Raw genomic sequence first — 72,089 nt, 5'->3', positions numbered from 1 at the left:
CGCCTGCAGCGCTGCCTGGATGCTCCGCCAGGTTATTCTTCTTTTTACTGGATCAGTGTTGCCGGAACATCTCTGTTTTACTGCCGACACGGGTTGACGGCTAAAGAGAGCCCGAAAACAGCACAAAAATAAAAGTCAGACTTTGTAGGAAAACTATATGGCTTCTACAGTGAAGGCAGTCGTATGCAGTCACATAACCACATGCTGTCACTGCTCTTCACATAATTCTTGTTTCCAGCAATTTAACGTTTTACCTAGAAAGATGATTCTTAAAAATGTTCCGTCAAGTTCAGCAGTGATGATGGCTGCATACTTTCCTTTGGAGGTAACCATTGGTAACACAAGAAGACAATGATTTTGTGCACATCTGTCCTATTCTCAGTTTTAATGTGCTGATGCTGTGAGCTGTCTCCTTGCATACTGCTAGACTTTTCTGTGCTTTCTTTTCTCTCTGTGTTATTTTACATTTTAATTACACTTAAAATCACTAACATATCCACATATTCCACATCACTCCTTTCTTTCTGCATCCATTTATCTCCACTGTCAAATATCACTTGCTCCTCCTTTCTGGTCGTTTTGTCCAGTCATAACAACAGAAGTCATATTTTGACATGCAGGCTGTACATTTTTGGGTCCAAATGTTATTAAAATGATTTTCCAATGTTTTGACTGGACCAGCAAAAAAGACGATGCCAGACTCAGCCAGGCAGCCATCACTACGGTCAATTAAAACACATTTACATAAGCGGCCCATCTGTTCATCATCATTCTGTTTTGTCAGTGGCTTTAGCTGTTTCCACTCATAAACCAATAAAATATGTTATATTTAATATGCAGATCTTCTGGATACTTTTTAAAATCAGACCAGGGAACATTCACTTTTTAAAAAATATCATTCTCATCGTAGACTGGAACAATAAATGAAAATAGTTGATTTATGTTGCAAAAAATGGCGTGTGACGCTCTTACTTCAATTAATAGGCTATGGGTTCTTCTAAATATAATTTTAAAATATCTCAACATAATTTATTGTTAATTCATTTTTTTATGAATGCTTTTATCTTCTTTAGTCTTCAACATACAAGAATATTTGTAAGTTTTTCCCCCACACATGCAAATTGGTGGCAACATAGAACATAAAAATAAGAGCAAAATATCTAGTGAAACAACATAGAAAAATGTGAAGAGATTTAAACACCAGCTAATGGCAATTAAGTTGCATCAGAAATCAAACTGTAACGGCCATGTGTCTCTGAATTGGAGTCAATAGGACACAAACATGTTGCTTAGTTTGAAAGTCACATTAAAGATAGTTTTACAAAATGAAAAATTTTCCTTCAGCAACTTGGCCAAATTTGACTCAGTTTGCATCAAAACGGTCAATGTTATGCAAAGAAAATATAAAAAACACACCAAAACAAGTTGACAGACCCATGAGATTAATCATCAGAATAATAAAAAGTAAAACATCTTTCTCTCTCACTCCTGCATCTGATTTGGTATCAGCCAAATCAACAATTTGGTTGATAATTTAACATAAAACATTAAAAAAGAGGGACAAGCTGCTCCCATCTGCTCAGTCACTGGGCGGGATTCCTCCTACATCTGTTTACTGTAAACTGCTTTATGAATCCAGAGCAGGAATAAAGCAAAGGGAGGGAGTAGAACAGCTGCCCAACTGGAGGAGAGCGCACTGTTTGGTGAATTAGCCCCTCGTTTTGAGCTTTTTTCAGAATTGGCGAGGTTTTAAAAACTGAGAGAGTAGAAAAGTGCTCTGTTTGATCAGTATGAGGTTAAAGCTGTGTGTGTCATGGGATATGCTGGATTTGGAACTGTTAGCAGTCTGTTGGAAACACACACACACAAACACACACACACACACACACACACACACACACACAAAGCCATTGTGTTTGCAATGCTAGCCTCACATTAACTCTACTAATCGCTACTACAACAAGCTAAAGCCGGTTTGAAATGTCAACTCTAATTATTTTCTGTTTTTCACGGTAACTGCTTTTCCAAAAATGTGCGGTGATGTTCCCTCTGCCCCTAAGATAAAGTAATTTGAGATAGGAAGGGTAATTAAATGCTGTTCTTAAGAGTTTTTTTTTTTTTTACAAAAACTGGAACGTGCCAAAATCAGCACAGGCAGGCGACAGCCCTACTGAAATGGCCACAAAATTCTGATCTGTGCATCTTTACACTGCAAAAACATAAAACCTTACCAAGTATATCTGGTCTAATTTCTAGCACAAACATCTAAGTCCACTGCAAATAAGTCAAAATTCTAACTTACAAGCAACTTTTCAGCAAGATACAATAGTTTTAAGTCAATCATTAGTTCCACTGGCAGATTTTTTTTCACTTGTAACCACAGGTAAAAATCTTGCAAGTGGAACTCGTGCTTTTTCATCAATATGAAGGAATTATTGGCTTATTATCGACTCCTACATCTTGCTGAAATGTTTCTTGTGAGTTAGTTTTGTCTTACTTAAAGTGTACCAAGGTACTTCCAGTAGAAACTAGAACAAAAAAAAAATCCTTGGTAAGATTTTGTTTTTGCAGTGCAGAGTTTAGACATAGTCAAGAACTTTGACTACACTGAGCTGAGATATCAGGTATTTCCTTAGGACAGCAACCGTGATGCTACTCATTAGTATAACATTTTCACAGACGTATTATATATAAATCTCGGTTGTTTTCTTCGGTATAAAGCATAATAAGCGGCGCTAGCGGCTCATCCATTACTCTGCCTGTCATTACATCTGCTCCTGCAGGACTGGAAGCCAAGGGCTGGGAGGCGAGGGGGTTAAGCACAAAGCGCCACGGGGGAAACACACACCTGAGGCACAACAATGCCTCACCAGGCAGCTCTGCTGTCAAACACACACGACACAGACCTGCACAGGTGCAGGCACAGTCTTTCTCCCAGCTCCCATTCACACTAATTTTCTCACTTAGTGTGTGCACATAGGTACCGACACACACACACACACACACACAAACACACACACACACAAACACAACCAGGGTGGGTGGCAACTAATGAACATGAGGGAGGGCTGGTGGGAGGAGAAAGAAGGGAAGTCAGATGGTTTGACACTTGGCAGCTCTCAGAAGGAGACATAATGAAACACAACTCGCTCTGAAAGAGTTTTGTAGCAAAGTAACGTGATCAAAATGAAGTCTTTACAGTAAGAGCATCTCTTGTAAGAAAACAGAAAACTTCCTGAGGGGAAATGAGATGGTACGTCATATAATGAAATAGGATTTCAAGCTGATTTTTGGCAGTCTAATTTTTATTTTTTTTTACATTTTTTCCCCCCAGAAATAACAGTTTCTAGCATCTGTAATCAGTGAAGAAATGTGAAGTTTATGTTTAACCAGTGAACATGTTGCTGTTTTGCCTCTGCAAGTTAGCAATAATGCCAAAAGAGCATTAGAGTTGCTCGTTTTGTGCTTTAAGTCAGGATTAAAGATATGATCATTCACAAACTGCATTCAACTAAATCTATCCCTCCCCCTGGCCTGTCTGACCTCTTCTCCAGGAGGAAAATGAAACATGAAACAAAGAGAGGGTGCTGGCAGAGCGCTGGGAGCGTCTGCCCAACATGTCCATGTGCTGAGCAGGCTCAGGCCCTAACCCCACTTAGGACCAGACCAAGGCCAGCTCAATTAATAGGGCCAATTGACTCATAGTCCCACACAGACGCCGTTTACACTGTGCAGCCCCACACAAACACTGATCGCTCTACCGTGAGGTCGATGTTTCCGTGTTCTCACTGGCCCTTTGCTCCAAGATTTGTTTATGCATTTCTTTTGAGGATTATATGGTTTTTATATAATACTCAAAAGACAAGTAACTATGTTATGATCATAGTTACTTGATCACCAAGCAACTATTTTACCTTCAGTTGCTATAAAAATCCTGTATATACCAAATATAACCTTTGTTCCATAGAGTCTCTTGGAACAAATGCTATTGCAGTCAAATTATTAAGGTTTTAAAATAAATTTGACTTTGTAATTTAACACCTTGAAATCGGGCCTCTGTCTCTTTAAGAAGCTCCTGTTCTTTCTGAAACTCCGTGTTCAGGAAGTCATCACAACATGGCTCCTCTATCAACCCTTTAACAATGTTTTTACCAGCGTTTCACTGAAAAGTATTTTGCATATTGAGCTCAACAAATGCTCAGCCGGTATTTGCTAATTGCTGCTGGCTAGTCTGAAGGAGCTGGGTGGAGGAGGCACAGGGGGAGGGTTGCTCAGAAACAGTCCTGAGGAGAAACTTTGTCCTCGAAGGCAGCGTTTGGTTCCACAAAGTGTCTTGGTTGCCATGGACGATTAATCAAAGCAACACCCCAGGTATGTTTTTGACATGATATAAAGCTCAAAACAGCCGACTTTACATAACTCTGTCCCTTTCAGCTCTATAAATCCTCTCTTTTGAACATTTTAAAAACCTGAAACACGCAAAATATTTCGCCATTTCTCAAGTTTTTTTCCCCACACTATACAAGGTGCATTCTCCTTTGCATGCTGCTCAGAGAGGTGTTGGAGACTCCATGAGAGGGCTATAAATAATAATCTTCCTCTGACTGTATGATTCAGAAGCTGTGATGTCTGACTGCAGTGTGATACAGCACTTTACCCCAAATCAAAGTCTATGTGTGTGACATCAATCTGAGTGTGTAGGTGTGTGTGCATGTACTAAAGTCCTTTCATTGTCAGTAGACTTTGACCCCCAAGACCTCCATAGGGTAAGCTGATAAATGAGAAAACATGCTACTTAGTGTGAGTACATGATATATTTTAGTCACAGTTACAAAGCTCCACTCTAATATCTGTCAGGGGAAAAGCTGAATATTATAGGATCCATTGATAAGATCACCACCAGAGCTGTCTTTGTTACTTGTAAAGTTGATGAATAAATAATTTGAATCCTGAAAGATCACATTGTCAGAAGGGACAGGAATTTGTGCAAAGAAGCACCTGAGTAAGCATCCACACAACATGACAATCTGTTTCTTAATAAATAACTGAAAATAATTAGAAACTACAAACTCTGTGGCCAGGATCAGACAACTTTATGCTTGAAACCAGAAATCCAGTCCTTATGTCTCTATCAGTGAACGCACCATTAACAACTCTGTCCTGACATCTTCAGTAAGTAAAGAAGACATGAATTTGGTTATTTTACCACCAGTAAAAAGTTTTTAAAGATTAAAACACTTAACTAGAGGAAGCTGAAACCTTTCAAACAGACTGATGCATACAGTCAGTATCGCTAACTGTGCTAATCACTAATGTTGCTGTAATATGGCATGTTTTGGCATCGATCTGATACAAAGTGAATACAGAGCCCATATTACTGAAATTGATGCTGATACCGATACTTTTAATTCAAGTATAATATATCATCGTATTTCTGATCTTTAAGTATTTTTGTAGTTTTTCCTTTAACTTAATTTCCTCAAACCTGCAATAGAATTTAGAGTTTATTGGTGCCTACAAAACACTTATTAATAACCATATTAACATGATTTTTGGGCATTTTTTTCTAAATTAAGCACGAAAGAAAATGTCATTTGAGATCAAATGAAAACAAGATTTCTTTTGAGGTAAATTTGAGAGGCTACATTGCAAAAATAAAATAAAATCTCAAGAGGGAATCTGAAACTAAAATATTGATCTTGTCACGCTGGTATCGAGCTGATATTGATATTGATATCCATATTATATTATTTTAGGCTGGTCCACTGACCTCTAGTAACCGTCTTGTCTTTGTTTAGAGAAATTATTTATTGGTTAAAAAAATCTTTGGGAAAATATATATTGGCTTGTTATACAATGCAAACTGTAAAAGAACGGTGAAAAAAAATGACATAAACCAACAGATTGAAACACAATTGTAAATCATATATTATGGAATCAAAATCTAATTTTTTTTGCAATAAAAAGGCAATTAAAATGTGTTATTTATGGTGTAATTTTACTCGTACACTATATATTCAATAATTCCAACACTTTTGCCGTTTTCCAGATGAGATCGTCTGCTATGCTTGGACTGTACCAATGTTTCTCTGACAGCACATTGTCTTCTTCAGGTAAAAGAGACGGAGAGCACTCAGGCTGTAGGTACTTCACACATCCCCACCTAAAAACACGGCGTGTGTCTCTGTCATGTGATGCGCTGTAAACAAGTTATGGCTCCTTTATGTATTCCTGCCAAATAAGCCAGGCATTAAAGATAAAATTCAATCACAGAAAGGTCACTCTAGAAACTAATCGAGATTTTCTTATCCCCATTGTCTGACTTGGGTCTTGAAAAGGTATTGAAACACTGCAAAAATAAATCTTAATGTATTTTATTAGAAATATATGTGACAGACCAACAAAAAGTAGCAAATAACTGTCAAGTGTTTAGCACAACTGTGTCTTACATGAACACTTCGTTCAGGAAGCTAGTGGTGGGAGCTAAGGGTTAAAATTGCATGCACATTCGATAACATGCTGAAGTCACAGTTGGTGATGTGACAAAATCTATTTAGAGATAAGTGATGTATGCGATGCTAAACTTCCATGTTACTTTATTTGCAAGACGTCATCATCCTTTTAACGTTTTTTTTTTTTTTTTCCTTGTTAGAGTTGAAAGAAACTGTTCTTAGATTTCACTTGACCTGCTCTGGCTTCTTCTGCTTTAGACTTGAGGATTTGGAGATATTTCTGAGGGGAACACTTGAGCAACCCCCCAGGCTTTATATGCAGTCATCTAAAAGCGGCGGCGCAGCCAGACAAAGCCGCTGACGCTCCTATAACCGCGGCAAATGAAGTGCTTTCAGCTTGGGCTGTGGCAGAGATGAATGGCTTTTTGGATTAATCAGGGTTCCCATCTGATTCAAATCGCAAACAAAAAAAAAGAACCCTTCTCAGAAAACACACACATGCACCCCCCCCACACACACGCACAACTATACCTGGGACACAAAGCTTCCATCACTTCCACAGGCAGGCAAATAACAGACCCTCTCATCCATCCTCACCAGAGTGTGTGATTTAATGAGGAGCTAATCTCTCAGTGTTGTTAAAGGGGCAGTATTATGTGTTTTCCAGACACATACAGACATTTTATAGCATAATTAAATAACCGTCTTCGCTTTAGTTATTATAAAAATGCTACAAATAATAAATTTGATTTAAAAGAAAATTTGCTCTGTCAATTAACTCCTTGAAATTGGACCTCTGTCTCTTTAAGAAACTCCAGCTCTTTCTGAAACAACGTCTTCAGGAAGCCATCAGAAGAGCACTCCTCTGTTAACTAACCCTTTAAAATTATTATTATTTTTTTTTTACCAGGGTTTCAATGAGAAGTGTAGCCTGTGAGCTCCATCAAGGGTTTGCTGATTACTGCTGGCTAGTCTGAAGGAACTCAGTGGAAAAGGCTTGGTGCTTGGTGAGAGCAACAGCTTTCATGGGAGGCTAAAAGATTCTTTAAGCATAAAAGAACAAAAACAACATTCCAGATATATTTTTGATGAGGGAATAATATGATAACATGATTTAAAACGTAAAAGAAAGGGTTGCTTTTACACAACACTGCCCCTTTAAATAATAACGGAAAAGCATCTTTTGTCACTGATGGGGCAGAAATGGATGTTATCTGCAACATCAGCAATAGTTCCTCCCGTCTGCCCTCTCCTCCTCCGCCACCTGCCCCAGCCCCACCCCTTCTTCACGTCCCCTCCTGTTAATTACTGGAGATGCGTAATTATCACACCTCGCCTGGCGGAGGGGCCACTCAGAGAAGACTGGGGATGGATAGCATTTTTAAGGATTTCTGTGTCAGCAGCGAACAGTGTGAGGAGCACATGTTTACAAACCTCTCCCCATGAATAATGCAGCATTCATAGCCTGACATATGACACGTTGCAGCAGGGAGGGATAATAACGAAGCGCATGTTTCTGGGTGTTTTCCTCTCTTTAGCAAGCCGCTTTGCCTTTCAGGGTGAACGCGTTTAAATGCGCCGCCGCCGGTTTGTTTGCTTTAGCTTCTCGGCTAAAGCCTCCGAGCGAGATCTGGATCTGCCCCTCGCTTCCTTCCGGTTCACAATAATTTTTTCCACCGCGCTGTCACATGTTAACTTGTTTAAGGAGAGGAGAGGGGGACTGGGGAGGGGGAGACACTGGCAGCCAGCAGCTCTCCCCCCCACCCTGAATATTTAACACAGAGGCAGAGACGAGCCGCCTCGGACGCGGTATATAAGCATCTCTCGCCCGCCCACCAACACAGCATGGGTCCAAACACACTCGGGCTGCTCATCGCGTCTGCTCACAAAGACACACTCACCAGGAGAGAGAGGAGAGAAGGAAGGAAGGAAGGAAGGAAGGAAAACAGAAGAAAGTCGGATAAAGTAAGACATCCTGTCTCTGTGTTTCCAGCATCGTCTCAGCCGTCTTTAAAGACAACACTGTAACAAATCTAAATTGACAATACAGTTGTATCAGGAGGTACAGATTTCCTCTGCAGGATTTCATAAACACAACATATATATATATGTATGTATATATGTATGTATGTACAAACTGTACCAAAAAAACAAAGGTCTGACTCTGCTCGGTAAATATTTGTGTTGATGACATCACAGGAGGCTCAGGAATCCACCATCAGTAAGCACAATGGTGCAGTCTGCCCTGCTTCACTTTTACCTGAGTTCAGGCACGTGCAGAGGGGGGGGGCTGGGGGTGCTTGAGCACCTGCCCTTTTTGCTCCTTGCCCCAAAGTGCCCTTTTGGTCAATTTTTTTTTTTGGTATTATTGTTTTCTAAGCCCTCTTCTGACACATAAAAACATGTACTAAAATTATTTGCTTTTTTGTTTCTTTTTTGTACAACATAATAAGCCGGTCACCTTGTTACCTTTGACCTTTTGCCCGTGACGCATGACGCAGTTGCCTCTCGCGCAGTTAGATAAGGCGGCTAACTGGAGCTCAACGTAGCGAACGTTCCAGATTACAGAACAGTTTTTGGTGAATAAAGTGGAGTAGACTTGCTACTTGTCAGATGACGGAAAACCACGTTGAACGTTGTAGTATCGTTTCTGCTTCAGCGGTTTAAGCAGAGAGGTAATGAAATACAACAGACACTGACAGGCCTCTGCGTCTGCTTTTCTCTGAAGAACTGCTGAGCGGGAGGAGACAGCCAGGTGAGGAAAAACTGTTCTTATCTATCGATTCAGTGTTTTTATCATACAGACATTAGGCTGCTGTTGTTGTGCTATTAGCTAGCTGCTAGCTAGCGACTTTGCTAGCAAAGCTAGATAACTAAAAAGCTTCTTCCCTGTGTACGAGGCACATCGCCCGTCCAAAACTTATCATCTCCATAATGGATATATGTCCGATCTTCTAATTTCCTTTGCTGCATAATGTACATTGCATTTATTCTGCCATTAGGTAAATGTATCTTGAAGGAGAATAGCACTTAAATAAAAGTCCAACAAGGATATTCATTTAGAATTAAAAATAACTCACCCTGAATTACCAAGATAGATATAATGTATGTAATAAAAGTGTGTCATTAATGAAGGGGAAAAACTCAACCCAGACTTTAAGTTTAGGGTCTGGTTCACAGAATATGAAGTTAAAAATTTTCCCCAATTATTCAATGAAAAAAAAAAAAAAAAAAACACTAACCTCAGTTAAGTAAAATAAAATTGTAATCAAAACTTTTGGAATTCTAATTATTTCTTTTTTTTTAAAAAAAAGTTGTTTAAAATACTTTTTAATTAACTAACTAATTTTTTACCAAACATAAACATTTATTTGCACACATCAGGAATCTTTTGTTGTGACTTTAGGCCCTGCCCACGATATCATGTGAGAATCACAAGCAAAACTTTGAGTCACAAACAAAAACTTAGAATAGCAAGAAAAGATTAATGACAAGCGCAAATAAGTTTGTTTTGCAAAAAAGAAAGTTAACTTCATGAGACAAAAATGTGTGATTAAATTTTTTTTAAAAAATTTTTTAAGCAAAACTCAGTAGGCTTTTCCCATAGTGACATGCATTAACAATTCAATTTTTGCTTTTGTTTTTTTCCTTCTTTCTGCAGTTCCACGTTAAAGTTTGATGCAGCTCTGCTTTCCTGAATGGACCATCTTCATCTCCACTGCAAGTGTAGGAAACAGGCAGCTCTTTTTTTATAGATTACAGTCCACTAAAAGGTTGCATTGTGCCCTTGTTTATATTTTTAATAGTGTAAATCTGTAAAGACAAAATATGTCTGGTCCAGCTCTGATTTACAGATCTTGCTAAATTTCGGGTTTGAATATTGCAATACTTTCCTATAACAAAATAGACCTGCAGAAAGAAATTACTAATAAAATATCTTACATATGCATAGTTGTATGCTCTATACAGAGATGTTCGTTAGCTTTGATTGTATATCTCACAATTTTGTAATTTATCATTGTTTATTAAACTCTGAAAGCTGAGAGGCTTTGTTAATATTCTGTCTTAGAATGCGGTTAGATGTGCCCTTTTTCTGTTGTTGAGCACCTGCCCCTTTAGTGGTCTCTGCACGGCCCTGCGTGAGTTAATGTCTTCCTGAAATATTCCTGAAATGTTTTATTGGAGCCACGCGCAATACAGATAAACATGAGTGAATAAAAAAGGAAAGAAAATAAAAAACAGCCAGTAAAATACAAACGAATGTACTTGGAAGCACAATCTGTTCCCTTATCGGTTGATGTGACGTCCTCAAATACGTGCATATGAAGGCTTGAAGTTTGGGAGCCCACATTTTCTTCTTGATTAAAACGATTTATGAAGAGAAAGCAAACCTAAAATAAAAATAAAAATAACAAAAACTAACAGAAGCATCTTGTTTTGTAAGTGACGAGCGATAACCAAAGTAGAAGAAAAGCTTGATTAGTGGCTATGAAGAAGCAGAGCAGCGTGATGCTGAGTCGGAAGGAGTAACGACTGCTCTTCTGGGCGGGAAGAACGAGGAAAGATCTGAGTGGGCCGCATGTCGTGAACTTTAAGCTGTCTGCTTTGACTGGCTGACACGGACAGACGAAAACAAGCCTGCAGACTGAACACCGACAGAAGAAGAAAAGGTAGAGCAGGATGTGAAAAGAGTAGGTGATTGTACGTTTATATATCAGAAAAAAATATGCAGCCTGAGCGTCCATTTTGACCATAAAATTGCGCAATTTCACATTTCAGGGATAAACTCACTTAATGGAAACACGGCAAATGCATTTTACGCCAAAGTTTCAAGGGTCTGCCTAAATAAATCTTCCTTATTTTAATTGTAAGTAGTTCTTTAAATGTCCTGTGAGATGATATACTTACCCATGTATCGATAACAACTGGAACTTTCAATATCCAGCAAGTTATTTTCGCAATATACCGTCTATTAAACGAGTCCCCCCCGGATTAATTACACGCTCTGCAGTTGTGAAGTTACAATATTAACCCGATAGTTGCTGGAAAGTGCAAGGTCTCCCCTTTCTGAAAACGTTGGAATTTTTCAGATAGCGCTACGTGTGGCGGAATTGCGGTACTGCAAATTTAGATGTGTCGCCGCCGACACATTCCGGTCTAGAAGGGTTGGGCGGTGTCAAACTTGGTTTATCTTGCAAAACCGGAAACATTTTTCTTTTTGTCACACGAGTCATATGATCAACAACAAGATGTTACTAGTGCAAACCACGAAGAAGAAGACAACAGGAAGTAGTTGCAGTATGATGGCGCTGCATGTTTAATGACTTAACATGTGAACAAACTTATTCGTGTGTGATTGTATTTGTATTTATTATTTAATGGAAACACCTCAGCTGCCAAATGGTGTATTTTGGGGGGGTTTCGACATTTGCGGATTATCGACAAAGTTTTGCACACATTTGTAATCGAAATAATCTACTGATGCTCTGGGAGGGCCCGATATCAGGTTTTAGTGATTTTTTTTTTCTTACAGCATCGCAATAGTCCCTCAGCAAATAAAAATTAAAAGAGTAAGTATAATTTTATCCAGTTATATTTCTTTTAAAAACAAAAAGAAATGCAATAATTATTGAAAAAAGTTGCAAAAATATTACAACTACACTTCTAATAATGTCAAAATAAATTTATTCTCATTCGAGTTTTTAAGAATGGACTAAACTAAATATTTAGAGTGAGCACTCGCTAAATTTAGTTCATATTTTCAGGTCAAAGTTCACAGTTTTGAGAAAAATACACCGTTTTGCCTTTTCTATCTGCACAGAACCGCAGTGGGACAATAAGGAACTGATAACTAGCAGGTTTATTTGCTGGTGTAGGCAGTCTGCAGCCAAGTTTTTCATTCAGCCAAGTATACAGCAGAGCACAGCAACAGGTGGGGGAGGAGCAGCACTGTATACTCCATAACTCCTGGCCTTGAGGGTGGGCAATATGGACGTATGACGATATTTTAAAGTACTGTTGCGATAACAATGAAAGTGATAATAAAAACTATTTATCACACATTTTTAGGTAACTGTGTGTCACAGTAATTAAAGTCCCACAAACACAAATTCTGCACTTGACAAAACATTCCCATTTGTTATATGCTTCTTCAGAAACATAAAGTGTTTGTATCACTAAGCTGCACATGTAAATGTATTTTCATATATATTATTTATTAACAATGGAGAAAACATAATAAAATCATTAATCCTGACAACAAGGACAGATTTGGGGGGTTTTAAACATCAGCAACAACAATAAATCATGATAAGAAATTTATCACGATAAGTGATCATTTATGCGATAAATACGCTATTTTCCCTGACATCCCATGGAACGTGCATATTTTCCATATTTGCCTTGACACTGACAACTGGCCCATATGTAGTGACCTGCTGAATGCACCTGGACCACATGTATGCATCCGAACCTCTGAGACACTGCGGAGAAAATCTGGCATGGAAAGTTTTAAAGTTTAATCCTTAAAATAATTCCAACCGTGCATGTATGGAAATTAGGAGAACAAAAGTGTGTTTTTCCCCAAATAAATGGATGTTTTCGGAGGAAGAAAGAAACGATCGCAAAAAAAAAAAAAAAAAAAAAAGCCAGAGCAGCTTTACTCACGGGTGCCATCGAAGCGGGTGGCTATGGTGTCCAGGAAGGTGTTCTGGGGGGCCAGCAGCCCTCTCATCACCGGCATCCTGCTCCGGGTCGACTGGCTCCTCCTGCCTCTGCGCCCCGGGGCGCCGCTGGACTCCTGCTCAGACCCAAAACTCGGCAGGAAGCGGGAGGTGCCCGGTGCGCATCCCAGCCCCTGGAGAAGCGCACCGATCCGAGATACGCGCTGCGGCTCCACCTTGGCACCGCGGGGGCTGTGACCATAATCAAGTCAGCCGGGAGCGAGCAGTAACCCAGGGATGCACCTGTGCAACCCTCCAAAGCCGGGGGAGGGGGGAGAGGAGGAGGAGGAGGGAGGAATCAAACGGAAGCAGCCAGGATGCGGTGTGCGCGGGCGCCAGAGATGAGGATGGATGGTGCGAACTGGAAGTTTTGGTGCTGATGGTGCGCGGAGTGCATCTTATAGCAGCAGGCTCCTCCTCAGCTCCCTCTCTCTCTCTCTCTCTCTCTCTCTCTCTCTCTCTCGTTGCGTGGTTATCTTGCCACAACTGAGAGTCACATGACGCCTTTCAGGTCTCGCCAAGCTCTGGTCCTCTTTCAAAGTGGAGGTGTGGGAGACAACAAAGGGATCCTCACTTTGGGAAGCCGGCGCAGCCTTCCTCCTGATCGGATCAACATCTGACTCTGGAAAATCTCGTTAGAATCCCAGAATCTTCCAGAGAGGCCGAGGAGTGGAAACTCACACAAAGCCACGGAGAACGAAACGTGTGTTTTCACAAGAAATCCACCTGTGTGCTGTGTCTTATTTCATTTCTTAAAGCGACACTCCATGGAATAACTCGTTTAATTTAACACTGGCTGTGTGGGTTTAAGTTAAAAAAAACAAACCCAAAATACAAAAAATTGATGGAGTCTGGTGATCCTTTGTTTCTCTCCTCAGCACCACAATATGAATTCTGGCACTTGGACGCGTTCAGGAAGAGAATCAAATGTCATGGAACAGTCGCATTACGCCATCTTGTGGTTGCTTTTATCTTAGACAGTTTTGCACCCTTTTATTTTTTGCATTATTACTAACACGACATTTTTCCACTTTAAAATCATTAATTCGAGTTGTTCTGTTTTCCGATGGGAACACTCTTACAACACATGCAGCTGAACAGCTGAAGTGTTTTTCACTTGAACTGACTGCCTGTGAGATTCACTGAGTTAATTTGACTCAAAGTTGTGAGAGGCTCTAAGCTCCACAGCAGTCTGACCCTGACCCCTCACCATTTTGCCTATACTTCTTTTTTTTCTTTACTGGACTAAAGTTTAATGTTGCGTTCATGAACAACCATAAAAAATCCTTTCATTCCCTGATCTATTCACCAACAGTTAAAGTGTGCTTTATACACACACACACACACACACACACACACACACACACACACACACACACACACGCACACACGCACACACACACACACACACACATATATATATATATATATGACAGCTAAACAAATACACACGCATGAATGCACACACTCACTCATATGTCTGATTTTCATTGGTGCATTATCAGTTAAGTCTTTATTTATTACTTTTGTTAGTTTCAAGTTATTTCAGTGACCATTGTGGGTTTTTCATTCATTAACAGAATTATGTCCACATGTGTAAATCTAGCATTTAGGGCAAAAGTCACTGTTTCACTCCCAGCCGATAACTCCACCCTCAGGAAACTATCACACAGTCACATTGCTCAATACCTTGCATAAGATTTGTAAGCATGTGTTTTCTCCCTGCGGGCAGTGAATCTGGTTTTGTTTGGTGTGGTAGTGATATAAAGGATCTTCCCTAAACAATTATGTGAATTTTTGTTTTGTTTTTTATAGCTTACTTTATGTTTTTTTGTTTGTTTGTATTTTTTTGCTGAGTTTCAACAGACGGACACACTTTGGGTGGCCCCGTGTAAATTTCTTAAGAAATTTTCTTATTATTATTATTATTATTATTATTATTATTATTATTATTTACAGTTGTACTTCCACACAGTACAGTGATTGTCACTGGGCGTGGATGTAGATAGGCACAAATTTGTGAATTATCGCAAGGCCGAATCAGAGCGCTGAGTTACCCCTCCTTTTGTGTGGGCTTATCTGATTGGCGCGATAGTCGTAAGCTCTTCACTGATTGGCTCTCTGTCAACGAGAGGTGGGACGTTGTAAGTCGCCGGCTCAGCTTGAGCAGCCTGATCCGCTGTCACCTCGGTCCGAACATCACTGCGTCCGGTTCCCCCCTGTCGTCTCTGACTCTGTTGTGGATTTTTATTCCTGAACTGAAGGTAAGCGCTTCTTTCTAAACACTGGCTACTGCAAAGTTAGATAATGTCGAACTATGGGGAAGCAAGATGCTCTCGTTTTTGCTTTTTTATCTCGGTACATCTTCCTGTTCTGTTGCTAAAGCTTAACATTTAGTTTTCTATCCCCCAATACGAAATATGACGTTATATCGTCGTGCTTTAGAATGCTTGTGTTGGAGAAAGCAGAAAACGACACGGTGTTTTCTGTGGAGGTCCTTGTTCTTGGTCGGGTGCAGGCTGCAGCTAGCACAAAGAGTCCATTCAGCCCCTGAGCTGCCTTAGAAAACTCCTTCCTGGTTTTATGTTTCAAGGAGTTGCTTATCAGAATCGTTTCTGCTCAACTGGTTCTGTTAGCGGTCCCTGCTTTCCAGGTATGGACCAACTGCTTGTTGGCCGTCTGAGCGGTGTTTCTCGTCCTCTGTTATAATGAAGCAGACCCGGAAGCTTTGGGAACACCGCGTAATTATACCAAACAGGGGCAGATGTCAACAAGCGCAACTTCTTCTAAAACCTCAACTTTGTCGGCTTACTGCAAATGTTACATTTTTACGTATGCAGAAATAATTATTGTTTTATTATTATTTTTTAGTTTTTGTTTTGAATCTCCATACTGTTCAGTCAGTGCATGTGTAAAGCATATGTTTATATGGCTTGTTCAAAAGACCATGTAAGAGGATTATTATGGGGTAAATCTGGCAGTGCAAATTGAATGCCGAGTCATTATTCAGGCTGCGCCCACTTAATAATGCGAAGAGATTATTTCACAGAGAGCAAACATCTGATCCCTCTGTTTTAATTCAGACGATTAAAACACGAGAGAAGCGCCGATCTGCTTTTCCGATCACCGATTTTTGTAAACATCTGACCAGGAAATATCGATTTTGGCCACTGCCACATCAAGAACAATGGTCTCCTTCAGCAGTAAAATTAGAAATCAAAAATTATTTCTCAAAATCTAATCTTGAGAGGAAATATGTACAAAAGCTTTTTTTTGGACAGCCAATATGTAATATGTGTAATATTACAAAAATAATTACTGTTTTCAGCAAAATGATGTCATCCGCAACCATTCAATCATGTTTTATAACTACAAGGAAAACTTTTAGAAGAGTTTCTGAATTTCTTAAAAAATTTCTCACATTTCCCTTGAATTCAACTCTTAAAATTTGTAACAGCAGCTGTGTGTTCGGCCCCCTTTCTTTGGGTTGGCACTAAATACAATCTGTTGCGTTTATTTTCTTCACAGTGTGTGTGTTTGTGTTGAGATGTCTCAGAAGATCAAGGCCGGCTCGGTGGTGGAGATGCAGGGCGATGAGATGACTCGGGTCATCTGGGAGCTGATTAAGGACAAGCTGATCTTCCCTTACCTGGAGCTGGATCTGCACAGGTGAGAGGAGGTCGCTGATTGTTTTACCCTCAAATGTGATGCAGGATTTCAAAATCGAAACATGACACCAAAAAATAGGAGGTATACTGTCACTTTTTTACGACTGCACTTGAGGGTCATTTTAGATAGGAAGAGAAAGGAGGAGTAAATTTACACCAAATGACTCAGATATGTTGAGATTCATATCAAAAGTTTTCTAGAAAAAAACGTGGAAATTTCAGTTTGAAAAGTTGAAAATTTGCTAGAAATTGTTGATAATAATCTAAAATTTTCTAGAAAATAAAAGGGAATTTCTGAGCTCCAAAAGGGGAAATTTTACAGAAGAAAAAAAAAGTCTGAAATTTTGAGATTAATCTCAGAAATTTTCTATAAAAAAAAAAATCAAAACTTTTAGAATTTTTTTATTATTATTATTTCTAATTTTGAAACTTTGAAAAATTGCAAATGTCAAACATTTTCAACTACTGGAGCTCAGAAATGTTCTCGCTTATTCTGGAATGTTTTTGCGATTATCCTGAACATTTCTGAGTTTTCTGGCAGAAATGTACTACTTGCAATAGCTCTACTGTGCCATCATACTTTTTCCCCTCTCGATTAGCATTCAAAATGTAAAAAAACAAGCAAACTTGACAATCGTTTCTGTTTGGTGCTCCTGTAACTGCTGACATGAAGTGACTGTTCCTGCAGATCTCGCATGTCTGGTAAAGCTTGTTTTCATTAAACTCTTCATGGGGAGTTTGTTTTAAACAAGACAGCTTGGGAATGTCTTTGGATGTTTCACAATATAAATCCCAGTGCAACACTATGGCTGCATTGATAACTTAACTCAGATAGAGCTAACTCTTACAGAAGTTTCCTCTTAAAGTGGAAAGTTTGGCTGCAGTTGCTCAATGCTAGCATGTTACTCATTCCAGCGAAAAGAACAAATCACAGCATGGGAAGTACAAAACGAAAGACATGAAAGGAAATGTTCAAAGCTGTTAAATAAAGCTTAGACCGTTTTTAAACCTTAAACCCTTTTTAATTTAACTCCTCATGTTTTGATGAGAGGCTTTGATCAGCCATTTTGTCATGTTTATAAAGCTCATAATACTTACATTTCTTTATCTTTGAATGTCTTTTTTTGGTGAACTTTAGCACGCATTTTAAAAATATTTCATCACTCTTTTTCTTATGAGGTCATAAAAAAGTTAATGATCTGTTGTGATCAATTTCTGAAAGTGCATTTATGATAAGTATTGTGTAATACTGACCTTGTTACACTAATACAATCTTAGAAGGTGGAACTGTCAGAGATTGAGCAACTCAAAAAGTAAACTTAAGGTTGCACCATTTCACAAAGGGATGATTTTGTAGAGTTTGTGTCAGCAGTCAATATTTTACCCACACCAACAGTCCTCAGAGCCCGAAGTCACTAACATTGATGTTTAACTGTTTACAGAATTTCTTGCACATTATTATAACCTACATTCTGTTCCATCTCAGTGTTTTAGTCAAACCGCTTTCCAATCCCAAAATTTCTAAACTGTCCATGCAAACACTAGTTTAAATGATTAAACCCCAGTGAAAGGTGAAACAGGAAGTGTGTAGAGTAAGTGTGTGATATTAAAGTGACATAATGTAATAGCTGCAGATGCACTGATTAGACTTTTCCTGGCTGATTCTCATGTTTTCTTTGCTTTGATTCAGACCCTTCCCTGCCCCACAGTAACTTTAACACATAACTGAATGATTCACTTAAACTTTGTCTCAATTTATCAAATAATTGCAACAAGCACTTACCATAAAAGAAAACAAAAGCGATGCAGGTTTTAAATCCAACAGAAAACAAAGCAATGATGACTAGATCATTCCCATTCATTAACACAAATAAATGTTTGACTTTCTCCTGGTTTTTATTCAATTCAATGCATAAAATATATGCAGCTTCATGTGTTTTTAAACCTCCAAAAAAGGAGGGTTTTTTTATGCATTTAAAAGAAATTATTTTGCAAATTGTTGATGGATTTGTAAATCATTGGACAGAAGTGCTAACGGTAAAATCTGCCTACTTTGGTTGCTGGAATGGAGTGGTGCGTTACGACTGCAAATCAGCCATTTGTAGATGTTTGTGAAATGGACAAATATTTATTGATTCAGTAAAACTAACAAATAGCTATTTGAATTCAAGCTTAAAAAAAGGTGAGAAAACCAATCAAATGAATAGTTTATTCTGGTGACTCCGTCCTCTGCTCTGTATTCATCAGTTTTTGTTTCCTGGTTTAAACTTTCTGCAGAACGGGGAGGGAAAACTAGGTAAAAGGTCACCTCTTCAAACAAAGGCAGCGGGTGCACACAGACGCTCTCAGGCTTCTACAATAAGCCGAAGTGCTTCTCAACCCCGGTCCTAGACACACACTGCTCTGCAATGTTTCAATGTTCCTCTGCTCTAACACACCTGATTCAGATTATCGCAGTTCAGTGAAAGCCTGTTAACCAGCCGTCAGTTGCAATTAGGTGCATGTTGAAAATGTGGCCAAGCATAACAAAAGTTGGTGATTTTATTTGTGTGTTTTTATGATGCAACACACTTTGAACTGCCTATACAAATAAACTGGACTTGAAGCAGGGAAACGCCACAGCTGTACAGTGTGCCTTGAAGAGCAGCTTTGGGAAAACACTGATATAAGGAAATGAATCTGATCTGGTTGTGTTGGTTCTACTGGTTTGTTGGAGGTCATGTGTAACCAGTCAGTCAGTCATTGCACACAGGACTGCTTGTGTCTCGGTCTTTTAAAAAAGTCCTCATTAAAGACCCTAATAGTGGAGTCTAAGAGAGGAACATGGTGTTAATGGACCTGGTGTGAACTCTGTGGCGGTTCTTTGAAGAGTTGTAATTATCTGCAGTGTGGAGCGAGCAGAGCCCCAGAGGCTGTTTGAATTATTCTGTAGCTGAAAGCAAGCTCACGTTCACTTTCACCTCACATTAACGTTGCTTCCTTCTTCTGACAGTAAGTTTGTTTCTAAACCCATTCATAGTAGTTTAATATTCAGTATTTTAGCTAAGCAAAGCAGTGGCTTCAGCTCCCATCAGTGCCTGGCTAGTTGGCGCTCCAGGCATGCTTCTAAATTGTGTCTAATGAAGCATGAATAATAATGGCAACAGAGCGTCCTCTTATTGGTGACCCATCTATGCCCGGGGTACAGAGATTATAAATATCTTTAGTGTCTTCCAGGTTTAAATCCTTTGATTTGGCCACATTTAGCTAGAAGATGTGCAGATCACAGATTATTCAATAAAACAGAAATCTGTGGTTCTTTTTCTCACAGAGTCGGGACTGGATTTAGGTTACAAAGCAAAACGTAACGCCTCTCCTGTAGCCAAGTAGATCACATGATTCCATATGTCCCATAACTTGAATACAGAACAGACATAAAACAACAATCAGCTTTCTCAAGAGATGAGACGACGCCTCTGTTTTTTGTAGAATGATCTAGAACAGGACTGTTCAAACTCGACTGTTTTCGTCCAAGGATGCCATTATCTTGCCTCTCGGATCAAATCATGACATGGGTAGCTCTGTATTGTCTGTTTCAGTTTTGTTGACCCTTGAAGTCATGGACTCTAAAAGACCTCTGAAAACTCACTGAGCTCTCTTAAAAACTTTTTCTGTCCTTTTCATTAATGCTTCTACCACAGAATACCTCCTACAATTTTTATGTCCACTTTCTGCATGCCGTTGGCTAAAATTCAGCCTCGACTCCGGTCTCCTTGTTGTCGTCCTGCTCAGCTTTGACCTCGGCATGGAGAACCGAGACGCGACCGACGACCAGGTGACGGTCGAGGCAGCGGAGGCGGTCCGGCGCTACAACGTGGGCATCAAGTGTGCCACCATCACGCCGGACGAGAAGCGCGTGGAGGAGTTCAAGCTGAAGAAGATGTGGCGCTCGCCCAACGGGACCATCCGGAACATCCTGGGAGGCACCGTGTTCAGGGAGGCCATCATCTGCAAAAACATCCCCCGCCTGGTGTCCGGCTGGGTGAAGCCCATCATCATCGGCAGGCATGCACACGGAGACCAGGTGAGCTGCTGCTCAGCACTGCTAATAGAGATTCCTCCAAGCTTCCAGAAAAGTGCAAAACAGCCGAAACATATCACGACAGATGGATAATTATTGATTAGTTTTTTTTGTTGTAAATATCTGAAATACTTTGAAACTAGTGATGTGATATTCCCGTTGTGTCTACAGTTTCCTCTCCAGTTGTTGTACCCATTTTATCCCTTCACTCCACTCCAGTGTTTTTTATTTGTCAGTAGCTATGAGGCACAGTGGCCAAACCTGGAACTGCTGCTGCACATGTTACTCGAAAAGTTGTCACTAGGTTACCAATGACTTGGAGTGAACAGAAGTCACCCTGAGGTTCAGTCCTGGGACCCCTCCTGTTTAATGCCTGCATGCTCCTGCTAGCTCAGGTTATGGCAGGTAATATTATCGAGTGAACCATGACAGGTTGAGTGGCTAAAGCCTTTCCTCTGCCTACATCCCCCACAATGCTGTGCTGTTCTGGATCGGAGTTCAGCAAAACTATTGAAAATTCTATCAGACGTATTATCTATTGATATTGATCACATGTGAACTGTGACTTATATTGTTATTGCTTTATTGCCCTGCAGGAATCATATTACCAGCTGGTTTATTACCTAGCAAAGCTGCTCTGAAGCACACTAGAACAGCACTTTGTGTACTAATGAGCGATCTCAGATCCACTGTTGGATGAGACACTGTGGGGTTGCCAGGAGACTCCGGATCAATAATTAAATTTCATCCCCTGCTCTTTGGACCTGCCTCTGTTGCCTTGACGAGTTAGGGTCACACACCTGGGTAGCAGGTTGGCTTATGGCTCAGTGACAGAGTCAACAGTTGTGTGTTCTGGTGTAGGTGAAAGGTAAGAGCCTGCTGGTTACATAATGGATGTGCCTTAGATACTCCTGCTGACGTCCTTATGGCTGTTTCATGAACTTTGCACGACGCTTGTCATTTTTGTACTTTTCGCTGGGTTCTAGTACACTGCTAACTCTCTCCTCCTCGCTGTGCTCTCCACAGTACAAAGCCACTGACTTTGTAGTGCCAGGGCCTGGGAAAGTAGAGATGATCTACACACCCACAGACGGAGAGTCGGTCAAGTATGTCGTCCATCAGTTTGAAGGTAAAGAGGAAGTCATGTCGCAGTGCAGTCAAACTCACAACACAACACGACATACGAAAGAGCTGATCATTTCACAGAAACATCTCAGATTTGGCACCGTTACCTTTCACCATCGAGTTGCTCTTGCAGAGTAGAGGTTCTTCACTCAAATCAAATGTGGTTCAACATCCCTGAAACTTTGCATGAGTTCCCTGCTTTTCATTTAGCCATTGTCTTTTCTCCAGGTTCTACAAACAGGATCCAGATTAGTCGGTAACACTTTATTTGAAGGGGTGTGCACAAGACTGATGTGACACTGTCATAAACATGACATAAGATCTGTCATGAACAAGAAAGACTCCTCATGAATGCTTTTGATTGTTGTCATAAGTGTCATTCAGTAAACAATGGCACTTTTCAAGGACTTTTAATGCAAATTTTAATAGCATTTTGCATTGAAAGGGTAATTGTTGTCTGAATAATGCAAAGTTTACACTTTTAATTGACTTTCAATGCAACTTTTAGTGCAACTTTGCATTAAAAGTGTCATTATTTACAGAATGACACTTTGTGACAATGGTCGTAAACATTCATGAGGACTCCTTCATGTTCATGACCGTTGTTATGAAATGTTTATGACTACCCTGTCAGTCTTACGCACACCCTTTCAAATAAAGTGTTACTGATTCGTCTCACATAAGTTGACCTGCTTTTTTTCAACGAACTGCTTTCAAACTCTTCTTTTTAATAAATGAGAGCAAATAATTTTTAGAAAACTGAGAAAAATCAAAAATGTGATCGATACTGCAGCTTTCAGATCAACTTCCGATCATCCGAGGAAAGATCATTTTAAAACTGAATCAATTTCTACCTGATGGTGTTAATGACACTTAATATGGACTTAATATTTTAACAAGATATCTTATAGTATTTTTTTTCAACATTTTGATCAGTTTGAATGTGTTTGTATTCTTCATGAGGACATCCAGGGTGAGCGGTTCATGTTGTTGTGTCTGTCCAGGTACCGGTGGTGTGGCTTTGGGGATGTACAACACCGATTCGTCCATCCGAGACTTCGCTCACAGCTCCTTCCAGATGGCTCTGTCCAAGGCCTGGCCGCTGTACCTCAGCACCAAGAACACCATTCTGAAGAAGTACGACGGTCGCTTCAAGGATATCTTCCAGGAGATCTATGAAAAGTGAGACCTTGACTAAACTCCGAGAATAACAAGCAAACCGACGCAGAACTGAAAGGGGATTGCTTGTGTCTTTCAGAGAATATAGAGCTCAGTTTGAGGCCAAAGGAATCTGGTACGAGCACCGTCTCATCGACGACATGGTGGCCCAGGCCTTAAAATCAGAGGGAGGTTTCATTTGGGCCTGCAAGAACTACGACGGCGACGTGCAGTCGGATTCTGTAGCACAAGGTTGGTGAAACGATCCATTTGGTGAACAGTGAAGGAACCTCTGCTCCCAATTACGCCAGCCGAAGGTCGTGACTGATGGTTGTTTTCAGGGTACGGCTCTCTGGGCATGATGACCAGTGTTCTGATCTGTCCTGACGGACGCACTGTGGAGGCTGAGGCCGCGCACGGCACGGTGACGCGCCACTACAGGCAGCATCAGCAGGGCAAAGAAACCTCCACCAACCCCATAGGTCGGAGGAATATTCTTACTACACAAATATGCGCCCTGGTGTTTTTGACCGAAGCCTGTCCTCACGCTGTGGATGTGTTTGTTTCAGCCTCCATCTTCGCCTGGACGCGAGGTCTACTCCATCGGGCGAAGCTGGACAACAACGCAGAGCTCCGGGTGTTTGCTGAGGCTCTGGAGGCCGTCTGCATCGAAACCATCGAGGCTGGATTCATGACCAAGGACTTGGCCATCTGCATCAAAGGAATGCCAAAGTGAGTCACATCCATCACACGTTATTAGAGACACAAACTCATAGCTCTATGGGTAAATCTCTTTCTGGTACTATGGTGCAGGTAGCAATAGCAAATGTTGCTGGATGATAAACTATCCCAGAACTTATTGCAATAAACGATAATGTTGTTTTGAGACGATTGCCAATATAATGGTTTAATAATGCATAAAAATCAATAAACTTTCATTTCTAACAAATTTAACATTGGAACATGAAGAGCATTTAGATATCCCAAATATAGAAACAAAACAACTGAGACAACAAAGAAAATGAACACTGAAGTTCCTGTAAACAAAGTTGTCCTTCAAACAGTTGAGACCAAACCACCAGAATGAAGACTTTCGTCATCCAGTTTTTGGTAGAAAGACCAAAAACTGGTCTTATTGCAACAGGACATGGGTCCAGGTCAAATGTCGCAGAGTGCCATTCAGTTTCCCCAGAAAACTTGCTAAGCCCAGTGGTTCGGGCGCTACGACAGTCATTCATTCAGCGGCCTGCCATGTTTTTTGAGTTTAAAAATGTATAAAGTTGATAGGAAATTTGAAAATATCACTTGATAATTGTATGTGTTATTGGAAGATTAATGCTTGAATACCGACTATAAGGTCTTAAAAATGCAAACATTAACAAAAACAAAAACAAATAAGCAATGCTTAGCCTGGTGGGGGCCCAAGTAACTTATAATACACTGGCAGGGGGGGAATTCTGCCATTGTTCTCTAGAGATGCAGCAATACTAACAGCAAACCAATGAATTACAGCCACGGTGTCATGCTTTTACTAAAACACAAGATATTCATGCTTTTTCCATAGACAGGAGAGCAAAATTTTTTTCCTGATGTTCGTACTGGGAGTAACTGAACAAGATTATTGTGAGCTATCAGCCATGTTCCTTTTCAGCTGTTTAAATCACTGACCTTGACCGGAAAAACACATTTTCCCTTGACTGTCAATGTTTTACGGTCTGCCTGAACATTGTGGTCCACAGGGTGAAGTCCACTGAGATCTTCTAGTGAACTACAACAGTTGCAGTTTCATCACAATAGACCAAGATCAGCTCAGTTGTCTTCTCCTTTGTCAGGATATTTTAATTAAAAGATTAAATGTTTATTGTCACATTAAATATTGGTCTCTCCAACAGAGGGGACTTTTGCTTCACGCAAAAGAAAATCAGCAAATACAGAGGCATTATGGGACAGATTACAGGTCATTAAGTTCATTTTGGACGCCTGAAAATGTAACGAACGTCATTTCTCAAGACGTTTTTTTTCCAGAAGATCTTTAGAAAAACAAAAAATTCACGTCTATTAAAGATTATCGCTATTATGTATTTGGTTGTTAAATTATTTATTTATTTAGCTATAATCTTATGAGGATTTTGTATGATGTATTAGGGTCAGAGGTGATGTCACTGTCTGAGAGAGCAGTGGGTGTTGCACCGCTCTGCAGTTAAACAGGATCTAGGTAAAATTTGAGAAGAAAGACAAGAGAATTACGGAGTTTATATTTTAGACCATCTTAACTCTTCATGTGTAGGAAATTAAGTTTTCTTTCTTGAATGTCTACTTTTTGCTCTTGTTGAATTTCTTTTTAAAAACATCTCAACAGCTGCCTTCCCACTACAGATGTGTGCAAAACTTTGTTGGAATTCAGCTAATGTCAAAAACCATAATTTCACAATCGTGGTGTAGTGTTTGCATTAAATAAGAAAAGCAATTAAAATCACATATGAATAAGCTTTTCACATGATGAGTCGTAAAGAAACATGGTGCACCATCATTGTCCTCCCACTTCCTGTTGTCTTCTTTGTCTTTTCTGCCAGTAGTAACACCCGGTTGATGATCATGTGGCTTATGTGATGCAAATAAGTGTTCCCGTTGCAGTTGTGGAAAATATACAAATTTTGATTTGGCTGAAAAACCAACTCATCCTAGCGCCAAAACTTTTGATTAAAAATGTGGGTTTTTTTGAAGGCATGTTTCCCTTAAGCACATTTATTTTTGTAATGTCAACTTGCACAATTTTATAGTCAAAGGAAACACAGTCACGGATACTGAAAATGGCTCGGGTCAGCTAGACAACCCAGGAAAGAGCTGTTGTAGTATTTAGGTGTGTTGCGTTCACTCATCTGTAAAAGGTAGGATTTTTCAATTCCGACCAGCTAATCCACCAGTCAGGGTTGGTAAAGACTAAAAGTCATTCAGTTCCCTGACCTTCTCTCCTGTTTTTGTTTTTGTTTGTTATTTTGCAGTGTGACACGCAGCGACTACCTGAACACCTTTGAGTTCCTGGACAAGCTGGCAGAGAACCTGAAGATAAAGCTGGCCACACAACCCAAACTGTGATCCCACTTCCCCAGCTGCAGCACTTACACACAGACACACACCGCTGGCCCACGCACACGAGGGATGACCTTCCCGAAAGAGGAGTGTTGGCCAAACATGCAGGAACTCCACAAGGTCTTAGCCGTAGCAAAGGGTTGATCAAGGAGGGTGCGCCGTCATTTATCAGAACTGCATTACCCAGACATTAACAGCCTCCAGGAACTAATATGACCTCTGACCCTAAGGCGTAGTGTCGTTGTTTTTTTCACTGTGGTTGCACTAGCTCCCCGCTGATGTCCGCTCGGGGACGCTAGTTGCTAGAGAACCTCTGGACCATCATTGCCTTATTTGCTATTTTTTTATCGAAATCATGTGTGGATACTGTTCATCTCCGTTGCCTCTTCGTGTTTTACGAAAACCTCAGGCGCCGTTGTGAAGCTGGAGAGCCAGAGAAGCAGAGCACAGTCACCGGTGTTGTCAGCTTTCAGCCGAGCGACTAAACATTCCATGACATTATTCATCTCGTAACTCAGAAAACGTAACAAACTGTAAAGATTTCATGAAATCTGACTTTTTAATACGGTTTGCAAGCACACTACTCATAACCAATAAAAACTCTTAAATGTCCAGCATATTTACTTTTAGATTTTATCCTTGACTTAACAAAGAGATGTATTTATTTGCCGTTTCCTTGATGTTGTGTGTGTGTGTGTGTGTGTGCATCAGCAATAACATTCATGTAATAAATGTGTCTGCCAAAAACAAAGTTGAAAACTGTTCATTTTATAACAATACACACACATTACAGTACAGTGGGCAGAGTTTACACATAACTAACATAAGTGTCCCTGATTATGTTGGAATATACTGAAAACAGCAGCAGTTTATCATTTATTGGATAAAAAATAAAATAACTTATTACTACAGAGCAGTAAGAACATTATTTTGCCTCTCAGAGATTTCTTTTTGCTTTTTGTCACATTTATCTGTTTCAGGTCATCAAACCGATTTTAATATCAGACACAAATAACCTAATTAATTGAAATGGTTTTAAATAATTGCATTTTCGATGGAAGAAAGCTATGAAACATAACCCAGCTCTTACTGCCGGTTTATTTTAACCCCCACATCCTTAAAATTAACTTCTTAAAGCTAAATTTGATTTAGTCACATGGTCAAAGTCCTAACATCTGTCAACTACTGACTAGTTGTTACAGTGGGGCACAAACTATTATTACATTTTGGGGAGATTTTTCTAGGATGGTTGTGACCCTTAAGTCATTGTATGAAAACTTTTTTTGTATGTAATAGTTATCTTTTGATATCAAAATGAGATCATTTGAAAAATTTCAGCGCAAATCTGTAAGAAACCCGTAAGGGTAGAGATAGTTTTTCACATAGCTGTATAAGCAAAGAGTGGGAAACGTTTGACTAAATCTGGAAATGAACTGGGAGGATTTAGCAGCGACGAAGTCTGATCTCTGTTGAAAAGCCATCTGTCAGCTCAGAGAGAAATAGAAATAACATGGACACAATTAAGATTACAATGTTCTATGTTTTTTTAAAATTATTAATTACTCCATGTATGAATTGTTTCTGCTTATTCAGCAACAACAACAGGATGTGGCTCGCTCTTGCTTTACTTAGTTTAGTAAATTGATGATCCATCCATCGCGAAATACTTTTCAGGAAAAGGTTTGGAACTTTTATGGCCCAATTTAGAATCAAAATAAACTACATGAAAAAAAAAACAGATGATAAAAAAAAGAATACATTATGTTACACCTATGTATTTTTATTGCCTTTTTTTTTTTTTTTAAATAAATTGGCAAACCTAATTGTTGTTCTTGAATTGTCGTCGAAGACCAAACAAAAATCATTCAGAGGCCTGCAAGTGGCCCCAGAGCCATCCTTTGGACACCGCTGATTGACATATTAAGTATTCTATGTTCAGTTTTATTACAGCGTAATAATGTGAAAGTTGATGTGATTATATTAGTTTAATAAGTTTTACTGAATCACATTCCGTTTGCCTTTAATAAATAATAAACATAATACAATTTTTAAAAATATTTTTATTCCGAACATGATAGAAATACAAAATCACACATATGAACAAGGAATGCAAAAGACATATTTTTTGTACTACAATAATCTTAATATGCTCTAAAATTGCAACTATATAAAACCTGAAGCAGAAACAAAAAAACATTAACCGAAGGGCCTGGGTTTGTCCAGCAGAGGGCGCTGTGGCAGGAAAAGCCTCCCCTCGTGTTTTTGACAGTAAACAGCTGACAACAGATGACTGGTGATAACAGCGCTGGATCTTTCTGAAAGAAGAATAACTACTCTAAGCATAGAGCAGCATAGGGGGGGATCCGCCTCATTCTCACTCACCGTCTCTGAACCTGCCGGTGCCCGCCGCATCATGGACCCTCAACCCAACCAAGTGAACTCCAGAGGGAGAAACTACCCGAGCCAGAGCGCAGCGGGAGCGTCCGGAGAGGAGCCGCAGGCCGGGCATATGGACGGACAAACCCCCGCGGTGGGAAGGCAGCCAGCGGAAGACCGACAGCCACAGTAGTGAGTAAAAACACCTTCAACTAATATGAACAAGTGACTCCCAGATGGTGACTGATATTCAAAAACCAAAGAAAGAAATGCAAAGAATATCGTTTCTATGTCTGTTTACGTATAAGGGTGTTGTTTTTAATTTTGTGCTAAATGAAAATTGATCCTACTGAAAGTTACGTTTTCCTCAACTTACTTTCAGTTTCGTTTCATGCAATTAGAAACGTTGCCTTCAGGGTGTGTGGTAAATCCTAGTGTCCTCCCAAACGCTGGATGACTGAGTATAGCAAGGACAAAAAATAGCATCTTTAGCTAACTAAGTCTAAATTAGACTCTGAAGCTTTAACTGGATGCTTTTAACAGAAGAAGACGGAAAGTTTTCGAAAGATAACTTTGATTTCAGAGGTTTTTTTTGTATTGTGCTACGTTAAGCCTTAGCCCACGGGGGTTAAAAGGTGTGTAATGTCCATTTGTAATCCTCTGAATTATTTGGCGTGACTCCCATCAATTGCACTACAAAGCTATAATACTTTCACCGACAAATAAAAATATACTTAAACAAAAGCTTGGGTACAAAACAGGTCATTCCAAATTGAGCTTTGCTATTTCCAAAACCTTTTTATTTATTTATTTACCAATTTGCAGGACAAAGTTAACCATCAGAGAAAAAAAAAACCTCAAAAACTTATTTTTTCCATCTTAGGGATTATGTTTCCATTATTACGTGTTATTATTTCCAGATGCGGTCACTTACTCTATTGAGACTCCTTAACTATGATTATAGAGTGTATTTCTAAAGAAAGTAATACTTATATGTTAATCAAATGTTCCCCACACTTATCCTATTATTTTAAAAGTGAAAATGGCAAAAATAAATCTCACATTTTTACAATTTCAAAGCCATTAAACAGACATTATGTTTAATGGAGGAGTTGTGCTCTAATTCAGTGGTCTGATAGACAAAACTCAACTAACACCATTTTTCTAAACATAAAAAAAATGCATCAAGGAGACATTTCTAAATAGGCCATATGAACTGAAAACTGTGTTATTTCTCATAATAGAATAAAATTGCTCTCAAGTTTTTTAAGCTACATAAAATTACATACATTTTAACGTACATATAAAGCTGTTTAGACAAAATAGACATTTTTGATTATCTATTTTATGAAATACAACTAGAGGGAGACAAATTGTGCTTTTTTTCATGGAATTCCTCCTTTATAAACTCTGTTTTTGGTTTGTATTAAAAGTAAATCATGAACAGAACCACAGACATTCAATAGTTTTATTTGCACACTCCTTCTTTAAACTTGGCAAAATACAGAAAAAACTTAAAAAAAAAGAGCCATCAGTGTCTCGTTTTTTTGTTTCGCTTGGCATAGAGCAAAAAAAAAAAGTTCTTGTCCAAAATGAAAAGCAGCTGATCGCCCAAAGAAATCTGCCTTTCAATAAGGCAAACACATGAGGAGCTTTTATTTATATATTCAGATAGATTTGTTGGTTTTTTTCCTTTTTCAGATTTTTACGTTTGTGTTTTTCAAAAGAGGCTGGCCTCAGATTGTGACCCACGCTGGACTTCTGCGGCCTATAAATACTCACCTAACACAAACATGACAGAGGTTTAAAGCTTTTCCATGTGAAAACTCTCCGGACGCTGGCAGGAAGCTGACAACAAGCCACTAATGGCTCCGTTCCACAGAGAAATCGACTTGATTTTAAACACCCTGACCACAATCATCAGCTCGCTTTTCTTCCTGGGCGGAGGTTTCTGATTGTTGGCATTTCCCTTTCTGTTAAATTATCAACAAAATCGCCCCCAAACCCTTCTCCAGCAGATTCCCTGGAACGCGGACAGACGGTCAGAGGAAACAGAAATCACACTTTGGTGTAAAGTCGGATGGTTTCTGTTAAAGTGATCTCGGATGAGTTCACTGAGCGTTTCTGTTCCAGGCCAGAGGAGCAGGATGTTCTGAGAGTCAGGAAGAAAAAAAAAAAATCATCTTTCTCTGGAGCTTCACTTGAGAGAACAACTCTGCAAAAACACAACATCCTACCAAGTGTTTTTAGTCAAATTTATTGATCTTAGTACATTTTAGAGCTGAAACGATTCCTCGAATGATTCGAGTGCCTCGATTATTAAAATTCCTCGAGGAAAATTTATCTGCCTCGAAGATTCGTTAAATTATGTTTTATTATGTGGCGCGCCGTGTTCCTGCCGGGTCGTTATTTGTGGAGGGCAGCGCTGTTATTTCTGCCTATGAGTTGTTTTGAAGTGCTAAGCAGCGTGGCGTTGAATTGTGCTGTGTTTTGTCAGGGTTTGTGAACTCTGTGGTGCGATGGTTGGACTACGACAGCTTTTCTGGCGTCGGAATCGTGTCGTCATGGTTTTGGAGCGAATGGCAGAGAAAGAGAGAGAAAGATCCAATTCCTCAGATAATCGTAAAAATATTCTATAGGGTACTCGATTACTAAAATATTCTTTCACAGTAGCCCTAGTACATTTGAAATAAGACAGAACTAACTTACAAGTAATTTTCAAGAAGATATAGGAGCTTAATTTTTTTATATTGATATAAGTACTTGTTCCACTGGCAGATTATTTCATTTCTTCAATGTTACAAGTGAAAAAATAAATAAAAAAACTGCCAGTGGAACTAGTACAATCAATATTATATCAATATTAAGGGATAATTCACCATATAACACCATAAATTGCTGAAAAGTTACTTATCAGTTAGTTTTGTCTTATTTCAAGAATAATAAGATATTTGTACTAGAAACTAGACCAAATACTTGGTAGGATTTTTGTGTTTTTGCAGTGACGTTAAAGTTAAACTAAAACATGTCCAACGTTTGTATTTACATTTTAAAACCAGCAGTGCTGCACTTTAAAATCTCACACCATATTTTAACTTCTTTCACTTTTTGATGTCATTTTCCTTTGGAATCTGAGTTTTCATCTGTCTCGTCCAAGAACTTTGACGTTTCGACGCTCCGAGGGTACGAGCAGGTTTGGATGAACGGATGGATGTTCAGTTTAGCACTCAGGCATTTGAATTTACGACAGCGTATCGCGGAGACGGAGAAAAAGCAAGGAACAAAAGGAGTGAATTTCCACCAAACAGCTCAGAAATTTTCAAATTAATCTCTGAAACTTTCTAGAAAAACATCAAAGAAATGTCTGAGCTTAAACGGTCAAACAAAAAAATAAATAGAAAAATTCAGAAATTTTGAGACTATTCTCTGAAAAAAAAAAAAAACATGGTAAATTGTGAGTTTCAAAAAGTAAAAAGAAAAATTATTTTGAAACTTAGAAATTTGTATGTTTTTTTCTTTCCCCCTCTTTTTCTGTCTACAATGACCCTGATACATAGTTGTAAGAATTCCAACAAAATCAAACATATAAATGTTTTTATTTACTTAGCCCCATCATCATCATCATCATCATCATCATCATCATTAGGAATGAGACTAAAACCACTGAAGCCCAAGATCACTTGCTATCCTTAACAACAGAACTTCTTAAGTGTTGCAGATGGAAAACTATCAGGATGGGCTGCGAATTATTGCGTTAGTTTAGACAAAGGACAAATAGCATACATGTGTTGCTTTCATTATATCTTCAGGAGGGAACGAGTCACACGTCTGAAATGTAAAATCGTGTTTTGACGCTGCAGCACCTGTTCAAACTTTGCCTAAATGCCGGATTAGAGTCAGCGCTCTCGTCCCTAACCAGCTCTTTGTGTCTCAGCTCAGGAGCGTTCACCGTCATTCCGCCCAACCAGACCCGCCGGAGCAAGAACAAAGAAAGTAATGATCCGCCCTAAAGCTGGTTTGATTCTTTGTAAACGTTTGGCAAATTTGCTTCCGGTGATTGATGTGGAATTGCTCCGCAGTGGCTCAGAGGGAAATGGAGGAGCTACAGAGATACAGGGAGGCGCACAGGCCTGGTCCGCTGCACCTCGCTCCAGAGAGGCTGGGTAATCACTGTGATCAGCCTCATTACATTCTGGGGATCACTGGGATTATCGGCACTTTGCAGTCGCTGATGTGTGTTGATCCATCCAGGTGGAGGGGATGTAACTATAGCCGAGGCCCGGCAGAGGCAGTTTACCAACCAGAGAGGCTCCAGTCTGCAGAAGAAGGTACATTATCTTCCCTTTTACACTGTAAAAAGGCAAAATCTTAGCAAGTATTTTTGGTCTAGTTTCTATTTCTTGTTTTAAATCAATAAATCCTTGGCAATGATGGAAAAGTACCAGTTTCACTTGCAAATCTTTTCACTTATGACATGGAAAAATGTCTTGTTATCAGAGTCAGTGGAACTACACTGCAGAACCGCACAGTTTTACCAAGTATTTTTCCAGTGCAAATATCTTAGTTCACTTGAAATAAGACAAAATTAACGTATAAGTAACTTTTCAGCAAAAAATTAAGAGACCACTTAAAATGATCGGTTTCCCCAATTTTACTCTTTACAGGTTTATGTTTGATTAAAATGAACTTTGTTCTTTTATTCTACGAACTCCTGACAACATGTCTCTGAAATTCCAAGCAAAGATCTCAGTAATTATTTGCAGAAAATGAGAAATGGACACAATAATGAAGAAGATTCAGAGCTTCCAGACCTCAAATAATGCAAATAAATCAAGTTCATATTCATTTAGAAACAACAATAATGTTTTAAACTCAGGAAGAGTTCAGAAATGAAGATTTGGTGGAATGACCAGGAGGTTTTCTGTGGGGTTCAGTGTGGCGTTCTGTTCCAGAGCTGGATAGGAGCTCGTTTTATGTAAATAATTTCTTGATATCGATGAAAAAATACTCGTTTTATTGGCAGATAAAATGCCAATAAAACCAACGCCTTGGTGCGTCACACCCAGCCCTAATGGAAGATCTTCAAAATTTGCGGTTGCAACATTTAGTCATGTTGCAAACGGGGATGTAAATACTTTTTCCGGCACTTGGACACATCCTAATCTGGGTTTTGTTTTTTGTTGTTTTTTTTGTTTGTTTGTTTTTTTCACCTGTCAAATATTTGTGGTAACTCTGTGGAGTCCTGTTTCATAATTCCCAAATCAGAGACAGAGCAGCTGATTAAATAGGTTTTGAAATGCTGTGTCTGAGCGTGCTTAAGCAACGTGATTAAATACGATTATCTTATCTGACCTTTTATGTTGGAGTTCCTTTTTTTTCCCAGCTTAAAAAGGAGGATATGGACAAGAGGAAGAGACAAGAGGAGGAGGAAGAGTGGCAGAAGATGAAGGCCACACAGAGGGAGAAGGTGAGTCCAGACGTAGACCGCGCAGTTTACAAAATCAGAATCATCTCTACAGCAGAAATGTCTGATATGTCACAGTCTGAAGGACTGCTGGGCTGGGTTTTATTTTTCACATCTCCATTTCTTTGACCAACAAAAACATCACATTTTTTGACCAGCCAGTTGTGATGGCGGTCGTCATGTGGGGAGTTTCCTGACCAAACGTTCCGATCTTTGCGGCTCTTCATTATCACTTTTATTAGTGTCGCCGTTGTCCATCCTGATGGACAATCCACAGATCCTCACCAGGCCGATGGGAGAGGTTCCTCCTGAAAGACGTATCTGTATTCATAAAAGTGTTATTAGGGGGAATTGTGGGTAAACACGCTTCATCATGTGGGTTTTATCACAGTGCTTCACTTTTACAAGTGATTTTCCAGAACAATCGGAGGAAATAACTTTAGCTCCTGCAGCGTCCTTACCTTTCTTCTGTTGTCCAAAACTCTTTTCCTCACAGTGTTTTACGCCTGCTGCCAATCTTGAGCAAGCTCTGCTCTGGTGGCACTGCACTGCAAAAACACAACAGTTTACAGAGTGTCTTTTGTCTAGTTTACAGTGGAAATGTCTTAGTTCACTTGAAGTAAAACTTAAGCTGTGATTTAGTGCAGTATAATGAGGAGTGAGAACTGCCAGGTTTGGCCTGTAGGTGTCAGCAGAGACAAGCGTCCAGTGAAGCGTCTCCGTTTGTCTCAGCATCAGGCTGCAGAAACACCTGACGGATGGGGCTGTGGAGGAATGAATGTCAGACGTGTTTCTGGGCGATTACCGTAGGACGCCAAACTGGTAACCATGGAGACCGTTCTCCCACGTTGCGCCATTGGAACGCGGCGGTAATCCAGCTGATAAACCCGCGCTGAGAAACAGTCTGATCTCAGATTATGGACGTGACGGGACAAGGCAGCGGCGGACACCGAGCTGCTTTCCTGCTCGGGAAGACGACATCCTGATTTCACATTAATTACCGTCTGTATGATCCAGATGTCCAGACCGCCAGCATCACTGATCCCACAGTCTGGACATGCAGTGATCCCATGGTGATGCATTTAAAAAAAAGTTTACAGACTAGAAACAGGATGAAAAAATGTGATGCAACTATAAAACCTTTTCTAACTGATAAATGCATTTTCTCTCGAAATCTCTGTAAAGAGAATATTTAATGCATAAAGAGCTTTATTCATGGCAATTATAATTCAGTTATTCATTTACAACACGGGACAAATATCTGGTTATTTTTCATCAAAATTCAGGAAATATTGTCTTCAAACACGCGTCTATACTTTGCTGAAAAGTGGCTTGTAAGTTATTTTTTGTCTTATTTCAAGTGTATTAAAATATTTGCAGTAGAAACTGGACCAAAATTACTTGGTAAGGTTTTGTTTTCATCTGTTAGAGAAACATTCTTTACAGTTAAATAACATCGTATTAAAAGCATGTTAGGTACAAAACATACATTCTCATTTATCAACATGGTGTTTGCATTCATCTTAGTTTTGGAGTAACTAGAACCTCAAACTTTACTTTTTTTTTTTTTCTCAAAAGCAAAATATTATTTCTCAAACTGTGATCTACTGATTTATTTTCTACAAAAATATGACCGGTTTGTTCATTTTAGTAAAACTGAAACGGTTCAGTTAATTATTGTGCAGGTAATATATTTTACTGCTAAAAAAACAGGTCTAAATGATGTATTAAAAAAGTAACACACCAAATTACTTAAAGTAACCTGATAAATTACTCGTATGCTACTTATCAATACTGAAGTCACAATTGAATTTTGAGGCTTTTAACAACACCCAGCCCAAGTGCGGATTAAACACCCGTATTAGAATAACTGTTTGTTTGTGAGGTGGAAAATATGAGAATATAATAAACCATTCTATAATGTTTCCACATGTCACATATTCATCATTTGCAGTTCAACTAAAAAGCAAATGTAAGACGGAATCGATTAAAAAGTTAACATTACTGCTGAGGTGTGCATCCCCTTTAACTCACTTCTTGGCTTGGTGGTGTTGGTAATATTTGTCCTCTATTCCTTATCAAATCTCTGTCAGACTGCCATCAGGCGAGTCCACACATTGACTTCTAACTCCTCCGATCCGTTCTTACAGTGTGGATTTGGATCTGTTCCTGGACTCAAAAATCTCATTCTCCTTCATTAAAAAATTAAATAAAATAAATAAGACCTGAGCATGCTTCTACCACTCCCATGTTTCATAGTGTAAATAACGTCCTCCGATTAGAGTTTGGAGGACTTAGCCAGATCTGGACTTTTAGTTTGGATTTTTAAAAAGAAAGTCAGATTCAGCATAATTGATGAAAAGTGTGAAGTTAAGAATACTGACTGTAGGCGCTCAATCACTTTAACCTCTAAGTTAGCGCAGCTTTTTAATCCTCTTACATTTGACTCTCTAACACATTTGTTTTTCAGTTGAATTGTGCAGCAGGTTTGTTACATTAAAGGTAGGAAATTGTGAAAATTGTGCATTAAGGTCAGTTTATTCTTGTACTTAACACACATCTGTGTTAAATCTGAATTCAAAGGGCCAAGCGTGGATCCCTGTGGAACACCACGACCACGTAACTCTACTGGATTTATTAATAGCAGTAGCAATAATACTGGTAAAAGGCAGAAACTGAGAAGTGAAACACACAAAAAAAACAAAAAAACAAACACTTTTGAACCTGAACATGAATGAACGACAAGCGACATCAGAAGCTGCGCTGAGGTCGAGAATTAGAAGGAGGGAAGCGTATTTTTTGGGTGCATAAGCTCAAAAACCTTTGTGCGTAAATGAAAAAAAAAATCCAACATTATTATTCATTTTGTTGGGTTGCAGTGTTTTGCAGCCTGTGGTGCTGAGTGTTGACTGCGTTGTGTTTCAGGCTGAACGTCTGGAGCTGAAGAGGCGGCAGGAGGACCAGAGGAGGCGGGAGCTGTTCCACTCGGATCAGACCAGGTCAGGCCAGGATCTCCCTCTCTTGGTTCTCACAGGTCTGTTTGCGTCTTGCCTCTCCGCTGTGGAGGTGAGTCATGAATGCATCGTCAGCGTCAGGTGACACAATCGTCTCTCCATCGTCTGAGCCTCCGCAGTCAATGTTGTCACATCGCCACCACAAACCACAGTCGTCAATGTATAACCCGGGATTTAATGTGATAGAACAGCACAGAGCAGAACTGTAAGATGGGAAGAAGATGCTTTTTTTTTTTTGTAGTAATAGTACCATTTGTACTACATACACCCAGAATCACCTCTCACTGCGGTTACAGCTGCAGATCTTCTGGTTTGTGTCTCTCCAGTCCAGACTGACGTTTCATCGTGTTCCTTTCTGTGAAATAGTGCAAACCCAGTCAAATCAGCTGCCATAGGCTCTCAGTTATTTGTGGCTCTGAACTTTGCATCGTTTGCTTTCTTTCTTTCCTTCCTTCTTTCTTTGAACTCCTTGTGAATGGGAGGGGTAGTTTAGTTTAATTAGACATGCTTTGATGTAGGCCATTACATTGTAGCTCAGGCTGCACTTTGAACCTGCACTCCAGTCTCAGGTTTGTTGCAGCAGGGATGAAGTGTTGAGTTTGATGTGCAGTGTTAGTTTTGTACATTTTGCTTCCCATACGACCTGTGAAATTTGGCATTTTCAGGTTGCGTTTCCTTTAGCGTTGTACGCAAGAATTTGTCAGCATCCCGTTAATTTCGAAAAACGACAATATCGCAATCGCCGTGTTTCCATTAAAGAAGAAACGCAGTGAATTAGTTTGTTCATGTGATAAGTCTTTTAAAAAAACATGCCGTGCCATCATCCTCCTACCACTTCCTGGTAGGACGATTCTTTGTCGTTTCTGCCAGTAGTAACATTCGGTTGTTGATCACATGACTCATGTTACATGAGAAACGTGTTTCCATTCCACTTCGCCGTAACGCAAACAAAAAAAAGGAAATTGTCATGTTTCCATTAAGCTAATTTATTTTCAGAATTCCATATTTGCTCAATGATACGGTCAGTGGAAACGCAGCTAACAGCCTCTCTCTGACCTGTTCCTTGGTCTTCATGATGCTCTTTGTTCACTAATGTTCTCTAAGAAAATGCTGAGGCCTTCAAAGAATAATGTATTTACAGTATTTATGAGATTTAGTTACACACATGTATTTTATTTAGGGGCATCTGGGTGCACATGCATGTTACTCTTTTTACATGTAATTAGTAATAAAAAAGTATTGGTTTCTTCTGACTACACAATTATTTAACACTTTTTGTTGTTCTGTTAGAAAAAATACATAAAAAATACAAAAAAATACATGAAAAATAAAATAATAAATTATTACATTTAAATACTTTAATAAAATAACATCAATTGATTAAATAAATGCCCTACTAGTTCTGTACATCATGCATGAATGGATGGATGGATGGATGGATGGATGGATGGATGGATGGATGGATGGATGGATGGATGGATGGATGGATGGATGGATGGATGGATGGATGGATGGATGGATGGATGGATGGATGGATGGATGGATGGATTCCCACCTTCAGATTTTAAATGTGATCAGATGAGATCAATCAGTCATATTCTATAACTCTTCTCTAACTTCACAGAGAGGCCAATATTTACAACAATAGTGTTACATTTCTTTTGGAAAAGCACTGTTGTTTCAGCTGCTAAGTAAAAATAAATACTAATATGTCAGTTTTGTTTGTTTTTCTAAGTTTAAAGACCTGGAACATCTTTCAGTCGTGGTTCCATAATGTTCGTCTTGGCTTAGTTTAGCTTTTAACGTCTTCGATTGTAGAAACCCGCCTTTGCCGATTTAACTGCCAGACAGGGACTTGTGCACTTGTCACATTAATAATTTTGGCATTATGCTTAACAGAATTTGTCAGGTATTTATTTAATATAAGAAACAAGAACATCAGACAGAAAGGTGAAGAAGTAAAACTGATCAGTAAAGATGAGATGCAGTGGGAACATGTGCACACAGATCCAGGAAGTATTTGGAGATAATCAGTGTGGGCTGAGTACACACCCTTGAGGCGTCCCAGTGGAGTCAGAGACGGGTTTTTAGTGAAAATAAAAAGAAACATTTCTTGAAAGACAGCATATTATGAAAAATGTAAAAAAAAAATTAGGTTTTTCTCATGCTGTCATGTGTTGCTTTGATCCATGTTTGATGAATCCCTGTGGAAACATATCGGTTTAGCTGATCTGATCGGGCGGCTGCTGTGTTCATGTTTTGCAGGAAAAATGACAGTTTTCTGCAGAACCTCCAGAGAGCGGCCGCTCCGTCCGGCGGTGCTACACACACATCGACCACGGTGAGCTGCCGACGTCTACATGAAAGCAAACCAAAGTGTTCAGCGTGTTCCTCTGGGTTCAGAACTGAGCTGCGTTGCGGCCGTGTAATCTTTGTGGGATTTTAGCACCAATAGATCTGCCTTTGCAGCCTGTTTTCTGAGTAAATACTTCTGGGCGCGGTGCTTTTACCGACTGAGGCCGCGAGAAAACCAAGTCCTGTCCCATATCGGCCAGGTTGGGGGAACCTGCAGTATCTCCTGGTCAGAGCTGGCCGACATGGAGATCATGTCCAGCAGAGAGAGATAAACCACTTCTTACTGCCCTGTGTTGTCTCTCCGTCTGCTCCTATTACTGTCTTTTCATTCTCCCGCCCCTCCTCTCTTTTTTTTCTCAGACTTCTCTTCCACTCTGTGTTGGTTTTCCTGCGAGGGAATGAACAGAGTGCTAGCAGAGTTCAAGGGACTTCCCAGAGTTCACACTGAGTGGAGACAGAGTTAGAGTGCGGCATGAGTAAAGTGCGCATTGTGTGTAAAACAAGTGACCTGTAGCGGTAAACGTACCTGCAGAAAAGCCCCGGCTCTTCAACCAGCGCTCAGTGTCTTGTCAGTTAATCAGGTCAACTTGTACTTTTGGGTTTTCTCCTTCCTGTGTTGTGGAACCATCTTCTCAATTCTGCTGAGCTGTTGAAAATAGCTCGACTGCATTGTTTATTTCTTTCATGAGGGGCAGAGGCAGTTTAGTTGAATTTGACGTTTAATACAGGCACAAATATAAGCCTTGTGCCTTCTCGGTCAAAATGCTCGAGTTGGTGGAGAGGTTTGAACTGTTCAAAGCAAATTATTTGATGACTGACTAAATAAATAAATAAAAAAAGTCAGTAACTACATTTATACACCCGGTTAATCTGCGTTCACTACACGAGTCCCAAATGGATTCATGTCAGATGAAACTTGTTGGCATTTCATAGTAAAGAGGATTAAAATACAATAAAATGAAAGTTGAGGATGCTGGTAGGAGGTCATGTTTGCTTCAGTTTCTGTTTTATTTATTCAATTAGCTCATCAAACTCATTCAATTAATTCAATTAATCAGTTGATTAGTTCAACTAATCGGTTCTCTAAGGCTACCCAGTATCTCTGGTTGCAGTGGAACAGCAGTGGGCTGAGTGCACATCCTGCAGGGATCCCAGTGTTAAGCACGTTGAAGTCACAGATGAGTTTTTTCAACGTGGCTTGACTCTGGTCAGTTTGGTGAAAATAAAAAGGGACATTTCATTTAAGCGGGGATATTATGCCAAAAAACTGACCTGTTTTCCATCATGTTATAATTTTATTCCCTCATCAAAATCATGTTGGAGTGTTGCTTGGATTCTTTCATGTATGACCTCATAAGTGCTGCCTATTTCCACAATCCTGTATCCTTGGAGCTGCAGCCCCCCACACCGCTCCTCCAGACTAGCGGCAGCAGCAGTTAGCAAACATCTGGTGGAACTGCATGTGCTCATCATACAAACTACTTCTCAGTCCAATGTAGAGCTGGGTGATAAGTCAATAACAGTATTTATTGAGATAAATATCAACATAAAATACGTCCAATAGACCCTTTTCACAGTGACGTCAGACAATGGCCGCCATAACTCAAAACTGGGTATCTTTACTTCCGGTGTGATTTTGCTTTGGGAACCAAGCTGGAAAATTCCCGCATTCTCATAATCTTAAGGATATAATAAAAGGTAAGTTTAATAATAACAGCATTTAAGTGTTAGATAGCTGTTATTACTCATTGTAAATTCACCATTCTCTAACTGTGTATAAAATAAACAGCCTCCGATCGGAGAGTAAACCACCTAGCAGGAGCTTTAGCCACATTTAGGAAAAAATATACTCTCTGTCAGTGCTGTAACGTTTAGAGGTTCACTTTCTGTGTTTTATAAAACAGTGTTTACGTGTTAGATAACCGTTATTAGTCATTGTCAATTTACCATTCTCCAACTGTATTCAAAGGAACCAGCCTCCGACCAGCTAGCAGCAGCTTTAGCCACAGTTAGGAAACATATACACCGCCGCCTGTCAGTGATGTAACGTTTAGAGGTTCATTTTCTGTATTAATGGAAAATAAAGGACAGCTTCCAACAACGTTGTTTAGAATAGCATTTTAAATATTCTGGGGCTGATTATGTATCTCTGCTCATTTCCAAGCTCAAATGAGCAACTTCACGTTCAAACACAAGTCCCCCAAAAAACGCGACCGGTGAATCATTATTTTTTATGAGTTTAGAAAAAACAAGACAAAAGCCACAAATAACAGTTGGGCTTGACGACATTTCTGTTTTTCCAGTAACAAAATGCACATCTGTTCATTTTTCTGTCGCTGCTGTCAGAGAGTCTCTCCCAAAGACGCACAGAAGGAATAAAAATAAATACAAAAGAAAATATTAATGCGCAGTGATTTGGATAAATAACTTTAATCTGATTACTGGATTTGAAATACGAAATCGTTAGATTATTCGATACCGAAAAAGTGGTCCGATTAGAGGAAGGCATTACAAAGCAGCGGCAGCACCGGACATCTCTGCTTATAACAAACAAACCCCTATTTTATGGGATGAGTGGCAACTCCAGTCTATAATTTAAGAATCTGATCAAGATTAGAGCCTAAAACGTTATAGTTCAAAAACAGTAAAAAGTTCTGGTTAAGGAACAGTTATGTCACGTAGTTAGCTAGCTAACAAAATTCACTAATGCTAAGCTAACGGTTACGCAAAACAAAAATACCTACCTTCATAGTCAAACAGGTATTGTTCGGTGAAGAATTTGTAGCCTTTGTCTAATTTAGATTTTGTTGTCAGAGAAAATTGGTTTGCAAATCGTGATATATCTTCAAATCTTATTTTAGGCAAATGTTTTAGAGACTGTAAACTCCATGCTCCGGTGTTCTGTCTGATCAACATATGCTGTCAGATATATATATATATATATATATATATATATATATATATATATATATATATATATATATATATATATATATATATAATATACTGCTCAAAAAAATAAAGGGAACATTTCACTTTAATTTTGTGTGTGGCTCCAAATCCAGGCCTCCATTGGTTAATAAATTTGATTTCCATTGATGATTTTTGTGTGATTTTGTTGTCAGCACATTCAACTTTGTACAGAACAAAGTATTCAATGAGAATATTTTATTCATTCAGATCTAGGATGTGTTAGAGAGTTCCCTTTATTTTTTTGAGCAGTGTATATATGAAATAGACAACTTTATCATTACTTACTATGTACACCGGAACTAAGGATACACAGCTTCGAGCCAAAACAGAAGTTGTGTGACGTCATGTGAAAAGGGTCTATAGAATGTTCTGTAATTTCACTGAGCTCCGGTCCAAAACCGCACAGCATTCTGGGGGACGTAGGCGGAGGAAAGGCTTTAGCCACTCAACCTGTGATGATCAGCTAAGCGAGGCTGGTGGCATCAACTAACTCACTCACTCATTGGTTACCTAGCAACAACCCGTTGAGAAACCTGCGCAGCAGCAGTTTCATGTTTCACCACCGCGAATTAAAGGAGAAAATGAGAACAACAGCTGGAAACTAAACTGTGGATAAATACTGTCACCAGTTTGATAAATATATAAATATATATAAATATTGATATCGACTGAAACCCTCATAATGTGATGTTTTTCCTCCATGTCCCCCCGCCCCTGTCCTTCGCTCCTAAGAACAGTTCTAAACAGCATAATTGTTGTGATTTTTTTTTTTTGGAACATTATAAACAACATCTGTTTTAAAGGATGACATTTTAAAAAGGGTTCCATTTTATTCGAGAGAAGAAGGCTTCAGTGATGTCAGCCTGTGTTGGTGAAGGGTCTCCATCACTCACAGCTCAGCAGACATTTATTGGAAGGTGTTGATAGCTCCTGTCATCAGGGCTCGCTCTCCTCCTCCCCTCCGTTACACGAAGCGGCCCGAGGACATGCCGGCGGCGCTCTGCACCGACTGACATCTCTGTCCACAGCAGGCGGGCGTTACCTAGCAACGCCTGCCGGAGCCGGGAGTTGTGTCTTTCTTAGCTCGTGACGTTCCTGATTATCCTGACTTCATCGACGTCCTCCCTCCGAATTGGAAAACAAGCCATTCAAGTTGACAAGTTAGCGCATTGAGATACACTGTAAAACCTAACAGCACATCTTGATGGCAGAAGTTTAAGTGGCTTAAAGTTAGGAAAGGTTGTGGTCACTGAAATGATTTTCTGAGGTAATAACTCAGCTGATTTAAGTGAACCAAAAGGTTTGGGGGATTTTGAGTGAATAATTCAGGTTTGTTCCATTGACTTCTTTTCATTGAAGTTGACTTTATATCAAAAACTGGAAGCTCTGTTGAGCATCGTCTATTATTTTAGTGATTGTTTTATTTTTCATTGCATTTTGCAGCATTTTTGTGGTGAGAATGTTTCTTTTTAAAATTGATTTTGCCACCTAAGTTACAGAAGTTTGAATTAAACAACATGTTTTACATTAATTAGTAGTAATAATACATATGAGTGTAGAATACCTAATAGTTTCCACTCGGCTTACTGAATGAAATGGTATTAACTTTATTTACCTTTGTGTAGAATATATTAGTTTTATTGAGATTAAAAATGTATTTTTCAAGAGAGACCTGGCCAAGACAGGCAGCAACACACCGACAACTTAAACACAATATAGATGATGATGGAAGAAGAATAACAAAGAGCAAAAAAGTAAAAATAGGACCAAAATACAACTTCATATTAGTCAAAGCGTTTACCAAAAAAAAAAAAATCTTATTTACAACTTGATTAAGTGTGGCATTAAGGTTTGTTTAGGTCAATAAACTCAAACAGTTTAAGGCAGTCGGTGGTTTCACTTGGATTGTCAGGTTTTACAGTGTAGAGACACCAGGGGTCAAACTGTGGTGGTCTATGACCAAAACTCTTTTATTAATGAAACGTCTTAGTTCTGTGGTGAAAGACAAAACAGTCGACAGGATTAAACCAACAAAAGGTTCAACTCCTCCTCTCCTCTCCTCTCCTCTCCTCTCCTCTCCTCTCCTCTCCTCTCCTCTCCTCTCCTCTCCTCTCCTCTCCTCTCCTCTCCTCTCCTCTCCTCTCCTCTCCTCTCCTCTCCTCTCCTCTCCTCTCCTCTCCTCTCCTCTCCTCTCCTCTCCTTCTTCTCTTCTCTCCCTGTTCTGCACTTTTCCCTCTTGTCTTTCCTCTCCCAGCCCACAGTTCTGTCAGCTTGGGGGATGAAAGCTTGCGGCCGCTGCTCTGTGTATCTGATGTGGTTCTGACCCGGACCCCAGATCTGTTGTTCTTTCAGTACTGGCTCCAGCATACAGACAGATCTCCCCCTTTATATCTTCTAGTTGTGTGTGTGTGTGTGTGTGTGTGTGTGTGTGTGTGTGTGTGTGTGTGTGTGTGTGTGTGTGTGTGTGTGTGTGTGTGTGTGTGTGTGTGTGTGTGTGTTTGAGGGGGAGATTTAATGCTGAGCTTTGATGGGAGCAGACTGATCCCACCGGTGGACTGCACTCGTCTTGCCCTCACTGACCAATCGGCTCTCCTGGAGAAAAAGCAGGAAAAAAAAGTTTATTTTGTGTATCTGAACGACTCCACTGGTAATGTTGTACATTTATGGAGTAATCTTAGTTTTATCCAATTCTTATTTGTAAAGTAGTTGACCCTCTCTTTGTGTTATAAGTGCCTTAGTGTAATGAATGTATAAAATGAAGACGCTCCTCTCTCCTGGGTGTTGTTTGTTAGTCCTGGCAGTATAACCTTTGACCTGCAGTTCAGATCAGCCTTAAAAAGTCCAACTTGAGGCCATTGGCACTGTGTCAGAACCCGATCCGACCGGAGCCCAAAGTAAACTCGACATACTAAGATTTTACTGCTTTTATTTTTTAAAACCACCATGTAAGTGAGCAGTGTAACTCCTCCTGTTTGTAGCTTTTGCTTGGCATCTCCCAGCTCCATCTTGTTGCTTGTTGTAACCTCAACATCAGTCAAGTGCAAATCTTCTGGGATGTGTGACTGATAGGAATCTATTTCTGCCGCTGCTGGAGCGCAGCATGCAGTGCGCCGCTGCTTGTTTCAGCCTGATTAACCTCTGCAACCTTGTTTACGTTCTGGATTTCTCCAACAGCTTAAACTATCTAACTCCTCAGTTAAGAAGTAGATTACATTTGCAGTATGTAACTTCTAAAAAATACTTTTTTCCCCCCATATTTAATAAAACTGTCACCATGTGACAGTTTGATATGAGTCAAGTTGTGAAAAGGTGGCGCTGCTCTGCCGTCACCCAGTACTGCAATTGTGGGCTTCAAAAACAGCCAATCAGAGCCAGGAGGCGGGTCTTAGCGTTGTCAATCATTCTCCTGCAAGTTGTTCGAGGTGCTAATGGCGGAATAACTACTTACTGTCACTGTCCTCGGTGGCTATGCTAACTAGCATTAGCATATGTTGTGGTGAATCATTTGTATCTCATCAAAGAGGAAGCGGGAGGGGGTGATCACGAGAGTGATTGACAGCGCTAAGGCCCTCTTCCTGGCTCTGATTGGTTGTTTCTGACAGATCAGTGTATTTCTGCAGTTAGTACAGGGAGGAAGCATTAAGCTCCATTTTTTCACAGATTATCTGTCTTACATTATGTTGTAACTTTTACAACTATATATCATGTATTCTTGTTTGGTTTTCTCTGTGCGTATTGCAGGATAATCAGAAAGCCGAGCCATTCTGTATGAGTCACTCAGCTACTCAAGGAAACTATGTTCTCTAAAATATATATATATATATATTTATATTTTTCAAGAGTTTTGTGTGATTTTGTTGCATTGTTTGCTATTCAGTTCTTAAAAGATGTCTTTCTTATTTCAGAACAAAGTGAGCGACCAGGAGGCAGAAAAACTGACAAGAAGTACGGAAGAGCTGCAGCTGGAGCACAGGAGGTACAGAGAACCAAACCAAGAACTTCCTCTTTTAAGAGAGACGAGTTCTGCTTAGTGAAAAGCAGAGAGTTGTGATACAGAAGCAAAAGGAGGATTGGCACCTGTCACTGGATTCAGTTCAGTTTCTTCATATAGTCACACAGGTTCCTGTTGATCCTAATTATCATCATCAGTTCTTTACTGACGATTTTATATCTTAAAGTCTATCTATTTAATCTGCTGGTGCCAACTAACGTTTTTCTGCTAACGTTTATTAGCAGATAAACGTTGTTAATATGCAAATAATAGCAGATTAAATCTGCTTTTTAATCTGCTGAGTTTCTCAGGAAACCCAGCATATTGCATCGAGTCGTTGCCTAGCAGCACTCTGAAGAGAACAAAACCCCAGAAGAAGATAAGATAGCAGCTGACTGTACAGTAGCTCACAGAGTAGATAGCCTGACTAATCAACAAACTAGCGTCAGCTTGTTAAATTATGAAGGGCAGAACAGAAAAAAAAATTCCTGCAATAATTATTTGGAAACTCCTAAATTTCGCGGGTCTATTTTTAGTATTTTTTTATAGTCACAGTAGTAGAACTAATTCATGTTTTTTTTCCTTTTAGGTCTAAGAAATCAGATCCTGTTTGGATAAGACTTGTATGCACATAACATACAAGTTTTGTGATGTCACACTTTGACACCACAAAGTGTGATTTGTTTACTCATTTGCAGCATGGAGTAAATCAGTAGTTCTGGTGAACTTGAGGACACACTGGAGGTCAATTTTAAAGGGGCCGTATTTTGTAAAATCAACAGTCTTGAACTGTAGATATTTTTAAAATTTTATTCTTTCATCCAAAATATATCTGGAGTGTTTCCTTGATTTTTTTCATGCAAGTTTGAGAAATCCTTTCATCTCCATGGCAACCATTCAGCTGTGTAAAACACCTGGGTGAACCTATCCCCGCCTTTGAGGACAAAGCTCCTCCTCAGAGCTGCAGTTTCCAAATTTCCAAGCTTCTTTCTTACAGAGCATGCAACTTCCCCTCTCAGTTCCTTCAGACTAGCCAGCAGCAATTAGCAAACACCTGGTGGAACTGAGCATCTGCTGAGTTCATTATAGGAGATACTTCTCAGTGCGGCGCTGGTAAAAACATTGTTAAAGGGTTAATAGAGGAGCCATGTTGTGATGACTTCCTGAAGGCGGAGTTTCAGAAAGAGCAGGAGCTTCTTAAAGAGACAGAGGCCCAATTTTATAATTAGCCAGTGAAAGGAAAATTACAAATTACAAATCATTTGAAGGGCAATAAAGTCAAGAACAGATTGAAAACCAATTTCCACCCAAGAGCTGTTGTTACCTTGAACACAGATAATCCATCTGACCTGATCTTTATTAATTTATTTTTCCTCAGCATCCCAGTTATTTCTGTTTTCCTACCATTTTATATTTATTGAAATACTTTTATTTATTATTGTTTTATTCAATTATTTGACTTTCCTTAGAAAGCCTATAATTGCTATTTTAAAAATTTTGCTGTAGTTTCTTTCATGACAGATGACAATAAACTGAATCCTAATATATGGGTCATTCTATAATTGCAGATACATTTGATGTCCAGAGTCATTATTTTTGGTCTGGTATATTAAAATATTTCAATTTTTAAATGTTTTCATAATTTATTACTCATTTTAATGGATCATAATATTTAACAAGTAAAAACATTTAAGTAAATACATTTAAAATTGTTTTATATAGCTGAAAAACCAAGATTTCTTGTCGTCCGAGTTGGGTACTGTCTTTTTTATTAACCTGAAAAATGATGCAAAAACCTATGTTTTATTATTTTTCTTTGGTGAATTTGTTTTTTCTGTCTTTTTTTAAACTGCCTAAAAGGTCAATTTAATAACAACATCACATTAAATTAACTCAAAATACCCTTATTTTTGAAAAAATATGTGTCCGAGAATTTTTTGTCAACTCTGTTACCATATGGTTTTGTCCCTGTAAATCTAGGAAATTGCCTTCTATGGCTATATAAACTGCATAAAATTAAGTCATTTACTTTTACTGATAAGACCTGAAACACACAGAGGTCTATGTGCCATTCTCTGGGAAATATTTTAGTTTAAAAATCACAATCACCAGGTGTTATCGTTTTCAACGTCAATCTTGTTACCAAAGAATCATGAGAAAAATACCACAGATTTTTGATCAGAGACAAGTTTATTTAATGGTTTTTAAACCATTATCTCAGTGGTGTCATGTTTTTTCACAATTTCTACTCACAAGTGGAGTTTTTAATAAAAATGTTTGAAATTGTCAATTCTGTTACTGTCAACTCTGTTACCAAATAGGGTAACAGAGTTGACAGTAACAGAGTTTTCAGTTCTAAATTATTATGGTCCTGTCAATTCTGTTACTAACACCAACTCTGTTAGGTAACAGAGTTGACATGTTTATGACATACTTTCACAAAAAAAAAAGGAAAACTGTTGTCTAGAGCACCATATACATTGTTGGTTGACTTCTGCTGTGATTTAGTATTACTGACCAATTTTATTTCTAAAAGAATGATGGTTTTCAATGAGTTTTAATGAAAAACGTTTGACCCTATGCGAACAACTCTGTGAAAAGTTGAGTATCTTTTGATTTTTTAAAATGTATTTTTAAGTAAAACATCTCCATTTAAAGTATTTGGGTAGTAGGACACTTGGTGTAATGGAATAAAAATATTTTAGTCTGCTAGAATTTATTGTTTTTTTCACTCACTGTCTATATTGTCCGTAACAGAGTTGACATAACATACCGCAAAATATGTTTTTTCTGAGAAAAAATTATAAAATATGTAGCTAATGTTTGGCAATTACAGATTTTTTTAAAGTTTAATGCCTTTTCAATAGACTACCTAAGAAAATTTTTAAGAAATGAAAAGTTTTTTTTTGTCAATTCTTGAAGTGCCAAATGTATCTCCAATTATAGAATCACCCATATACAGCATTCTTACAACAACTGAAGGAGACATAGTTACTTGATTGTGCTGTGAAATGTGCCTGGCAGGCACCTCATATTTCCCATATAAGGAATAAAGTCAAACCAAGCGCTAAATAAGATGAACAGTTTGTTGTGTTGTCCCCAGTCGGACTGCTTGTTGGCCGAGTCGGTGAACGCTGAGTGTCTGCAGGCCGTTTAATAACCTCACCATGTTTCCGAGGTTCAAACACTTGAAGCTCCCTGTATTTCGGAGCCGTCCTGTAATTTGTCTGAAACGTCTTTTCCTTTTTTTTAAACTGTTCCCCGTGTGTTTCGACAGGGTGAACCAAGCCTTTCTCGATAAGCTGGAATGTAACGCCAGGGGGACGGAGGTCGAGGCGAGCAGCTGCTCCAGCCGGGAGGAAGAGCGTCCACGTTTGACCCCTGACGATCACAGGCGACACGCCGCAGCCGGACGCGTCGCCCTGACTCACCCGGAGCCCGGTCCAGAGCGCCGCTGCTCCGACTGGACGGAGGAAACTGGTGAGCTGAAATGACGTGTGTGGGCAGACCGCAATCTACTCGTTCTCACGCCCCGTTTTTTTTTTTTTTCTTTGAAAGTTTGGCTGCGCGCTGGTTAACCAAACCTAAATCAGGTATGCGACAGGAGTTGGCCAACTCATCGTTTGTGAGTTTGTCTGTTTAGTCTGTAATAAATCAGACACTGCGATGCTTGCCAGGAGGAACTTATGCGTGGCATGTCGTCTATCTGTTCCTCTCGGTTCTTAAATCTCGCAGACACCTGCAGTTTGTGGGACTCTGGAAGAGTGAGACTGTTTGTGTTTTTTTCTTCTTTTTTTTTCCCCCGTCTCCTTTTGAAAACAAAATGATCTGAGCTAAACGCGACACTTTAATTTAACCTCCCTCGCTTGCTGTGATGCGAACGGAAATAGCATCAACACCCAGACTTCAAGTTTCTGTCACAGAGCCAACAATTTTCTGGAAGCTGCACTGGAGTGACAGAGTTGGCATGAAACCATCCCAGCATATTATGATGCGCCTCCTATAGCTGAAAATGACACCTGATGCTATAGATCACCTGCGGCTCATATCTCAGGAACAAAAACACACTGTTGTTCTAATTGAGCGCTGCTTCTGCCTGCAGCGATCAGCAAAACGGATCTTGTGTTTGTACAGCTGACAGCTGCGTTACTCTGCTGGGAGGGAATGTAAACTGGCAGAGAGGTTTAGAAAATCAAAAACGATTCCTAATGACTGTGATTCTATTTACTGTGTGTTAGTTTTTAGTGTTTGTCCTGGAACACTTAACGACAATAACTGTGTTACTGTAGGTAAGTACAATAACATGGCCTGAGTAGAAGTAAGGGTTTAGATAGGATCTAATTAGGTAAGAGATAAGGCTACGACGGGGTGTTAGGGTCATTGTAGAAAGGGCAACAAAAGTTCATTTTTACAAGAAACAAAAAAAATAATTTCAGAAATTTTCTAAAAAAAAATTGCAGGGAAATTTATGAGTTTCAAAAGTCGAATTTTTTTTTACCCTTGAAATTTCCACGTTTTTTTTCCTAGAAAATGTCTAAGATTAATCTAATTTTTTTTTCTTGCTAATTATTGGATTTTTCAAATTTAGAAATTCCCAAGTGTTTTTCTAGAAAAGTTCTGAGATTAATCTAAAAATGTCAGAGTTTTTCTGACAGAAGTTTGCTGCTTTTTTTCCTTTTTCTTTATCTACGAAGCAGTTTGATGCTTCTTCGCCGCAAATGGACCAGGAGCTGATAATTGCATTTATTTCAGATTAAGCTCACAGAACAAAACGTCAGCAGCCTTTGGAGCAGCCAGTCGAATTTGCAAAGCGTCGCGCCGGCAGCACCAGGTGTAATAACAGGATTTACGCAGAAATGAATCGCCATGCTTCAGCGTTTTCCTTCAGAATTCATTATTCCTCAGAAATCCCTGCACCATGACCGACACAGAGAGAAGATTCTGTTTTTACTTCTTTCTGCCATGTCTCTGACTGCTATAGACGGATCCCGGGCTTAAAGCATCTCGTCCTGCCTCTGCATTGTTAGTATTTACTGGAATAACGCAGCAAAAACAGAACGGCTTCACTCGTCCACGGTCTAAGCCAAAATCTCCAGGAATATAGCAAAACCTTCAACCTCAGCGCCGCCATTGTGGGCGCAGTTCTGCTTGTCACAATCCCACAACATCCTCTATCCATGACGGAATGCGTCCGCCAGATCCGACCCGAGTTTCACCAACATGAAGCCTGTGTTTTTCCGCTCGGCACTAACCTGTCGCCTCGCTGAGCGAGCAGCAGACTCTGTTGTCCTCGGCGATGGACGGCTTCACGGTCCCTGCGACAGGAAGCGGCGCGAGGTTCAGTTCACGGAGAGCCAAGACGACGCCTCGGTTTGTGTTTACAGTTCGGTTGGCTGCCAACAGGAAGCAGCTCGCTCTCGTCTGTCTCTGACTGTTAATAAAACAACGAAGCATCACGTAGCGAGAAACAAATGTCCAAATGATGGTTTTGAGTAAATAAGCAGCTGCAGCTGCTGCACATCCCACATGATCAGGTAGCTGCTTCTGGAGATAAAGATGTTTACTTCTTGCTCTTCTTGTGCTTTAAATTTCTCCTTAACTTCACCTGTCTGACTGGTTCTTAGTTTATTCACTTGTCATCACCATCATTTTCCTTTCACTGGCTACTTATGTGCTCCTTTGTATGACATTAAATCTCAGTAAACTATTTGTTTGTAATGTGAGAAATGTGTAAAACTTTACCAGCTGTGAACATGTTTGACACACACACAGCGATAGAAAGCCAAGTTCTGCCCTCAAAGGTCAGTATCACCACTCTGCAACATGATATTTCACTTTTATGTATAACATTGTTGAATTTTGTCAGGCTGAGCTGAGCTCAGTTCAAGTACATCAAGGGAAAAAGTTGCTTTAAGCTCAAAGGGGTCAAAAATAATCAAGAGCTGGTTAGCACCGTGAAGGTAAACCCAGGTTTTAAACTGTCCTAATCAAAGCACGCTCTGCGCTTTTCAGCCAGCTGAGTTGCAGCTATTGGTCAGAAAAGAAGGAAATACAGAAAACATTAAGGTGATCGGCCGGATTTTCAAAAAAGTTGCAATGACTAGTGAGAGTTGTAAGTGTGTTAAATTTGCTGACGATGACATCACAACTTCCTGGATGGACTGATGAATAAATATCAAAAACAAACGTGTTACTAGCGTAATCATAAATATATTCATTTGGAAACAGAAATCTAATAAATTTTCTTCTCCGTAGTAAGGTCAGAATTTCACCCTGATTCCTGTATGGTCAGAAAATGCAGCTAAGCTTCTCTCTTTGGATTACATCATTCAGCAAAACACCTTTTAGAGCATTTCCATGTTTTTCTGAACAATCTCTTATCAAAAACCTTTTTTATTTATTTATTTTAAATAAAAAAGGTTTATTTAACCTATTTAACCGGGCCCGTCACATAACTCCGGCCCGTCTCTCTTCCAGATCCGCAGGCCGACCGCGACTGGAACCTGATGAAGCTGGTGAACATCTTCCCAGACTGCAGCAGAGACTTCGTCCAGGACATCCTGACCCAGTGCAACGGCGACTACGAGCAGGCCTGCGCTCTCCTCGTCAGCACGCTCACTTAAATTTGATTCGCTGTGGCAAGTGAGACGGCAGGACGTTTTAGGACAAGCGGATTCATGTGGGGAGGCTTTGTGCTCACGTATTAAATGCCCCGCTGCCTGCCATACGCAGCTGCAACAAACGGTACCTACAGGGCCGAGAGCGACTCCGAGGATCTGCTTCCTATTATGCCGTTAATCTCCGAGCGTTCGGTGCGTTGCGTCTGTCTGGTGAGTCACGCTGGCTTTTTGAGCCCACTCAGAGTCCGTGTTGTTCTGATATGAATTTGGTAAAGGTCGCTGTTTATGACTCACAATGTTTAAATCATATTTTGGGCTTTTAATTTGATCAATATGTTAAAAAAATAATAAAAGTTTTATTGTGTTTGGTTGTTTTTTCTGTTGCTATCTGATCAGATTGTTGTGTCATGAATCTTATCAGAAGACAGTAAAGGATTGAAGTTTCACGTTGATGCTCTGAAGCTTTAGAGGTTCCTGGTTAAACAGCAAAAACACTAAATCTTACCAAGTCTTTTCATTTTGTTTCACGTGCAAATATCTTGGTACACTTGAAACAAGACAAACGTAACTTACAAGGTAAGATAGAGGAGCTGATTTTGAGTCAATAATTCCTCAATATTGATCAATAGCACCAGTTCTAACGGCAGATTGTTTCACTTAAAGGAGAAATGTCTTCTTTAGGTGAAATAATTTGCTCACTGCTTTGTCATTGACTTAAAACAAGTTCCCATTTCCAGCTGACAACTTCCTTGTAAGTCAGTTTGGTCTCATTTCAAGTGTGCCAAGGTGTTTGCATTAGAAACCGATTGCTCAGGTTTAGTGTTTTTGCTGCGATCCGGTGCTTCCTGTGAGGGAACCAATCAGACGACAGTGGCGGCAGAGACCAACGGGTGGTGCTGTCCACACAAGGGGCTGAAAATCCCCCACCAATTTAGCATGAAGTCATGTTTACTGCTGATGTCATCCGGCAAATGTCGTTCCTCCAGGGATCAGCGTGAGGCTTACAGGCTGCGGCCATGACACCCGCCACCACCAGGAAACAGGAAAAATCCACGGCAATAATTTCTGTGTCAACAATTGTCACTTCTTTTATGTTCACTCGATGGCATCCGACTGCTTTCAAAGAGACCCATCGGGATTATTTATTGATTTTGCCGTCAGAGATTATTCACTACAAGTGAATTGAAAAGTTTATGGAACGAAATGATTTGAACTCATTATTAATTTTACCCTGGAATGTTTTGCTTTGTTTTGTTTTAAAGCTGCACAAGCCAATAAATTGTACTGGAAATAGATGGGATGTTACAGAAACAGTATGACGTGTGGTTTTTTTTTTTAATACTTTTTGGAAAATGTCAAATAAAAGCAAATGTTTTTACACTGCTTCGAGTTTACTTAACTTAAAAAAGAAATCCCAGAAAGTGAAATACAAAACAAACTTCTATCAACTTCTCTCTTAAAATTAGTTGACAGATTTTCTCTTTTCAGCTAAACAACAAGTTGAGCAGGAAGAGCAGGTACGGTGGGAAAATGTTGCGTAATATTCTTACTGTCAGCAGATTCTATTAATGGGATTAGTTTCCTCTAGGAAATGAGTTTTTCATTTAGGATAACATTAGCCTATTATCTGCTAAGATCAAACAGCACAAAGAATAAGAAAATGTGTGTTTTTGATTATTTTTTTATTAAAAAAAATATTTCTTATAGCAATAAGTTATAGAATAGAATTTTCTTGACAGATTTCTAGGGGGAAATTGCTTATTTAATGACAATTTACTCCATATAAAGTGTTCAATATTAGTGAATACCAATATTACTGTAAGCATTGTGCAATTTATGAACAACATATACTCTGCAAAAGCTTGCCAAGTATTTTTGTCCAGTTTCTAGTGCAAATATCTTATTAGTACACTTGAAATAGGATAAAACTAACTTAAAAGTAACTTTTCAGCTTGTTAAGTCAACAATTCCTTAATATTGACGAAAAAGTTCTAATTCCATTGGAAGATTATTAAACTTATGGGAAAAATGTCTTGCTATAAGTAAACTCATATTTTTTAATCATTATTAAGGAATTATTGACTCTAATGAAGCTCTATATCTTGCCTGTAAGTGACTTCAAAGTTAGCTTTATCTTATTACAAGTCTACTGAGATGTTTGCACTAGACCAAAAATACTTGGTAAGATTTTGTGTTTTTGCAGCAATTTTAATATGACAAAACATAAAATAAATAAAATAACAAGTATCCACATGGAAATATGTTTATCTATAAACAAATATCTAAATGAGTCCAGAGTAAAAAAAAAGACCTAAAGACATTAAAACCAGTGTGTTTCCCTTTAAGCAGAAACACACCTGTACAGAAAACACATGAACAGACTGAGTGTTCCGTCCACTGCGTTGGTTATCATGGTGTCTGTTAATAATATTGACTCAACATTCTGAGTATTTACCAGAGAGCTCAAACTGATGGTTGCCAAAAAACCAAGAGGCTGTTGAGAGAATCAATAGGAGTGTTAGTCCTGAGGACGGGGCGGCTGTACCGCTGTGGAATTTTGACCTTTTCCTGGAAACAAGTTTGCAGATAAAACCATGAATTCCCCTTCGTTTCCCTTAATGGCTCGATGTTTTGAACAACGTAGATTTGTTTCACTTAGGAAATTGTTTTCAGTCCATCTGACTTTTGTTGAAAGCCCTGAACTCTGCAGCGTTTGTGCGTGTGTGTGTTCTTTGTTGCTTGCAGAGGGCTGTGTCAGTTACATCACTGCAGCGTTCGTAAGGGAATTTTGGGGGATGTTGGGCTTCTTCTTTGTGTCTGTCGCAATAAATCCATTACTGTTTACACGCGTCCTGCCAGAAACGACAACATTAGTCATTTTGCAGTGACGGCTGAAAACAACTCTGCTCGGCGCTGAAGCCGAAGGTAGCGTGAGTGCGTCGTTTCGGGGTGGAGTAGGAATGAACGCTGCGGCCCGCAAATGCACGACTGCAGAAAACATGAGTTTGGGTCAAACGCTGGAGCAGTACGGGCTGGACTGTAGAGCGCTCACGGGCTGGATTTGCCTGAATTCTTCTTACAGCAAAAAAATGATCCGACCGTTTTCTGCATGAAATTGTGCAGTGGAACAAAACCGTACGCATTATTTTCAATCATTTTATACGATTGAAATCTGAAGAGTGTGGCATGCATTGAGCTCTGATGCCTCGGAGCAAAATCAAGTGGGTCCAAACTATGATCGGAACTCAAACTGACTAGAAGATAAAGTCACATGTCGGTTTATAAGTCGGTGTATAAATGTCCACCTGAATCAGATGGATGGTTCATGAGCAGAACTTTGTAAAACTTGCTGACCCGTCCAGAACGTGATGCTCCCAAAAGATGCAGAAAAGCAGAACTCTCCCACTGTCATTCCTTTGAGATGCCAGGGAAGATTACCTTTTTACTGGCCCATTTATTTAGGGGTAACGTTGTCTACGTTCACACAGCAGGTCTTTACGTCGTTCATGCTACTAATTCTGTGTGAACGCTTCAGGCAGTCAGACGAACATCGACGCCACACAGCAGCGCATTGTTAACGCAGGGAGCCGTTTATGGACCGATCTTAAAGTTTATTCGGCAGTGGGAGCCGACAGGATTCGCCACAACGTCATAACGAGACGAGGGAAGCTAATAAAACAGAAGCACAACTTCTGTGGAGCTCTGGCTGCAAGTTTGTCTGGATGTGCAGTCAGAGCTCAGGGTGCCGGGGTTGTGATATACGCTTCACTTCTTTCGTAACTTTTAGAATCATAAATCTCCACCGTTGTTTACGTCCTGACGACGTCTTCCCTCTTGCGGCGCAGAATCGCGACGCACGTCTCACGTCGATGACGTAAAAAGGTCGCCCAAAACGCAACATGACCGCTCAGGCTGCAGACGCTTTGAAAACAGTCGGATACGAATCCGAATCGGCTCCACATGAGGAAGTGACACAGATCTAATTTACTTTGGGGGAAAGGAGGTGAAAAGATCAGAACTGGGCCGTTCAGACGGACGTGGGTCGCCATCGTTTTCCTCCGGGGTGTCACAGTCTATTTTGACCCTCCTGAGTTCCACTCCACGCCTCCATTACTTCCACAAAGCCTCTTTGAGTTTTAAAACGTGTGGGATTTCTCCAGCTTGAATTATTTACTTGCCTTATGGACAGTCTCGGCAGGGCTGGTCTTTCCTGGTTTACGAGGAATTGTTTTGCTTGTTTGTTTCTGAAACAAGACTTCGCTTCCTGATAGCAACGGAAGGCGTGTTGGAGAACTTTTCATTTTCATCTTAACTTAGCGAAACTTCGACAACAGATTATGTCATGAAGCCTCATGACCAACAGGAAGTTGGAGTGCAGTCGCGATACCAGGCACGATCAAAGGATAAGCAGGGCTGTCGAAACAAGGAAGGAGCTGACACAACAGAATGAGGAACTCAGGAGAAATAAAACATTTCAGCATAACAGAAACCAAAACCAGTAGAAGGAGAGATGTTTAGCAGCTTTCGGGATCTGATTGCACCAGCAGGAAGCTGTTTGACAGACAGCAGCCATTGTGGAGGGATCAGTTGTCCTCAAAGGTCTTTTGTTTTAAACACACCTGAATAAGAAACTCATTTGTCTGCAGTTTCTCCAATAACGGCGCAACGTTGAGTCTCACTTCCCACAGATCTCTGCTAACCTGAGTAGTAAGCTTCGACAAACTAAAACAGGACAACAGCAAGAGTCTTTTTTTTTCTTATACATATCTGACAAAAGGCATCATTAAGAAGCACATAGCTCAGTGGTGATGGGGTGGGGAGAACTGTCAGGGCGGTTCTCGATGAATGTTTCAGCGCCGAGACGTTTGCCCACATCGCATCCTGAAAACGGAGCGCTGAAATGTTTTTGGCTCCGGTACTAGGAAGAAGCAGCGATGATGAATCCTTTTCAGCCAGGGATCCCATGGTGGAATGTCAACATTCGAGTGGCAGCGCACTGTGTTGTGATACGATTATTGCAGATCTGGAACGTTCGCTTTAAAAGTGTGTTTGTGTGTGTTTGCCAGGGTCCATGTGCAAGAGATGGAATCGCATTCGTCTCTCAAGTCAAAGAGGAATCTCTGTCGAAGAAGAGCTAAATTCAATGGAGCTTAGATTAGTCTGGTTTCCGTCTGTGGTGTCTGGACTATGTAGCATGTTGCAAGAAATAAGTTTAAGCTGAATTATTTTGGTTCAGGAAGTTCTCTCCAAGACGACAGAGAGGAAATGATAACTTTATGTGACATCACTATTCATATCAGTCAACCGAGCAGAGCCGTCCCAGAGTATCCTCCTTCTTGGGTTAGAGACGTCTTCACAGGTCAGGAATTGAACTCCTGCACTTTTGTTGTTCGTAAATCTAATTCAAAACACGAAGAGGTTTGACTTTGAATTTAACGGTGTGAAACTGAGCCTCTGACTTCTTACAACGACATTCCTCCATGAATCCATTAACACCGTTTTTAGCTCGCTTCATGACTTCCACCAGGTGTTTGCTAATTGCTGCAGGCTAGTCTGAAGGAGCTGAGTGGAGGAGTTGTGGGGAGGGGGCTGGTCTGTGAGGCGGGGGTCGGCTGCAGACTGCAGCTTAGAGGAGGAGCAAATGTTTAGGCGCCCCCCAAATGGTTGCCATGGGAGATTAAAAGATTTCTTAAAGAATCCAAGCAACACTCCGGGTGTGTTTTTGATGAGTGGATAACATTACAACATGACGTGAAAGCTCAAAACGTCAATTTTACGTTTATGAAAGTATTTAAAATGATCAGATCAAAAGGAGTTTAACAGCAAAGCGTGCCACACGTCTGTTCAAACGTGTTCGGGTCCACTGCATAAAATCCCACTAAAATCCACCGAACGTCTGTGGTTGAGGTGTGACACGATGCGAAACCTCCAGAAGGCCCCGTGCTCCACTTAGCTCGCTTCGCTCAGCGGCAGAATCCCGTCCTACACGCCCGCCCCCTCTCCTGACTTCTCTACTACGACTTTAGTTTTGCTTTTGTTTTGTTCGTCTATTACAGTTTATCTCGCTCTTCATCTACCTGCTTCCTGTACGGGGTTATCCACCATGACGGTTACAGTTAGAGTTGTGGGTTGGAAGGTGGTGCGATAGATGACATAGCAGAAACCATGTGAAAGAGGTCACACGGACGGTTTGCCAGATACGTTTGGAAATGTGTCAGAAACGTCTTCACGGTTCGTCCCCCGGCGGTTACAGTCGGACTTCTCGGTGGAAATGTCGCGTTATCCAAACAGATCAGCTCCGCCTGTCTAGAAGAGGAATCCCTCCCCGGAGTCCAACCAGCGGCGCGTCTTTGCGTGAGCCGGCAGGTAGTTTTCTCGCTGAGGTTTGCAGAAAACAAAACTTTGGAATTTTAGTCTAACCTAAACCACAGCTGCCGTGGCATTTAAAAAAAAAAAAAAAAAAAAAACTTGCATGAGTCATTCGGTTCATGAGTGAGTGACCTACTTCGGCCCCAAAGGTACGAGTATATTTATCTTGCGTGTTTGTGGAGCATCTTTTCACTAACACACTCAAGAAGGGAAGGGATCAAGTAAGATGAAGTCCTGCAGCTGTGGCGGTTTGGTCCGGCGGAGAGGAAGAAGGGGGGCAGGTGCAGAGGAAAACAGATTGTGTGTCAGAACTTCAAAGTGGGGACGTTTTTTTTTTGTTTTGTTTTGTTTTTCTTCTCTTTTTTTGCCTGCGCAGCATCCAAACGGCACAAAATAAACACATGTTTGACACACATACAGTTCCAACACCCTTGGAGGTTTGAAACACCCACCTCATTCCCACCGGAGGGGAAGGAGCCCTTCCTGTCCGCTCTGCAGAGTCGCTCAGGCTCTGTTGATCTTGAACAGACATGAGTCAGAGGATGTGATGTGCAGGAAGATGTGAGTTTTTCTCTCCCATGCTGATGCTCGCTGCACAGACCTTACACGTTCTGACCAGAGCAGCACAGAACCTCCCAAACCCTAACCCTCATTCACTTTGAACGTTTGGACTTTTTTTTTTTTTTTTTTGTCTCGCTACGACCACAAGCTGCAGGAGGGTTCGCTCCTGGGATTTTTGCGTGACACAACGTGGTTCATAGTGGTGGGACGGAGGGAAAATGCTACATGGTCATGCAGATTTTTTACAAATACAAATATTTCGTCCTTTACTTTGATACCGCTCAGCAAAAATCTAATTTCAACCAATTTCTATGAAAAGTCATGTAATTACTGAATGGAGGTCATCTCTGTGTGCATCAGTGCAGATCCAGAGGTTCTTTAAAGGCTTAAGAGATCATTTAGAAAACAAAACCACTGCGCTTCCATTGTGCAATTTGACATTTCAAAAATAATTTCAACAAAACTCTCCTTTTTCAGTAAAGAGTTTTGCCACTACAGGACGAGGTGGTTTCTCAGCGGTTTATCGAAATCAGTTTATTTCTCCAAACAATCCACAAAACCCTAAAAAAAGATCTCTGTGTTGAGATATGCTGGTGGAAACATAATCTTCTCATGTTTTCATGTCTTTGAATGGCCTAGTCAAAGTTCAGACCAAAATTGAAGTTATTTTTGCAAAGTAAAATTTGCTAAATTTTTCAAATTTATTTTGAAAAAAAAAAAATTGCTTTTCCATTTAAAAATGCTAGTTTTTTTTTTTTTTTTAACTTTAGGCAATTTTAAAAAAGTAGAGTTTGCTACATTTTTCAGTGTTCAGGTTCTGTATGAAACACAGAAAGAGGAGGCAAACCCAGGTTACACCACTCTTTTGACAGAACCTCATGACTCTTTACTATTTTACCCTAAATAAAAATCTAGGCAGGAAAAACAAAAAATAATAATTTCATAGTTCTTCTCTACGTTGTGCTGGTCTGTCCCTCAAAATCCCAATAAAGCACAGTGAACGCTGTAATCTGCGACAAATTCTGGACCAGATCAAAGAGAACAAGGCACAGCAGGAGTCTGTGTGTGTGTGTGTGTGTGCGTGCGTGCGTGCGTGCGTCCGTGCGTGTGTTGAAGAAGAGGTCTTAATATAGTGTTAAATGGACTCCTGTGAGATCAAATAAAAGTATTTATTTGAACTGGCATTTATTACCTCCAAACATTACAAGAAGGCCTCACAGCTGTGCAAACGTTTATGGACTCAGCTAGTTTAGCGCCAAAATATGGATTTAATCCTGCTCAGTAAAATGTGTCTGAACTTCAGCGTGGGGCACCGCATCCCAGCTTTCTGATTTTTATTTTTTTTTTCTTTTCTACTTATTGCACCTTCCAGGTTGCTTGTCCGGGTCAACGCCGTTACATCACAGTTTATGGCAGAGCGGCGTGCACTGCAGCAGGGACCGACACACATCGGAGGGACCGAGAGTTTGGGGATTCCCAGAGGGCGGTTCACAGCCAGGATGAGGTCACCGCGGTGCTGCACGCGCATCAAAAGACATCCCAGAAAAATAGCTGGAAGCATCTTCAGATACACCCCGACACTCGCACACAGCCGGCGAGCCCTGGAGAGTATTAAGTGTCGGTTTCGACGCATAAAGCATCTTGATATGTTGGGAATCACCTCTAATTGTTTTTATAGCTTTGGAAAGTCGGTCTTTGAGAGGAAATTTCACATCAGCCTGCAACATGATCTCATCCCAGATCAGCGCAGTTCGAGTCACACATCTACGGTGTTCCTCTGCCAAAAACAATCCTCCCACCATTGTCTTAGGGAGGGGGGCGAGGCAGGGGCAGCCTCCGCAGGAAACAGATATGAGGAATGATTGAATAAGGGTATAAAAAAACCCGAATAAATCCTTAAAAAAAAACTGATTTATGTTGATAAAGGTTAATAGAGCAGCATTAGTTCCCTTGGTGGAATTAAAGAAGCTGTAAATTGAACAATGCAGCAGTTCAGGACAGAGTGACTGAAGTTGCTCTATCTGAGTGTAATTAGATGTATAGAAATCCATCTACATATAATTTGTGTTTATATTGTGCAAACTAGAATTATGATTAATGGAAACATTAACTGTACACAGATTTTGGAAAAAAAAGAAAGAAAAACTTTTCGCTTAAAAAAAACATTTTTCACCAGGATGACGTTGTTTCATTAGTTTGCAAAACTGCAGTGGAAAGATTCTTTTTGCGTCACACGAGTCATGTGATAAACAGCCGGATGATACTACTGCCGAAAATGACACAGAAGACGACAGGAAGTGGTAGGAGGAGAAGGATACTATAGGTTTTCTTAACGACTTGTCACGTGAATAAACTTTTAATCGCGTTTCTTATTTAATGGAAACGTCAGATTTGTGAAATTGTGTTTTTTCGACATTAGCGGAATAACAAAAGTTTTGTGTGAATTTGTAATGGAAATGCAGCAATAAACACTATCTGAGGCTCTATATTTAAACTTTTAGCTGTTTATTATCCAGCGATTACGACGCACATATGGATCCACTGCTTTTTATCTGTAATCAGTCAAAATGTTAGAACATCCATTCATCCTTGAACATTTTTTATCCTTGCTTAATGATTTTACAGGTATTTCTATTCAATTCACTATTTAATTTGATCATTTTTTATATTTTATTTGTTGTGGTTTGTACACGGTGTAGGACCCATTAGCAAACAAGCACAGATAGTGAGAAGATGATGAGGAGGAGGACTCTTTAGTAAAAGAAAATAAAACTTCCAGAATAACCAGAACACAAGTAGACAGAGGAGAGAGAGGGAGAGAGAGAGAGAGAGAGAGAGAGAGAAAGAACGGCACAAGGGGGTGAGGGAGAGTAAATAAATGGGGGAAACTGGGAGAACAAATCCAGAGACAAAAAACTAAGCATAAGAAATAAATAACATTTTGTAATTAAAATAACTACGAGTGCAACAGAAACAAGGTTGATCTAATCAAAAATCAGAATAACTAAGGCAAACAGACAACAAACCCAAACTATGAACCCCAAAACACCAGAGATCCTGACATTATTCTTACACTTATATTTGTATTAATGATTCTTTTACTTAACAATTAACTTCCTACTTACTTTAATGTTTTATTTTTGCTGTTTGAGTTTCATTAGCTTTTTAAAGCCTTTACATTTGCCATTGAAATTAAGATTTTATTAAACTAATTCAATGCAGTGATAAAAAAAAAGTAAATGTAAGAAATAGTGTATTATACTCATAAGTTGTAGACAATGGGAGCTGCTACCAATGTCACTCAAGACCAGATTCAGTGAATGAAGCATATTTGGAATAAAACAAAAAAAACTTTGTGCTCCAACTCTCCCTAAAATATTCCTGAATTTCAGTGGGAGTTGTCTGGAAATTTGCAGAACATTTTCTTCAGATATTATCACAAAGCGACTGGAAGTTCACAGCACTCTGAGCTCGACAACTTCCTGTTCGCTCCTGGTGGTCTAAGGGGGATATTCTTAAAAAAATAAACACTATTTTATCATTCCTCATAGCTACATACGGAAAACTGCACAGAAGGTAGAATATTTGTTTAAATCGTTGCCTGTCAGGTAGAGTACAACCAGAAACAGAAATGACAATCTGGGTTGTTGTGTTTTTTTGTGTGGTGGTGTTTCCCTCGCTGTTGCAGAGCTGCAGGTCTCCACAGGAGGGCGGAGCCAAACAGGTGTCCTCCCTCACACCTGTTCCTACCAAGCGCTCAGCTCCAGAGTGGTTCCTCATGGTTAGCCCTCCTTAGCTCCAAGTGTTCTTCCTTATGTCTCCAAACTTTATCCAGTCATCTCTTTGTGCTCGTCGTTACAGTGTTAGTAATGTAGGTAATCCAGTTCAACATGTTTCTGCTGATAAACTGTCTAAATAGGTTTATGTAGGGTTCAATCGTCATGTTTCTGGGAGAATTTTCTTCTCCTAGTTGTTTAAAAACGATATGGTTTTATTTCAAGCGTACTAAGATACTTCTTTCACCAGAAACTAGACCCAAAAAAAATACTTGGCAAGATTTTGTGTTTTTTGCAGTGCAGATTCCAGTCACTCCTCCCTGATGTTCTCCATGCATCAGTCAGTAAGCTCCTTCCTCCATCTCCTTCGCTTGTTTAATTTCATTGTTCCGCTCCGCTCACCTCTCCTTCCTCTCCTCGCATCGCCCCGCGCTTCCCGCTTTCCGGCTCCTCGAATCGGCACGCGTTCATTACTCAAATCACTGTGAGATAAACCTTCTGAAGCTTCTCGTCCCCTCGAGAGTTCTGGTGTGAGCGGGTCAGGGAATCACTGAAAACCGTGACGGACAATGTCCGCATGTGCTTTAGAAATCTAAATCTCAGAGGTTTATATCGAGATGCAAGTCTCCCACAAGAGAGTTTAGCACGTCTCCACTCTACTGCTGCTTCTAAAATCGTTTTATTGTGTAGAAAAAAGAGAAAAAAAAACATTTCATAAAGAAATGCGGTACTTTGCCTCTTCATAACACACACACACACACACACACACAACAAACGGAGCTGACAGGACCTCAGCAGACTGCAACACTCAGAGGAAAAAGTGCTGAGTAATAGAGCAGCCCACCAGGCTGGTTAATACATCAACTCCAATCAAGTTGAAGTTCATTTTTCACTTTCTCATAAACTCTGAGCTACACTGAGGGTAAGACTTTCCAGAATGTGGCCTCTTTAAAGGATATCTGTGTACAGTTCTGGTCAGGGGTTTGCATGTCCTCGTCACTGACATGAATATGAGATTAATTTGGGGTTTTAAAAGATTTATTTGACCCGTTCATTTTCCAGCCAACGTATATGAATTAAAAAACAACAAAAAAAAAAAAAACAAGAATCGGGGAAGCAAATCTGAATTTATTGGGGATTTTTCTCTGTTACAGACAGGGTTATACATACAACCTCAGATATGTCTACACCTTCGTGTTTAAGTGTCCTGCAAGTTGCAGAGAAACCAAATGCTTTTTACGGCCATCAACGAGGTTCTGGGGTAATCCTGGCTGAAGGTTTGACTATTTTTCTTATAAATGGATGAGGCCATTTAAATTTGACGGCACAGCTCTTAATCATGGTCAGTACTTTTCTAAGTAGATTAAGGTTGTTGCCACTTACGGAGCTTAATGTTAAACTGGCTTTGCCAAATCTACGTTTGTTGGATGTTTGGGGCATTTTCTTCTTTTTTTTAACTTTCAACAGAATCAACGTTCCCACCATCAAACTACTGATGTCATCGTAAAGTTTCTTCCTTCGGTAATGGTCGTGAAACACACCCCTACCATAATACTCCAACCACCATGCTTCATAGCTCTTACACTTCAGTTTTAAAAGCCTCACCTTGGCTCCCCAAAACACACTTCCTGTCCTTCTCACCATGTTTTCCAGAAACATTTGGTTTGCCCATACGGACAGGTACAAATATGTTCACATTTAGGCTTTTCCTCATGGGGGAACCCTCTCACATCCTGCTGATGTGGACAGTGACACTGGTAACCAGCATCTCATGGTCTACATTGGCCACCATGTCAAAACCAACATCCGCTCATCTGAGGCTGACATTTTGGATTAGTCGGCTGAAACTTAAAAAAAATAAAATAAAGTTACGGTATTAACTGGTGGTGGTTGCATCATGCTGTTGGCTAGAATTATACTGGAACGATGGATGGGTGAATGGGAGAGTGGTTGGTTGGTTTAGTTGTTTCTTGGTTGGTTAGTTGTTGGTTTGATTGCTGGCTGGTTTGGTTGTTGCTTAGTTGGTTCATCAAAACGTTCTTTGAGCTGAGGCTGCTTTTAGACCATATCGAGTTAGATGTGTTTCGCAAAACTGCAATAGAAACACTTTTTGTTGCATCACACAAGTCACATGATCAACAGTCGGATGTTACTATTGGTGGATCATTGAAACAAACCACAATTGCGAAATTGTGTTTTCTCGACATTCGCAGAATATCACCAAAGGCTTGTGCACATTTGTAACAGAAACGCAGCCACTGAATGATTTATCAGAAGAAAAGGCATTTGAAACTAAATGGCTGCTGAACTGCAGCAGCTTTTGTTCCCAGAAACAATGTCCTGCTTTCTTTGAATTATCCACAGAACAACTTGTACTGAGACTGTCTCCTAAGAAGCAAGTAGTTCCAATAACAACGGTCCACAGGGGAGGACTGTGGACTTCTCAGTAACTACAACCACCTCTCTAGAAATACATGCTCCTCTTTAGTTTTTCACGAGTCACTTTTTCAACACTTTGAACAACACCAGCAGAACTCCGGGCCCCTCGGTCGTGCCGGCGGCTGGTGACGGAGAACTTTATCACACGCAACCGAAACAATCTGGATCCCTCGCTGCCAGATTTTCGTTGGCTCGCTCCAAGCCTTTAATGCAGACATCATAAAACTGTTTCCCCACGCAGGAGCCCGGCGATGCTGCTGTCTGGGTACATTCTGGTTTTGACAGCACCCTGCATGCTCCCCTTAGAGTTTACATATGGGGCGTAGTGGTGTGAAGTCTGCACCAGCTGTCATAAAACATTTCCAGCAGCGAAGGATGAGAGGTATATATATATATATATATATTTATATATTTATTTATTTCAGGATGCCAGTAAACCTCAGTTTGACCTAAAGAAAGCATGCCAGGACCCGGGGATAAATCACAGAATCACCTAAAAATGCTCGAGCCTGCAAACTCCGACAGATGTGCACAAGAATGTAAGCATGCCGTGTGCAGGCTAACCTCTCTCTAGCTCTCTGTGCACTCACAAACAATGTCAAACCACAACTGAGTCACTTTGGTTCCTGAGTGAAAAGTGGCTCCACACGGAGGCCGGCGGAGGCAGTCCTCTCCCGTCGGCCGGCAGCGCTGACAGCAGCACATTTGTTGTTCTTTCCCATCGTCTGATCACGCTCAGACCTCGACGCCCAGCCCTGGGAACGTACAGCGAATAAGCTATAGACCATGCGAATGTTGCTATCCATCACCTGGCTCTAACGTGGGGTTCATCTGATGGAGTTGGACATCACCAAAGTGGCGGGAACACGGAGTGATGTGAAAGCAGAAATGGCCGTCTGACTCCAAGAAGTCCAGATTCTAAAACTCTCGTCAGTCTGGGTCCGCATGCAGAGACACAGATGATCGCGATCCGAATTTATGCTTGCCATGCTCACTGTATAAATATTGTCACCTTCAAGAATAATGGTTGTTTTTTTAAAATAATAACATTATTATTATTATTATTATTTTGGGGCAAAATAATCATGTTTTTCTTACCAAAAAATGTTTTAGGCAAAAAGAAATTATAGGAAGGTGACGATGTGTAAGTCACTACTTGAAGTTGTGATCGGTTTTGTTCTCTAATCATTCAAGATTCTATCTATTGTTCATCCTTTTCTCTGCCCCCAGACTCACACACAAAACACACTAACATGCCCATCCTCTTCTGCTCCCCTCCCATCTGGCTTTAGTTAGCTGAATGTTGGTTGTTTTTTTCCATCCTCCAATCCCAAGGTTTTATGTATCAGGAAGTGATTAAGATAATCTGATTCTCACAAGATCTTAAAATTAAGTAAAACCATGTTAGGCACACAGCACATGGAAGTGTGTCATCTTTTTTATTTAGAGGAAGAAAAAGAAAAATCTCAACCAAAATACGGTAGCAGTAAATGAGGAGATCAGCACATGTCCAATAATTCATGAGAGTTTGGAACCACATCTCACAGCGCTTTGTTAAAGTTTTGACGTTTTATCAACGTCATTCTGGACACATTTTCTTCAGCAGTTTTTTTTTTTTACATGACTTTATTCATCTCTGTTTTGACTGCCAACAAATTTTATTGTAGGAATACGACAAATCAAATCCTTGAACCTTTTTTGAACGAGCTTTGCAAAGCGGCATCAGATGGACCCGTCACACCATTTCAACCAGGTTGGGGACTTTGACTGGGCCATTGTGGTGACTTAATTTGTGTCTTTTCTGAGTCATTCTGTGGTATAAAGTATAAATCCAGTTGTTCTGACTGATTTGTTGGAGGGCTTTAGTGAACAAACAGCATCATGAAGACAGGTCAGGGAGTTATGCAACTATAGCCCAAGTCTCTCAAGAAGCTGTGGAGTCAACCTGAAAAATCATCTGGACACATTTTCACTAAAAACCGATCAAGATCTGAACTGAAAGGTCGGACAAGAAGAGCGTCAATCTGAGAATCATAATCGAATGATTTAAAACAAAACATATTCATGTGTTAGAATGGCCCAGTCAAAGTCCAGATTTAACCCCAATCGAGAATCTGTGGCAAAATCGGAAAACTGCTGTCCACCAATGCTCCCCATCTCAGTCTGACTGAGCTTGAGTGGGCAAACATTTCCAGATGTACAAAGCTGGTAGAGACAAACCCTAAAGACTAGCAGCTGGAACAGCAGCTAAAGGTATCGACTCAGGGTGGGGCTGAATACTTTTACACAGCAAACTTTTCCATCTGTTTGTAAAAACAATGTTTTGAATCATGCCTAACAGCTTGTGTTAGTTTTTAATTTATTTATATTAATTTACATTTATATTTGTGACAAAATATGGAAAAGTTCCAGGGGTGTGAATAACTTTGCATTCAAAAATAAACTAAATTAATTGTTAAATGACCAATAAAATCAATGTACCTATCAGTAAAGTTCCTAACATGTCTTCTACATGTACAAGATTATAACATGAAAACACTGACGAGTTACCAGAGACACTCAGACGTCCAGCTGAGTAGCAGCATGTTCTAAATGTCGACCTTTGCACTGAGCGTTGTGTTGTCTTTGTGATGGACTGCTAACGTTCAGTCAACACCTCTGTTGTGACTGCAGCCTCCATGTGACCTTAACAGGGTTAGGGAGGACCAGAAAACTAATGAATGAAAGGAAAAGTTGAAGCATCTATCTCGACTTTTCTCTTTTCCTGAGACAGGGCTGGGCTGTGTTTAAGGTTGTGGCTCCCCATCTGTAACAGTTTCCTGTGTGGTCCACAGACTTGTCATGTAACACAGCCCTTCATCTCATCCAGAACAGACACACACACACACACACACACACACACACACACACACACACACACACACACACACACACACACACACACACACACACACACACACAAAAAGACGAGGTCAGATCAGAGATATTAGGCTCTAATGATGATTTATGAGCTAATATGTAACTCTGTGACATCTCTGAAAACGCAGCGCGGTAAGCGAATATGCGCTCGTTTGTTTTGACTGAATCACTTGGCTCGCAGACGTATCCAAGTCCAGGACGCAGTTCTGCGGTTTAACCACTTTTCACTTGCGCTACAAATTGATAGGATGTAAGATATGACCAAGAGAAACAATATAAGGACCTTTGCTCTGACTTCAAGTGAAATGAAAATCTTCTAACCGTCACTTTAGGACAAATTGCAGATCCTGAGTGCTGTGAGGCGGATCACTGGGGATCGGGGTTTGTCAACCGGTGTTTATTAATTTGTCAGGGTCCCGACCTCACCGCTAACGAGAATGACTGCATGTTTACTATGGCAGATTCTGAACCTGCTCTTCCAAGTCCAGGAAAGTTGCAGTTCTTCGCAGAAGTATTCGCTTCACATGGAGGGAAAATGAAAAAAATCTTTCACTCTGAATATCTTAACAGATGTGGAAAGTCTGACATGCATTGGTGAGTCAATACTTTGTAGGAACACCTTTCACAGCAGTTGCAGTTTCAAGTCCTTTGGGGCTGTGCCTCTGCCTCAGTGGGCTTTGACTGGGCCATTCAAACACATTAACATTCTCCGTTCCTAAACTTTTCCATTTGCTTAGTCATTTTAGCTAAATCCCTCTTCCCATCAGCTCCAACCAGCTTCTTTGTCCCTGCTAAGGTAAAGCATCTCCACAACATGATGTTGCCACTACCATGTTTCACCATAGGAATGATGAGTTCAGGGTGATATGCTCTCACTTTTCCATCACACATAGACTTTTGCAATGTGAGGAAAAATGTTAAATTTTAGTAACTTTAAAGCCAAAGTATGTAACTTCTATAACAAAAAAAATCCCGATTTGCATTTTTGATAAAACTTTAATTATGTTGCGACAGCATAATAAGAGACACTATGTCACAAACTCGAGGCCCATGGCCCAAATCCAGCCCGCCACAGCATTTTATGTGGTCCTCTAGATTCTAGTCTAAGCTCTAAGTGTTTAAATATCATGTTATCAATCAAATCAATGCAGTTTTTATCTGTTTACAACCAAATTCTATCAATCAGTCCCTCCACTTTCTTGAGAATTATCAGGAAAATCCATGCAAAATCAACAAATTGCGCTAACAATTGGGAGTTTATTGCAGATTTTTCTCAAAAATCGCCAAAAACTTTCTTACTTTTACCAAACAGCTGCCTCGGCCTTAACTGATGTCAGATTCTAGTCCATGATCTACACAGCGAGTAACAAAAAGTCAGATTTAGAGTCATAAATGAGCACAAATATTAAAAATATTTCCAAACACTTTGATTTTATGGCAAAAAAAATCACACAAAAAGAATTATAAAATCCTGGAGGGACTAAAAATATGTTCAATAATCTTTTCTGTCATTGATATTTTAACAGTTTGTCAACTGGTTTTTATCAATACAATCTGCCACATCCGGCCCTTTAATAGCATTCGTGATCTTGAATTGGCACAAAACGAAAATGAGTTTGACCCCTCTGATCTAGAGAAACTCAGCCATGCATGCTCTTTGGTCGCATTGTTCACTGCAGCAGCGTCTTTACAGGATCGCTGATCCAGAACGCGCCTGTTCCTGCTGTGCTGATCTGTCACTTTAAATCCTAATAAAATACTTTGGGGTTTGTGGTTGTGCTGTTACAAACCGTAATAAAGTTCAAGAGAGATAAATACCGTTGCTAGGCAGAGGATTAGCTAAGCGGTTTGACGTGACAGGCTGCTGGCTCCAAACACTTACCAACATGCAGCGGCATCTTTTCTTGTTTTTGTTTTTTTGTTGTTTTTTTTAGCACTAAACACAAAAAAAGGTCAAACATGTTCTGCTGATATCAGAGAAACACGTGTAGCAGCAGTTTACTCCTCATGCAAAAAGCCAAAATAACATCTCTCCAAGTTTTTCAAGTGTCAACATTGCGACCAAAGGCCATGTCATCATCGGACTGCTTCGAAGTTTCCTCCGCCCACAGACTGGTTTGCCCGGTGCCCCATTTCTATTTTATTGCTTACACTCGAGCACAAACACACAAACACACTCACGCTCTCTCACACACACACACACGTGGTGGGATGAAAATGACTAAAACCACTAATCATTTCAGGGCCACACTGTCAATTCCCACTCGTCTCTGGGCCGAGGAACACGTACAGAGAGATTGGTCCGTTTTGCTTCGCGAGGTTTCGGCCTCGACGGAAGCGCCGCCGCTTTGTCTTCAGCCCGTTGAGAAGGCGGCCCGGTTGGGGTCGCGTACCTGTAGGCGACGCTTCGGAACCGAAAAGACACGTGACGCGTGGAGACAAGTGAGGAGCGAGCTGACAGCCGACCTACAGAGCAGCGCGGCGGCGCAGTGGAGCGTACAGCATGTGGTCCAGTGGGAGTCAAATGGGAGGATAATTAGAGGCCCGTTTCAAGTGGAGCAGACCTTACAGTAACAAGGCTGTGATGGTGACAGATTGATGGTGTGTAATAGGAGGTTAGGACAACAGTGGAGGTCCCAGGTCATGAATGGACTTTTTTTTTTTTTTACCTTACTGCGTTGTGGCGGCTGATGCACAGGAGCTTTCTGCGAGTCTGGGAAAGAACTCTGGGAAAATCCCACGGGGTTGCGATGCATGTGTGAAACACGCAGCCGGGTTTCGCACCGATGAGTTTTACTCGAATTATGTCATGCAGCTAGAAGGTGTGAGCCCAAAGTTCCCAGTCATCCTCTACAGGAATGTCGTCTGATTTGGAGCTTCAGTGATCTTCTATTCAGGGTGATAAAAATACCACGCGACTGCTATTCATTCAGTATTTTGTGCTTTCCAGCCATGCA

At 40.1% G+C, this 72,089-nt stretch overlaps 2 protein-coding genes and 2 long non-coding RNA genes across 5 annotated transcripts; all 4 read left to right on the top strand.

Moving 5' to 3' along the window:
* Window positions 1-15,292: 15,292 nt before the first annotated feature.
* On the top strand, window positions 15,293-27,026 carry idh1 (isocitrate dehydrogenase (NADP(+)) 1). Its single transcript, XM_014986780.2, has 9 exons — window positions 15,293-15,438; window positions 16,703-16,843; window positions 20,614-20,905; window positions 21,929-22,031; window positions 23,032-23,209; window positions 23,286-23,437; window positions 23,527-23,667; window positions 23,755-23,917; window positions 26,188-27,026. Exons 2-9 carry the CDS (start codon window positions 16,722-16,724, stop codon window positions 26,279-26,281), a joined length of 1,245 nt encoding a protein of 414 aa, XP_014842266.2. The 5' UTR covers window positions 15,293-15,438; window positions 16,703-16,721; the 3' UTR covers window positions 26,282-27,026.
* A 1,438-nt stretch (window positions 27,027-28,464) lies between these two features.
* epsti1 (epithelial stromal interaction 1) lies at window positions 28,465-54,446 on the top strand. 2 transcript variants are annotated; one of them, XM_014986781.2, is made up of 10 exons: window positions 28,469-28,843; window positions 32,586-32,644; window positions 32,731-32,814; window positions 32,903-32,979; window positions 34,035-34,118; window positions 37,041-37,114; window positions 39,395-39,470; window positions 46,363-46,433; window positions 49,726-49,928; window positions 52,926-54,446. In XM_014986781.2, the coding sequence occupies exons 1-10, from the start codon at window positions 28,689-28,691 to the stop codon at window positions 53,069-53,071; spliced, it is 1,029 nt and encodes a 342-aa protein (XP_014842267.2). In that variant the 5' UTR covers window positions 28,469-28,688; the 3' UTR covers window positions 53,072-54,446. The 2 variants fall into 2 exon arrangements, with proteins under 2 accessions (XP_087868298.1, XP_014842267.2); XM_088012172.1 differs by lacking the exon at window positions 34,035-34,118 and having other exon boundaries at window positions 28,465-28,843.
* LOC148160526 (uncharacterized) lies at window positions 46,486-49,228 on the top strand. The gene is made up of 2 exons (XR_015765170.1): window positions 46,486-48,723; window positions 48,778-49,228. It is a non-coding gene; the product is annotated as an uncharacterized LOC148160526 (long non-coding RNA).
* A 4,199-nt stretch (window positions 54,447-58,645) lies between the features above and the next one.
* On the top strand, window positions 58,646-62,770 carry LOC148160525 (uncharacterized). Its single transcript, XR_015765147.1, has 2 exons — window positions 58,646-59,434; window positions 61,371-62,770. It is a non-coding gene; the product is annotated as an uncharacterized LOC148160525 (long non-coding RNA).
* Window positions 62,771-72,089: the final 9,319 nt, after the last annotated feature.

The sequence above is a fragment of the Poecilia mexicana genome, unplaced genomic scaffold (assembly GCF_051168715.1).
Source record: "Poecilia mexicana isolate PSO_F unplaced genomic scaffold, ASM5116871v1 scaffold_2, whole genome shotgun sequence".
NCBI classification, from domain to species: Eukaryota; Metazoa; Chordata; class Actinopteri; order Cyprinodontiformes; family Poeciliidae; genus Poecilia; species Poecilia mexicana.
This window is presented reverse-complemented; position numbering and strand designations above follow the sequence as displayed.

Excerpts from the sequence above, each read along its gene's own strand:
- idh1 (XM_014986780.2), top strand. The coding sequence starts at position 16,722 with ATGTCTCAGAAGATCAAGGCCGGCTCGGTGGTGGAGATGCAGGGCGAT. Across the intron at positions 23,210-23,285 it reads TTCCAGGAGATCTATGAAAA|AGAATATAGAGCTCAGTTTG; the intron begins GTGAGACCTTGA and ends TGTGTCTTTCAG. Across the intron at positions 23,668-23,754 it reads AACCTCCACCAACCCCATAG|CCTCCATCTTCGCCTGGACG; the intron begins GTCGGAGGAATA and ends TGTTTGTTTCAG.
- epsti1 (XM_014986781.2), top strand. The coding sequence starts at position 28,689 with ATGGACCCTCAACCCAACCAAGTGAACTCCAGAGGGAGAAACTACCCG. Across the intron at positions 28,844-32,585 it reads GAAGACCGACAGCCACAGTA|CTCAGGAGCGTTCACCGTCA; the intron begins GTGAGTAAAAAC and ends TTTGTGTCTCAG. Across the intron at positions 46,434-49,725 it reads CTGCAGCTGGAGCACAGGAG|GGTGAACCAAGCCTTTCTCG; the intron begins GTACAGAGAACC and ends GTGTTTCGACAG.